This window comes from Cheilinus undulatus, linkage group 9 (genome assembly GCF_018320785.1).
Source record: "Cheilinus undulatus linkage group 9, ASM1832078v1, whole genome shotgun sequence".
In the NCBI taxonomy this organism is placed as follows: Eukaryota; Metazoa; Chordata; class Actinopteri; order Labriformes; family Labridae; genus Cheilinus; species Cheilinus undulatus.
In genome coordinates, this window is record NC_054873.1 from 5886522 (window position 1) to 5958610 (window position 72089).

General features: G+C 39.0%; 6 protein-coding genes and 1 pseudogene across 6 annotated transcripts in view; all 7 read left to right on the plus strand.

The window, feature by feature from the left end:
• The first annotated feature begins 2855 nt into the window (after positions 1-2855).
• LOC121515479 (E3 ubiquitin-protein ligase TRIM21-like) lies at positions 2856-4484 on the plus strand. The gene has a single exon (XM_041796275.1). The coding sequence runs from the start codon at positions 2856-2858 to the stop codon at positions 4482-4484; it is 1629 nt and encodes a 542-aa protein (XP_041652209.1).
• Positions 4485-7569: 3085 nt separating this feature from the next.
• Positions 7570-13174, plus strand: LOC121514560 (E3 ubiquitin-protein ligase TRIM21-like). Its single transcript, XM_041794711.1, has 2 exons — positions 7570-7668; positions 10963-13174. Exon 2 carries the CDS (start codon positions 10972-10974, stop codon positions 12607-12609), a length of 1638 nt encoding a protein of 545 aa, XP_041650645.1. The 5' UTR covers positions 7570-7668; positions 10963-10971; the 3' UTR covers positions 12610-13174.
• Positions 13175-21424: 8250 nt separating this feature from the next.
• Positions 21425-22822, plus strand: LOC121515691 (E3 ubiquitin-protein ligase TRIM21-like). Its single transcript, XM_041796594.1, has one exon. It carries the CDS (start codon positions 21425-21427, stop codon positions 22820-22822), a length of 1398 nt encoding a protein of 465 aa, XP_041652528.1.
• Positions 22823-29197: 6375 nt separating this feature from the next.
• On the plus strand, positions 29198-30835 carry LOC121515612 (E3 ubiquitin-protein ligase TRIM21-like). The gene has a single exon (XM_041796469.1). The coding sequence runs from the start codon at positions 29198-29200 to the stop codon at positions 30833-30835; it is 1638 nt and encodes a 545-aa protein (XP_041652403.1).
• A 20038-nt stretch (positions 30836-50873) lies between these two features.
• On the plus strand, positions 50874-52493 carry LOC121515595 (E3 ubiquitin-protein ligase TRIM21-like). The gene has a single exon (XM_041796429.1). The coding sequence runs from the start codon at positions 50874-50876 to the stop codon at positions 52350-52352; it is 1479 nt and encodes a 492-aa protein (XP_041652363.1). The 3' UTR covers positions 52353-52493.
• A 5947-nt stretch (positions 52494-58440) lies between these two features.
• On the plus strand, positions 58441-64463 carry LOC121515584 (annotated as a pseudogene).
• A 5934-nt stretch (positions 64464-70397) lies between these two features.
• LOC121515543 (E3 ubiquitin-protein ligase TRIM21-like) overlaps positions 70398-72089 on the plus strand; it is a 6196-nt gene continuing 4504 nt past the window's right edge. The window contains exon 1 of the mRNA XM_041796367.1: positions 70398-70489. The gene's annotated coding sequence lies outside the window, so the exon portion shown is untranslated. The remainder of the gene's footprint in view (positions 70490-72089) is intronic.

Sequence of the window (72089 nt, forward strand, 5' to 3'; positions counted from 1 at the left end):
GTTAGTTTAGAAAAACTCTAGGTGAATGAGGGTCACTGTGAATAAACACAAAGTAAAACTGATGTTTTACCCTCGTGCAACATTTATGTTAATGACCCAAAATGATGTAAGTTGTTATCAACTGTAAACCCTGAGCATCAAATAAAATAACAAAAAAAAAAAAAAAAGACTGATGTTTTACCAAAGCTGGTTTTAGCTTTGAAAAGTATTTTACCAAACAGATATAACAGGTCCTCCCTCACAGAGCTACACTGAGGAGGAGAAACACTCAGGGAGGGGCTTAGGCGATAAACTTCAGAAATGAAAGTGAAATTTTGAGTGAGAAACAGTCCAAGGAGCAGCAGTCAACAGAACTCTCTCTCTCCTTCTAAACTGGGATCATCAAGTTTTTCTCAACAACAGCATATCTACAGGTAAACACAGGTGAGTGCTGGTTTTTACATCTGTTTTAAGTGTACACTCGGCTACCATACCATAGAAATGTGTCTATCATTTAAAAACACTTATTTATTTTTCCTGTGACACAGAACAACTTAGAAAAAAATGTTAAAAAAGGTGAATTAATGGATATCTAGGTAATCCAAGAAAGATTATATTTAGTCAAAGCTATTTTAATTCAAACTAAAATCAGATTATTACCTGAAAACAGGGAGACTTGTCAAACAGGAATGATGACTGAGACCAGGTGTTCATAGCTTTCAGTCACATGACCTGCACAGGAGAGAGGATGACAAAAATGAAATGATTACAGTGGAGGTATAAGAAACATCCTCTGAATTAAATAATGATGTGGTTATGAAGTATTTAAATTAATTCAAGTTTAATTTGATGAAAAATATGTCAAATGTCATCATTTTGATTGTGTTTCATTCATCATTTATCATCAAAGCTCAAACATTTCCATTTAACTTATAAGGAAACATATATATATACATATATTGTTATATATGTATAAAACACACTGCTCCCACGTAAGCAACTTCAGCATTTTTTTGGAATAGAAGAGAGTTATTCAGAGATGATGGCATCCACTCAGACTGGTTAGTGACAAAACTGTTATCAGGAAACATCTTTCGTGGTGTTTGACATCCATATATCTCGCTCAAAGTTCACCAAAACACTTCACCCGCATCCACTCCTTCAGACCTGTCCCATCACTATTGATGTCCCCTGGGTCCTAGCACCAGTGCCATTGGTTCCGCATCCCCATCTCCCAATGGTTACGTGGAGCCAGGATCCTCACATACAATCGCCTAAATCAAGATAATCTAACTCACCAAAGAGCTACAAATTCAGGGTCTAAAATCTGCCCTGGAGCTCTAATTTGGGACAATTCCGATAACACCATCAGCGCCAGAGGTAACGCAAGGAGTCCCCTACCTACACCTCTGCCTCCCTTTTGTGAACTGAGCTCCCCCCTGCTGGCCACCTCCCGCCCCTACACTTACATTTGACTCCGGTGACACCGATCCTCACAGTGAAAGTCAACTGGGAGGAGAGAATACTCCAGACTGCTTTTCTTTGAACAGTTTACCTGTATGTCATAATCTGATCCTACCCAGAATCACGAGTCAAGTGGCTGTGAGAGCCAGGAAGCCGGTGAAAAACCAAGCACAGAATATTGTCCAAAACAAAACTGTGACGTTTCAGTCAAACTCCAGCACCTCACATGTGATAATACTAACCTCAAACAACTTAAGGTCTGATATATAGCCTTAGATTTAGTGTTAAATGTCGTAAATTGGATAGCCAAAGCTGTATACAAGCTATTAGGAAAAATCAGGACAAATGGATAGTTTTAAAGACTTTTGGGCACCATTTCATCACTAAATTACCTTTAGGATATTCTTGAGGGGGGAAATTGATGTGTGTGATTGTTAATATTAACGTGTTTCCCCAATTTTGACATTGAGTAGAAAATATCCTCCAATGTTTTTGGAGTTGAGAAGCTCCAGGCTCAGCCAGGTGAATTATAGGCCAGTAAGCCGGTCAGTGACCCTCCAGTCCTCAGTGAATCAGACCTGCAAACATTAGCTAACATTGATATCTGCTATCTTTGCTACATGCTACAAGCAGTGTTGGAATTACAGGTATGTAAGTCAAAAGAAGTTCCTTATTAGGGGGAGTAATGTTAGAATAAAACATAAGTTAAATAACTAATTTAATCAAGGGCAAATATTCAGTACTGTGCATGAGTTTTAGGTAGGGCGCTATGGATCCATCATGGGGCCAGGTGCATCACAACCCCGGACTGTAGGGGAAGGGTGGCCAGAGTCAAGCTCAACACACGTGAACACACGTGTGCTGCTGGGCAGTCAAGATCAAGCTCGACAGCACCTCTTTTGTTTGGGCCCTTTCATCCTTGGTAATATGCCCCAAGACCCTCTGAGGTTTCCAGGCCCTTGGGACGTCCACAGCAAGACTAGGGGTTCCCAGCAACCCTTGTACCCATCCGGATATAGTACCCCTGGTCATGCTTACCCATCATATCCACCCCTTACTGCGGATGTGGACTTCCAAAGCATGACCAGGGTTGTGTTGGTCCTCCAATCACCACAACGACGCCTTACTTCAGCCCCATTTTTAGACCAAACATGCCTAAAAGTTTTGCACAGTACTGTAGCTGTCAAACTTCTGAATTCATCTTTTCAGGTCCATTTGTAATTCACTGTTGAAAAAGAAGAAGAATGTTTAGATTTAACCCCAAACATGGAGATAAAAGAAACATTTAAATGATAACCACATACTTTTCTAAAACCACACTTTTTATGACCTGCCTTCCTTTGACAAATAATTAAAGAAAGAGATGTTAAAACTGTCCCTTTTTACCCACTTTTGGTCCTCAGATTGTAGAAATGGCTGCTGCCAGCTGTCTGCTGACTGAAGATCAGTTCCCGTGCTCCATCTGTCTGGATGTCTTCACTGATCCTATCACCATACCATGTGGACACAACTTCTGTAAGAACTGCATCACTAGACACTGGAGAAATGAAGTCCTGTTTCAGTGTCCAAACTGTAAAGAGGTTTTCATAAAAAGGCCTGAGCTGAAGGTGAACACTTTTATCAAGGAGATGGCTGCTCAGTTCAGACAGTCAGCTCAGCAGAAATCCAGCAGCAGCAGCTCAGAGAGACAAGTTTCCAAACCAGGAGAAGTTCCCTGTGACGTCTGCACTGGAACCAAACTGAAGGCCCTGAAGTCCTGCCTGGTGTGTTTGGCTTCTTACTGTGAGACTCACCTGGAGCCTCATCTGACTATGTCAGGTCTGAAGAAACATCAGCTGATCGACCCGGTGGAGAACCTGGAAGACAGGATGTGTGAGAAGCATAACAAACTGCTGGAGCTGTTCTGTAGGAACGACCAGAGGTGTGTCTGCATGATGTGCACAATTTTAGACCACAAGACTCATGATGTTGTTCCTCTGGAAGATGAATATGCAAGAAAGAAGGCCAAGCTGGATAAGAGAAAGGCTGAAATGAATCAGATGATCCAGACAAGACGACTGAAGATTGAAGAGCTCAAATGCTCAGTGGAGCTAAGTGATCAGAACGCAGACAGAGAGATAGCAGAAGCTGTTCAGGTCTTCAGCGCTCTGATGGAGACTGTGCAGAGAAACCTGAACAGACTCATCGATTCAGTCAAAGAGAAACAGGAAAAGACAAAGAACCAGGCTGAAGGCTTCATCAGAGAGCTGGAACAGGAAATCTCTGAGCTGGAGAAGAGGAGCACTGAGGTGGAGCAGATCTCTGAAGACCACCTCCAACTCCTCCAGAACTTCACGTCTCTGAACGCTGCTCCACCCACCAAGGACTGGACTGAAGTCAGAGTCCGTCCACCTTCATATGAGGGGACTGTGGTGAGAGCTGTGAACCAGCTGGAGGAGACCATCAGTGAACAGATGAAGCTGATTGGTGAGTTGGAGCTAAAGAGAGTCCAGCAGTATGAGGTGGATGTGACACTAGATCCTGATACAGCGAATCCCTATCTCATCCTGTCTAATGATGGAAAACAAGTCTATCACAGTGATAAAAAGAATTTTCCAGACAGTTCAGGGAGATTTTATAATCTCTGTGTCTTATCAAAGCAGAGTTTCTCTTCAGGCAGATTTTACTATGAGGTTCAGGTTAAAGGGAAGACTAAGTGGGATTTAGGAGTGGTCAGGAAGTCCATCAAGAGGAAGGAAGGTATCGAACTTTGTCCTAAGAACGGTTTCTGGTCAATATGGTTGAGGAATGAAAATGAGTATGAAGCTCTTGCAGGTCCAACAGTCCGTCTCTCTCTGAATTCTTGCCCTGAGAAGGTGGGGGTGTTTGTGGATTATGAGGAGGGTCTGGTCTCCTTTTATGACGTTGATGCTGCAGCTCTGATCTACTCTTTTACTGGCTGCTCCTTCACTGAGAAAATCTGCCCATTCTTTAGTCCTTGCAAGAACGATGGAGGTAAAAACTCGGCTCCTCTGATCATCTCTGCTGTCAGTCAGACATAGGCTGACTACACACTAGTTAAATTTGAGCCTAATTTTAGGTCTGATAGGCAACTATTATCATCCCAATAATCCTCAAGTGTGTGGTGTTCATACAATTATTTGATTGCTCTGAATCAGATTGGAGACTCTCTGATTCTGCATCATAGATATCGGCTCAGGCTGCCTCTGACTACCATCAATTCTAAATCAGAGTGAGCAGTTTCAGTTGCATCACCAACCAGACGTTTCTTTCTTTTTGAGCTCACAGCATGGCAGGGAAACGAAAGAAAACCAAACTGTCCTCCAAAAAAGTTGTTGTTTAAAAAAAACCTATGTTGAAATTAGGACATACAAATTCAAACAATGAGAAACAGAAGCAAGATTATGAGAAATACTGTCATTTTTATGATAGAAAGTCCAATTTGGGGATAAGAAGTCAAAATTCTGACACACAAAGTCAAAATAATGAGATAGTCAGTCATAATTATGACTAAAAAAGTCTGAACTAGGAGATGAAAATTCAATCATGATTTAAAAGGTCAAAGTCAGGTTTATAAGGAAAAAAAATCTTCGATACAAACTTTAAATCATATTAAAAAAGTAAGAAAGTATAAAATATAAAAAATCATATTAAAAATGTCAAAATCAGAATGATGGGATACAATTTCATTATAATGGTAAAAAAAAAGTCGTAGTTATGGGATCAAAAAAGCCATGATAATGATTAAAAAAGTTTCAATCATGAGATTCATTTAAATTAGGAGATCGTGAGTAAAAATTATGAGTTTAAATTGTAACTTTTAATCACAGTTTTGACTTGTTTTCTCAAATTTCAAGTTTTCACTTTATCTCATCATTTTGATTTTTTATAATTATATCTTTTTATCTCTGTATAATGACTTATTATTGTAGAATTTAAACTTTTTATCTCACAATCGTGATTCTAAGAATTTCAACTGAAGACTGCTATTAAAATATTCCTAACTGTTTTATATGTGTTTCATTTCTAATTGGAGGAAATGGGCTTCCATAGAAAACGTTGTACATTTAATCCCAGATTTTGACCACTTCTGCTGTGACACCGTTTCACTAAAGATCAGTTGAGAGTCCAACGATAGATACGTTCCATTTCTGCTCAGTTCTTCACAATAAAAGTCTCCGCTTCTCATTACTAAGGAACAACATCAGGAAAATAAAGTGAATTCATCAGTAATTTAACAACTCAGACGTCTCACAGAAACGTGAGCTCATATTAGACATGGAAAATGAAATATTATGAAGGCTGCAGTCTTTAAAGGCAGGATGAAAATGTCAAACTGAGACTTTTCAGCACTGATCTGTCTGTCATCAATGTGATTGTGTCTCTGGTGACTCAAAAGTAGAGCTGACCGGACCAGTAGAGCAGACGAGTCCTCCATTTAGGCTGGAGCAGTTTTTTAAATTTAAGGAGTGTTGTGTTTTTCATGCTTCTTTATTCCTGTATGATTTTACTGCATTTATTATAATAATCAAATGTTATTTAAGAATGTGTCTCTACTGTCATACCTGGGCTCTAGGCTTAAATGAGCTGAGAACATGTATTAAAGGGCTTTTATATATGTCTTTGGGTAAATGTCAAATTTAAACCTTTCTTGTCTCACATGTTTTTGCTTTCTTTTGTCTATTAAAATAGAAAATACCAATGTAAACTTTAATGCTTTCATGCTTTATATAGTCTTTAAATGTTTTTGTAAATCAGGATTTGGTGCACCCTGATCTCTGTCCTGCAGAGCTAAATGATTAAACTGTGCACATATGGAGACTGGTGGCCCTCTTTAGGAGGGTTGAGGGTGGGTGGAGGTGGGAACTGGTTTGTTCTTCTTCTGTTCATTTAGTTCTCTGATAGAAAGAGACTTTCACCACCTCATAAGGAATAAGTGACCCACCTATGGACACTGCAGGCTGAGATGCAGGCCTTTATATTAGACAGATTTACTTTCAATTGTTTTCTGTTTAAAGGAAATGGTCAAATGTGTTTATGGATGCAATGTGAGGGTTCGGTTTTCCTTAATAAAAATATATGAACAGAGAGTTTGTTTGAGGGCTTTCTTCTATCACCACATCCCTGAATGCTGCAGCATCAACCAGGTCAAAACCAGGACCAGAGTGGGACTCATTTTCAGCCCTGGAGATTCATGGCTCAGGCCAGCCCACTTTAGTCCAACACCTTTATCTTCTATTGCTATGATTGTGGGTGTAATTATTTTTTCTAGATGTCACTCCAAACAAACTATTTCAGGTATTCACACTAGATGAACAGCTCACCTGCACCTTTAGTGTTCTTGACAGGAGAGACACTTCCAGTAGGCGTGTTACTGGCTCCTGGTTCTGGTACAAACATGAAGTTAGAAAACTGTCTTATAACTGACTGACCACAGGATTATTGTTCTTTTTTTTAAGCATAGACAGGTTTCACAGTGTGACAAGTCTCTAATAGTTTTACAAGTCTTCCCTTCTTACAGAGTGTTTAATTTTCAATCATATCTAAGCCAAGTTAGTTTAGAAAAACTCTGGTGAATGTCAGAATAAGGCTGGTGAAAGAGGCCCACTGTGAATAAACACTAAGAAAAGACTGATGTTCTACCAAAGCTGTTTTTGGCTTTGAAAAGCGCTGTTGCCTCAAAGCAGGAAGGTTGCTGGTTCGCTTCCCAAACAGGGCCTTTCTGTGTGGAGTTTGCATGTTCTCCCTGTGCACGCGTGGGTTCTCTCCAGGTACTCCGGCTTCCTCCCACCACCAAAAACATGCTCATTAGGTTAACTGATCACTCTAAATTGGCCGTAGGTGTGAATGTGAGCGTGCCTGGTTGTCTGTCTCTATGTGTTGTCTGTCTCTATATGTCAGCCCTGCAATTGACCGGCAACCAGTCCAGGGTGTACTCTCGCCCAATGACGGCTGGGATGGGCTCCAGTCCCCCCGACCCCCGACCCAGAACGGAATAAGGGGTATAGAAAATGGATGGATGGACATAACAGATCCTCCCTCACAGAGCTACACTGAGGAGGAGGAACACTTGAGGAGGGGCTTAGACGTTAAATTTCAGAAATGAAAGTGAAATTTTGAGTGAGCCACAGTCCAAGAAGAAGCAGTCGACAGAACTCTCTCTCTCCTTTTGAACTGAAATCATCAAGTTTTTCTCAACAACAGCATATCTACAGGTAAACACAGGTGAGTGCTGGTTTTTACATCTGTTTTTAGTGCACACTCAGCTACCATACCATAGAAATGTGTTATCATTTAAAAACACGTTTTCATTTTTCCTGTGACACAAAACAACTTAGAAATAGAAAAAGTTGTACAAAAATAAAGTTAAATAACAGATATTTAGCTAGACAATACTCAATCAAAGCTAGTTTAATTTAAACTAACTTCAGAGTTTCCTGCCCTGACCTTAAAACAGGAACTATGACTCAGACCCAGTGTTCGTAGCTTTCAGTCACATGACCTGCACAGGAAACTGGTATATAAAGAGTCACTTACAACATTTGATTTATGTGAAAGGATGGGGTTTCCAGTCAACAGTGTTAAAAGGAACCCTGCATGATCTGACAAGTTCATCTTGTTGGAGATAATTTTGTATCTCTTGTATGTATTTTAAACTAAAAACACTCTCTACATATCTGCATTTTGAGAACATTTGAGCTTATAAACTCACCAGATGAGTCAGGTTTTGGTCTGCACTGGTAGTGTGTGACATCACTTAACCGCAGCGCTCCCCACCGTTCCTATGCAGTAACCATTTTCAGATGGTTTTTCTGCTTGCAGCTGTTGCTGCCATAACAGCTTTCATACCAGACACGAGTTTGCTGTGTGTTAGCTTTGTCTCCCTGCTGTCAAAGCTGCCATTCCTCCTAAGTTTTACCTCAAAACTCTCTATAAGTGATTGGATTCAGTGTATAGTGGAAGTATGCCGATAGCTTTTCAAAATAAAACCATTATGTACATACAAGGGAGTTCCTCCAAAGAAATGCAGAAGTGGGCTTTTACTTTGAAAAGCAAAACCAGAAGTGTTTTAATACTTTATCTGCAACATTTTGAACTGTAAGGAAACAGAAAGCTTTATAAATAGTAGAAGTTTAGGGAACAACTTTATTAAACAGACACATTTTAGCTCGGGGCCTTCATCCGGTTCATCGAAAAACTGATTTCAAACATATTCTACTGATGTGGACGTAAATATTTGCAACAACAAGGTAAATATGGCTCTGTGTCATCATTTTCCTGTCTAGTTCGATGGATAACCACTCATGGTGAGGAAAACATTGAAGACTTCACAACTCAAAATCCTCCATGCGTAAGACACGCAGCGCACCAACATCTATCCAACAAGATGAACTTGTCTGATCATGCAGGGTTCCTTAAAGCCCACTGATAACAATAGTGTCCAAAGCTCATGACTGTCATTTCCCTTCTATAAATAAATGATTAAATTTTCTGCATGTTTTTTCTATCAATGAAATTCAAGCAGACACCTTGGGAAGAAGTCTTCATAAAAAACAGTCTCCATGTACTTCCTGTCACATGATGTTGAATTCCTGACTCATTTTATAAAGGGAAGAAAGATAAAAGATCCTTGCAAGAAAATGTGATTTTCATTTAAAAATGAAGGTTTTGTGGTTATTTATTATAACTTCATCTTGTATGTCTCTAGAATAACCCAGAAAACACAAACAGCCTAAATCAGATGTGTGGTATTATGTTTTTGTAAAAGTGTCTGAAGTAAAACTTGAGCGGTTGTGTTTAAAGTTTTACTTCAGCAGAATTTGTTCTGGTCTCCAACTCTAGATGTGGCTGGTGATGACTAAATGCAAAAAGAGTAAATTTTACTGTTTTTGAGTAAAATATTTCTATCCCTGGATAAAATATTCCCCAGGTTTTCAAGAAGGACCTGGATGCAGCTGAGGACCTCCACTTCACACCGGAAGTCGGACGAGCGCCGCCATATCTCATCTTCTAATACTGGAAGTCATTTTTAACTGAATGTCTTCTTCGTTGTTTGTTCTCCAAAAACTTGCACAATCCTTCTCTGATGTATTGAATGACGTAGCAGATTTGCCTCTGCCAATGTGGTGGCGATGTCAATGTTAGGCAAGCCAGCCAGTCTCCTATGGCATATTATGTCTGTGCTCCTTGATACGTGAACTTGGATCATAAATTGATTCATTAAAATTAATTTATATAGCTGCGCTTGTTAAACTTGTGTATTTTTCGTCTACTTGTATTTCCATATGTGACGGACTTGCAAAAAATAATATGGCGGTGTCACACAGAGAAAACAACGAAGATGTTCACAGTTCAAGTGACTTCCGGTATTAAAAAACGAGATATGGCGGCGATTTTCCAACTTCCGGTGTGACATGGAGGTCCTCAGCCGCATCCAGGTACTCTTGGAGATTTTCTGTGCACTAAAAGCATTTAGCCTGTAAAACACAAACAGGCTTTTATTTTGAAGTAGCAATAGACTTCTTGCAGGAAATGCCTCATTTTATTTTACCACTTAACTGCACATAGAACTAGGGACAAAACAGTGAACATATTCTGATATTTAACAGCAGACTGGTTTGAAATACATCAGGGGGAAGTTTATTCAGTCTAAAAGAAGAAGAAGCTGTCAGCTGCAGCATCAACTTAACTGTGGACGTTTTTTTCTTTATTTCAAGGTAAAATCAGGGACATTTCTCAGGACAGCACATGCCAGGGACGTTCTCCCAAAATCAGGGACGCCTGGTCACTCTAGTCTAAGTAGCAGCTTTTGTTGCCGGTGGGCAAATAACTTGGCTGCTCATATCTCGCTCATTTTTGGTGCAAGACTGATCCTTCATGGCCCAAATTTATCCAGAAATTTTAACCCTTTATGAGGCACTAAATATGTCAGTGTTCATTTCTTTATTCAGGCCTGTCTTCCTCCAGAGTGACCCCACATAGCAACGCAGTAGAATCAGTGAGTTTATAGCTGCTAGCAAACACATCAAGAACGTGGACATGCAGGAATAAAACTGTGGTAATAGTAACCTCAGATAACTAAAGGTCTGAAATACAGCCTTACATTAAGTGATAATGTCATAGGCTAGCTATGTGGCTATAGCCATAACTGGAAACAAGCTAACGATTAGAGCTGAAGATGCTAATGTTACCACTGACAGTATCGTACTGTCTGTTAAACCTAAAGGGCTGATTAATGACAACACTGTCGTTTGAGAACAGAAGTCCAGAAGTGAAAAAGTGTCATAAATGCTGTTATACCATTCTTGACTAATGAAAACAGCTCTTTTGAAATAATAAATATTCAGTTCCATGTTATTATTTGTACCCTCACTAACATTTTACCATAACAGTGGTAGAGACCAGGTATGTGGCCACCAGCAACAACAGTTACCAGTCATTCATGACCTGCCTTCATTTGACAAATAATTAAAGAAAGAGAAGCTAAAACTTTCAATTTTACCGTCTTCTTGTCCTCAGATTGTAGACATGGCTGCTGCCAGTTTTGTGCTGACTGAAGATCAGTTCCTGTGCTCCATCTGTCTGGATGTCTTCACTGATCCAGTCAGCACACCATGTGGACACAACTTCTGTAAAAACTGCATCACTGAGCACTGGGACGTCAATGCCAAGTATCTCTGTCCCAACTGTAAAGAGGTTTTCATAAAAAGGCCTGAGCTGAAGGTGAACACTTTCATCAAGGAGATGGCTGCTCAGTTCAGACAGTCAGCTCAGCAGAAATCCAGCAGCAGCAGCTCAGAGAGACAAGTTTCCAAACCAGGAGAAGTTCCCTGTGACGTCTGCACTGGAACCAAACTGAAGGCCCTGAAGTCCTGCCTGGTGTGTCTGGCTTCTTACTGTGAGACTCACCTGGAGCCTCATGTGACCATGTCAGGTCTGAAGAAACATCAGCTGATCGACCCTGTGGAGAACCTGGAAGACAGGATGTGTGAAAAGCACGACAAACTGCTGGAGCTGTTCTGTAAGAACGACCAGAGATGTGTCTGCATGATGTGCACAGTTTTAGACCACAAGAATCACAGTGTTGTTCCTCTGAAAGATGAATATGAAGGAAAGAAGACTGAGCTGGGAAAGATGAAAGCTGAAATGAATCAGATGATCCAGACAAGACGACTGAAGATTGAGGAGCTCAGACACTCAGTGGAGCTCAGTGATCAGAACGCAGACAGAGAGATAGCAGAAGGTGTTCAGGTCTTCAGCGCTCTGATAGAGACTGTGCAGAGAAACCTGAACAGACTCATCGATTCAGTCAAAGAGAAGCAGAGAAAAACAAAGAACCAGGCTGAAGGCTTCATCAGAGAGCTGGAACAGGAAATCTCTGAGCTGGAGAAGAGGAGCACTAAGGTGGAGCAGCTCTCAAACTCTGAAGACCACCTCCAACTCCTCCAGAACTTCATGTCTCTGAACGCTGCTCCACCCACCAAGGACTGGACTGAAGTCAGAGTCCATCCACCTTCATATGAGAGGACTGTGAGGAGAGCTGTGAAGCAGCTGGAGGAGACCATCAGTGAACAGATGAAGAAGCTGATTGGTGAGTTGGAGCTGAAGAGAGTCCAGCAGTATGAGGTGGATGTGACACTTGATTCTGATACAGCGAATCCCTGGCTGATCCTGTCTGATGATGGAAAACAAGTTTATCACAGTGATAAAAAGAATTTTCCAGACAGTTCAGGGAGATTTTATAATCTCTGTGTCTTGTCAAAGCAGAGTTTCTCTTCAGGCAGATTTTACTACGAGGTTCAGGTAAAAGGGAAGACTAAGTGGGATTTAGGAGTGGTCAGGAAGTCCATCAACAGGAAGGAAAAAATCGAACTGTCTCCTCAGAACGGTTTCTGGGTGATATGGTTGAGGAATGAAAATGTGTACAGAGCTTGTGCTAGCCCACCAGTCTGTCTCTCTCTGAAGTCTTGTCCTGAGAAGGTGGGGGTGTTTGTGGATTATGAGGAGGGTCTGGTCTCCTTTTATGACGTTGATGCTGCAGCTCTGATCTATTCCTTTACTGGCTGCTCCTTCACTGAGAAACTCTACCCATACTTTTGTCCTTGCAAGAACAATAGAGGTAAAAATTCTGCTCCTCTGATCATCTCTCCTGTCAGTCAGACATAGGCTGACTACACACTAGCTGACTTTGAGCCTGATTTTAGGTCTGACTGGCAACTATTATCATCCCAATAATCCTCAAGTCTATGGTCTATTTTATTGCTCTCAGTCAGAATGGAGACTCCCTGATTCTGAATCATAGATATCAGCTCAGGCTGCCTCAGACTGCCATCAATTCTCCATCAGAGTGAGCAGTTTCAGTTGCATCACCAACCAGACGTTTTTTTCTTTATGAGCTCACAGCATGGCAGGGAGAGGAAAGACAACTAAATTGTCCTCTTATAAAGTCGTATGTTAAAATTTTGTCATACACATCCAAACAATGAGAAACAAAAGCAAGATTATGAGAAATAATGTCATTATTATGATAGAAAGTCAAAATAATGAGATAGTCATAATTATGACTAAAAAAGTCTGAACTAGGGGAGGAAAACTCAATCATGATTTTAAAAAAGTCAAACATATGAGATAAAGAGCAAAAACTGAGAGATAAAAAGACAAATTGCAACATAAATTTGGGATTGAGGGGTAGTCATAATGATGTTTAAAAAGAAAAATTAACGTTCAGAATTACAAATAAAAGACTCAAACTATGAGATTAACAATCATACTATGTGTAAAAGGATTATGAGGGGGAAAGTCAGAATTCTTAGATATAAAGTCAAAATCATACAGAGATCAGAATTATGAGATAAAAAGTTGGAATTAGGAGATTAAAATTAATATGAGATAAAAATCCAGAATTATGGGATAAAATGACATAATTATAATTTTTTTTAAAGTCAGTAATGGGTTAAAAAGTCAAAATTATGACACTAAGGTTGAATTTTAAGATTTTAAATCATACTCATGAGAAAAAGTCAAAATTTTTAAATCTTAGGAAATTAAAATTAATAGCTAAATAGTGAAAATTTAATTATATTTTAAAAGTCAGGAATTTGAGGGAGAAGGGCAAAATCAATTGAAAAAAGAATAAATTGAAAAAATATATATATCAGAAATATGGGATCAAAAGTCATTATGATAAAAATCAGAACTACTGGAAAAAAATGCCATAATTATGATTTAAAAAAAAAACAGTCACATTAACGTCGTGAAAAGTTGGAATTTTGAGATAATAGGTCATTGTTATGAGAAAAGTCAGAATTATTAAATTTTAAGAGATAAAATTATGAGATTAATAGTCAAAATTATATTTGAAAAGTCAGGTGTATAAGGAAAAAAATCTTTGATATAGACTCAAAATCATGACAAAAGTAAGAAAGTATAAATAAAAAAATGAAATTCAAAAATTCAAACTCAGAATGATGGGATACAATGTCATAATAATGATTAAAAAAAAAGACCGTGGGTGCAGGCTATTTGTTTAATTGATAGATGTGAGCTGTGGCTTTGTCTCTCTCAAAACTGCAGCCGTTAGTCCCTGCTGTCTGCTGCCACCGTTTCACTACAGATCAGTTGAGAATTTAACGACAGACACGTTCTTTTTCTGCTAATACCTTCACAATAAAAGTCTCTGCTTCTTATTATTATAAAAGACCTTTAATTTTAAGGAGCAACATCAGGAAAATGGAGTGTATTCATGAGCAAATTAATAACTCAGACGTCTCATAGAATCGTGAGCTCATATCAGATCTGGCATTGTATGTATTAAAGGGCTTTTACCATAAAACACCAAATAATCACCGGGTCCCAATTAACCAGCGGGTCCCAATTAACCACTGGGTGAGGCAGTACATTTTGACAAATAAACGCCTGTTCCAAATAAATGCCGGGTGTAATTTATGTACAGCTCCAATATGTGACTGACATCAGATGAGAACCGTATAGAATCACCTCACAGCTCCCCCTCCCTTCCTGTTCTTCTCCTTGTTTGAGCTCTGTAGCTCCGCCCCTCTCTCTACGTGCCTCCTCGCGGGTGAGAATGTCCGCTGAATTTAATACTCACGGTGGCAAAGCGCTTGAGGAGTGATTTTGCTCTGCTTTTCCACTGAAATCAACGGCCGAATCACAGGCAAGAAAACACTTCATCTCATCATGAACAAATTCTACACAAGACCGAACACCGCCATAATTCCACCATTGAATCAACTTCTCACTGAGCTGAGATACGGAAGCTACAGCGGCCAATAGGAACGCTCCCTCTGACCTGAGCCTGATTGGCTGAGTACTAGCCTCCTCATTGGCTGGGGCACCCCTGTCCCTTGCTCATTTTCTCAAGTGAGATAGCAGCGCCATGGCCCGGTGCAGCCAAAAAATAAAAAGTACGACATTAACTTTAAACTGTCTGTCATAAACTTTATGTTTGTTTAGTTCCTTACCAGTATTTAAAGTGTTTAGAGAGTGTTGAGCTGACAGAAGAAGACAAAAGTATAACTATGGTACTGTAATCTTGTCTTAAGAATGTAAAGGTGATATTCATACTGGTGTAAATAAATAGTTTGATTAAATTTACCATATTTTCCAATTTTTGCTAAGCAAGATTTTTGTGAGAAAGGAATTAAACGCCTGTTCCAAATAGCCGCCTGGTCCCAAATAAACGCCTGGTCTGCTAAGTGATTGAGACAAATAAACGCCTGGGCTATTATTTGGTGTTTTACGATATACATGTCTTCGGGTAAATGTCAAATTTAAACCTTTTGTGTCTCATCAGAAGTTACTGATACTGATGGTCTCACGTTTTTGCTTTCTTTTTTCTTTTAAAATAGAAAAAACCCATGTAAACTTGTCCTTACTTGGCTTTCATGCTTTTAATAGTCTTTAAATGTTTGTGTAAATCAGGATTTGGTGCACCCTGACTTCCATTCTGCAGAGCTGAATGATTAAACTGTGCACATATGGAGACTGGTGGCCCTCTTTAGGAGGGCCCAGGGTGGGTGGAGGTGGGAACTGGTTTGTTCTGATTCTGTTCATTTAGTTCTCTGATGGAAAGAGAGTTTCACCACCTCATAAGGAATAAGTGACCCTCCTATGGACACTGCAGGCTGTGATGAAGGCATTTATATTAAATTGATTTACTTTCAATTGTTTTCTGTTTAAAGCAAATGGTAAATGAGTAAATGGATGCAATGTGAGGGTTCTGTTTTCCTTAATAAAGATATTTGAACAGAGAGTTTGTTTGAGTCATTTTTCACTGCACTATTCAAATGTTCCTATTTCCTGTGAAAACAGTCACAGACTGATGGGTAAATCATGGCTACTTCATGGATCAGTGGGGTGTAGACTTTAGTCTTGACATCACTATAGCTCAGGGTTTTGTTATTTTAACCTTATATCTCACCTGGTCTTATTGTCTTAACATAACCACACATCTGCAATAACTTAACAGGCATTCAGACACACATCGTTCACACTTCTGTCACTAGCTCTCTAGATCACGGTAGAAATTAGCCTAGCTGCTAGCTTAGTGAAGCAATAGCTTAACCTCAGTAATATTTGGCCAACTTTCCCACTCTACCTGTGACAAACGGTTTCTTCTTACATAAAACTGTCTCTGAAATGATTTAAATCTGCTTACCTGAAAATATTCACAAACTGAAGAGCACATTGTTGTAGCCATGCTGCTGCACAGCTTCCTGCTACAACCGTGTGTTCATACTGAGTAAGCCAAGACAGAAGGGCTAACGTGGCGAATGTGGGAACTACACCTAATCCACTTAGTAGAGCCTTCTGCCTGTGGTTTCATCTTTAGAGGATTAACAAAAAAGACATGCAGAAAAATATCTTAAGAGCACATTAAATGGATTAAACTTCTTTAATAGGATGGATCACACCGTTTAACAGTAATAATAATAATAATAATGTTTAAAGGGTTGAGGGGCTGCCTTCTTATGAGTTTGTAAAGGTATCATCCTCACATAAAGACAAAATAAATTGTATGTGTGACACAGCAAACAATAATCATTTCATAACAAAAAGACTTCAAAATACGGTCATATTCACAAAAAAGAGAAACTGTGCTTCTTTTTTATTGATTCTATTTGAGATTTTATTCAAAACAGTTCCTGTCTGCAGAGACACAGAGGGCCACATCACAGACTCTCTGTCTCTGTATTCTGTGCTATTCAGGCAGACAGAATGGCAGTCAGCATAAGCTGCTAGCAACAGAAATGGTCAAGCTGATTAAAAAAAAATAGATAACAAGACATTGAGTATCTAAGTTACTGGTGTGGATTTAATCTTTAGATACCCTAGAAAGTCCCCAACGTTCCAGTCTTGCCAGAAAAAGTTCCATTAGGGCTAAAATAGCATGGGTAGCAGTAGTCAGAAGTTTAGCCAGGAACAGAATCGTATACTTTTACCTGCCTGCAAGAAAATAAATGAATAAATAAAATATTTACGTTTGAAATCAATTTTATTTCAGAGTTCAAAAAGCTGATAAAATTATTGGAATAAAATATTAGTGTATCATGTTTTCATTATTTCTGAATGTTATTTATTTAAAGTATGCCTTTTTGGGCTGCAGGGGGAAAAGTGTGGGGTTGTTTCAAGTGCACAAAAACTAATAATGTATCTAAATCAAAGTTGTTGCTAATCATTGACAAATCCCAGACTGGTAATCCCCACACAAAAATCCCCACTTTGTGTTCATCAAATAGGAAATCATATTTTTCGGTCAAAAAAGTGCCATTATGTAAATAAACTATACCAAGGGTTAAAATTATGAAAATAAATTCACTTTTTATTTACATGATGAGGAATAAAGTAAAAGATTTTAAAAAATAGATTTTGTTTTCCTCATGTTTAACATTCTTAAATGTATCTGGTGACCTAAAAGAGCCTTAAGAGGAAAAGTGTGATATTTTTAAAGGGGGGCCAGGGGGTTACATTATTTTCCTTTAAATATTTGTCTGTTTAAATGTCATGTGGGTGCTATGTGAGGATTCTGTTTCTTTCATAAAAATGTATGAACAAAGAGTCAATTCTAAATGCACTGTTTTAATCTTCTCATTTCCTGTCAGAATAATCGCCATCTGATGGGTAGATTACAGTCACGTCATGAGTCATGAAGTAAAGGAAGTTTCTTCTGGGTGTTTCCAAAGGGAAGCAATAAAACCTGAGAGGAGGAGCAACACCTGAGACGCTTTAAAGCCAGGTTACTTCCTGGAAAAGTCAATGTTAGTGTGAAGCAGAGCTTCTATCACAAAGAGTCTTCTTATTCTCTCTGAGGACCGCTGCGCCGAATCCTTCTAGTTTTTCTCAACTCTCTGGCAGAGTCGCTTCCAACTACAGGTGAGTACACGGCCCTTTAAGGCCTCAATGCTCTAATTTGATGTTTCAAGTAAAATTCATGTGTAAATCTGACTTTATCTGTCAGAAATGTTTGGAGTTTAAAAAGGGGATTTTATAATGAAAGAGTTAATGTTGGGTCTAGACCTGCCCTCTTTGTAAAGTGTCTGGTTGTGAATTTTTGGGAATTAGCATAAGCTGGTTTATTTGCATTGTAAATACAGCATCAGATGCTCCAGGCTCCTTATATCTAAGGTCATTAAACTATGTAGTGTACTTTCACGGGCAGACTCTTTAACCAACATCCCAAGAGAAAGGGTTAGATCGGTGGTTCCCAAACTTTTTCATTCTGCCCCCTTTGGCAGATGAAAATATTTTCAGCCCCCCAACCTGTCACCGTGTGTATCAGCTTGTAAAAACATGCAAACCTAAGACAAACCCACCGTCATTCACAACTCTTGCCAATTCCTTTTCCTTTTTGTAATTCAGCACAAACTAGAAATCTAAACATTTGGAGGTTTAAAAATCTGGTGTTGCTTAGCCTTGCCTTGCTGCGCCCCCAGTTATGACCCATGACCCTAACCCTAACCCACAGCCTCTTTGGGAACCACTGGGTTAGATGGATCATATAGTTTGATCTAGTCTGCATGTGCTCTCATTGTTTTATTGCTAATGAAGTCATTAAGCTGAACTTATGCAACAGTGAATTCTGACCTTTATTGATAAGAGCAGTCTGATGCCACTTTCTGCACCCGACTGGCCACACCTGTGTTTGGGGGAAAACAAGTCCAGTCTGAATGGTGGGAGATTAGATGACAGCAATAGCAACATAATTAAATAAGAAAGCATTGGGTTTCATGCTGCAAATGTTTTAAAAATCACTAACAACACATTTTAGCCCAAGTTAATGAGTGAGACTAAAAGCAGACTTGAGCTGGAAATGTTAAAGTACCCTTGAACAACAACTGTCACCTGTTAAAGACGACTATACATGGTTCCATATATATCCCCAAACTACAACATATAACAACATTATCATTTAGATCTTAACACTAGAAAGATAAGGCCACTTGAAAGGCTGAAATACTACCAATCACAGTAAATGGAATCATAATGGATTGACAATCCTAGAGTTTCACAGCAGAGCCTCTGATTGGTGGGATCTCCTGTAACCGTGGAAACGTTTGCCATGCCCACAAAGAAAGTGTGTCAACTGTTGATGATGAGAATGCATGCCGCCTTTAAATTAATTAATACATACAAAAATATATTAGAAAATTATCATTTAAATGTAAACTCTAAAATAAATAAGTGTAGAAAAAGGTTGCATCCAAGGTTTAAAAGCTTTAAAAACTATCCTTAACAACAAATCAAATTAATCACAATGGATTGTGGGACATGTAGTTTTTTCATCCACATATAGAAATATGTACACAGTCTTGTCCATTGCCTTTTCAGTGTCTGAACAATGTTTTAAAACCAAAACAAATGTTTAATAGTCGTGAGTGTTCAGGATTCTGTTTGGCTTGGTTGATGCCTTAAAACAGATGCAATTAGGATCCAACAAAATGTCTATGGAGGATTTGCATGGTGAATTCCACTTCCCGAATCAGTGTCAATTGCTCTGTAACAGCAGGAGCTGTTGTCTAACTCACCACAGGCTAGCTAGAGACCTCAGAACACCACGATCGGGAGGCCTGTAAGGATGGAAATACACGCTAAAACTTTTAAAATAAAATCAGATAAAAACTCTGGTTGTAAGACTTAGGCACTAAGTTAAAAATTAAAAACCTGACCTGCTAACCTAATTAGTTAACGGCCTGAGGGTCAGCCGATCTTAAGTGACGGCAACTTTTGACGGGAACTTGTTCCAGAAAGAAATGTTTACAATATCACTGTCAGTAAGAGGGCGGGGCTGATCAGGTGGAGAAAGTCTTGGGGAGAGTGTTATTAGAGGACAACAGGAAGTGTCTTTATCTGCACTGAGATTAGACTTTGTAACAGGGAACACCAAGAAGACTGAATGACTGAGCCCGTCTGATGTGTGTGCTTCTTTTCAACTCAAAGGTTTATAAAGAACTCTGACACAGGCAGAGGCAAATATAAGAACAAACATCAGAACCCAAACAAGAAAAAAAGACCAAGATGATACACAAGCAAAACAAGCGTAGTAAGGAACCAGTGAAAAAAGATTTCAAAAGTGTTCAAGCTCTGCCAGGCTGCATGGGGATCTGCCAATCTAGAACATTCCACTTGTTTTTGAACCATTTCTGTGTAGCTTTCTCTGTATGCTTCGGCTCATTGTCTTAGTCGAAAATAAATCTTCTCCCCAGCTGTAGTTCTCTAGCACATGCTCCACAGTGGGGATGGTGTGTTATGGTGATGTCAGTGTTTGGCGTCTTGTCTGGTGACCAAAAAAGCTCCATTTTGGTCTTTCTTCCTCCTGACCATTGAGTCTCCCACATGCCTTTTGGTGAACTCTAGTCCAGATTGGATCTGAGTTTTCTTCAACAGTGTCTTTCTCTTTGCCACTCTCCCATAAAGCTCTGACTGGTGAAGAACCCGGCCAACAGTTGTTGTCTGCAGAGTCTCTCCCATCTCAGCTGCTGAAGCTTGGAACTCCTTCAGAGTAGTCATAGGTGTCTTGGTGGTCTCTCTCACTAGTCTCCTTCTTGCACACTCACTCAGTTTGTGAGGACGGTCTGATCTAGGCAGATTTACACATGTGACATATTCCTTCATTCCTTCATGATGGATTTAACTGAACTCTGAGGATGTTCAGTGCCTTGGAAATTGTTTTGTATCCATTCACTGACTTACACTTTTCAAAAACCTTTTCTCTGAGATATTTGGAGTGTTCTTTTGTCTTCATAGTGCAACGGTAGCCATGAATACTGATTAACCAGTGACTGGACCTTCCAGACACAGGTGTCTTTATACTACAATCACCGAGACACAGTCACTGCACTCAGGTGATCCCCATTTCACTAATATGAGACTACTAGCATAAATTGGCTGCACCTCTGTTGAATGAGGTCAGTCAATTTAAAGGGAGTGAATATTTATGCAATCATATGTTTTACATTACAGATTTTTATTGATTGATTTTACTTTAAGGAAACAGTTTTCATTAGGGTCTTTTTTTGTAAAAAAAAAAAAAAAAAAAAAAAAAAAAGAGCAAAATTTCATTGAACATGATTGATTTATAAAATCAATAAAAGGGCCAAACATCTAAGGGGGTTAGTACTTTTTATTGGCACTGTATAATTATTATACAGACTGCTCTGCCCGTGTGAAGATGATTGTATTCTGATTTACATGCTTGGTATGGGCCCAATTGGTATAGGCTTAGCTTCTCTTAGATATGAGTAGGGGGGCCGATAGGAAACAAGATTGGGAAGCACTGCTTTAAACAGTAAGGTTGGAGTCCACAGTCAGAATCAGTTTGGCCAGATTGACGCTCTACTGCACGGTAAAACAATTGAAATGAAATTTCTTTCTGCGTTGAGTCGGACAGGAGCTGTGCCTTCAGAGTTTCACATTCATTTTTACTGATCATTATCCCCTCTTCTGTTGTCCTCTGATTGTAGAAATGTCTGCTGCTAACTGTCTGCTGACTGAAGATCAGTTCCTGTGCTCCATCTGTCTGGATGTCTTCACTGATCCTGTCAGCACACCATGTGGACACAACTTCTGTAAGAACTGCATCACTAAACACTGGGACGTCAACGCCTCATATCGCTGTCCCAACTGTAAAGAGGTCTTCAAAAGCAGGCCTGAGCTGAAGGTGAACACCTTCATCAAGGAGATGGCTGCTCAGTTCAGACAGTCAGCTCAGCTGCAGCTTTATCTGACCATGAAGAAACATCAGCTGGTCGACCCTGTGGAGAGTCTAGAGAGCAGGATGTGTGAGAAGCAGGCCGAGCTGGGGAAGACGAAAGCTAAAATGAATCAGATGATCCAGAAGAGACGACTGAAGATTGAAGAGCTCAAACACTCAGTGAAGCTCAGTGATCAGAATGCAGACAGAGAGATAGCAGAAGGTGTTCAGGTCTTCAGCGCTCTGATAGAGACTGTGCAGAGAAACCTCAACAGACTCATCGATTCAGTCAAAGAGAAACAGAGAAGGACAAAGAACCAGGCTGAAGGCTTCATCAGAGAGCTGGAACAGGAAATCTCTGAGCTAGAAAAGAGGAGCACTGAGGTGGAGCAGATCTCACGCTCTGAAGACCACCTCCAACTCCTCCAGAACTTCACGTCTCTGAACGCTGCTCCACCCACCAAGGACTGGACTGAAGTCAGAGTCCATCCACCTTCATATGAGGGGACTGTGAGGAGAGCTCTGAACCAGCTGGAGGAGACCATCAGTGAACAGATGAAGAAGCTGATCTGTGAGGCGGAGCTGAAGAGAGTCCAGCAGTTTCGGGTGAATGTGACCCTTGATCCTGATACCGCACATCCTGAACTCATCCTGTCTGATGATGGAAAACTGGTCAAACACGGTGACATGAAGAAGAATCTCCCACAAAGTGAAAATAGATTTGATTTCAATAATTGTGTCTTAGCAAAGCAGAGTTTCTCTGCAGGCAGATTTTACTACGAGGTTCAGGTTAAAGGGAAGACTAAGTGGGATCTAGGAGTGGCCAGGAAGTCGGTCAACAGGAAGGAAGATATCACACTGTCTCCTAGGAACGGTTTCTGGGTGATATGTTTGAGGAACAAAAATGAGTACAAAGCTTGTGCTAGTCCACCAGACCGTCTCTCTCTGAAGTCTGGTCCTGAGAAGGTGGGGGTGTTTGTGGATTATGAGGAGGGTGTGGTCTCCTTTTACGATGTTGATACTGCAGCTCTGATCTACTCCTTTATTGGCTGCTCCTTCACTGAGAAACTCTGCCTGTACTTTAGTCCCTGTAACAACGATGGAGGTAAAAACTCTGCTCCTCTGATCATCTCTCCTGTCAGTCAGTCTTTGGCTGACTACACACACTAATTATTTTTTCCAGATAATCCTCAAGTGTGGGGTGTTCATACAACTATTTGATTGCTCTGAATCAGATTAGAGACTCACTGATTCTGAATCATTGATATCAGCTCAGGCTGCTTCAGACTACCATCAATTCTAAATCAGAGTGAGCAGCTTGAGTAGTATCACCAACCAGACGTTTCTTTCTTTATGAGCTCACAGCATTGAAGGAAAAGTAATGACAACCAAACTGTCGTCTAAAATGTGAGTAGATGCATCCATTACTGTCTTCTAAAACAGTTGGGTTATCATGAAAAAAGTCTTAAGTTGAAATTAGTACATAAAAAGTAGGGATGGGACCGATTCGATCCAATATCGGTATTGGGTCCGATATGGACATAATTAACAGATCGGATATCTGACTGCCGCCACCGATCCAAGTGACCAATCCAAATCCATCCTACAGTTTGCGGTAGACCATGAACGCACCGCAGTCTAACACGAGACAGTCTGCGTGTAACTGAGCTAGTATTAGTTAGGATGTTCTTAGTGGTATAATTATATAGTCGATTAAACGTAAATCTATATTTAGAATTGGCAATACTAGTCTCAAGATGAGAGAACACAAAGAAGAGTGGGTGTGACGTTAGCCTGATATACTCTCTACAGCGTGGCTAGCATTGAAAGCTAGCGCCACCCGCCTTCGTTTCTCTTTGCAGATTAATATCGTGCTTTGATATTTCGCCTTTTCTCACTTCGGGTGAGTAGTCATACGTGAGCTTAACCCTCGACAGCCCACATACCACTTTATTTCCATTTACTACTTTGGAAAACTGTCTTCCTACTATATGCTAACAGATAAGCCACCGCAGACATTTTCATTGTTTACATCCGGCGGTGAAGGGTCAGACAGGAAGGCTGCGGCCATTAACTGAAGCTACAGCGGTCTCTAGTGGCAGAAGGTTCATTAAAGACTATATAGACCGGGGTTTCAAGCCTGTGTTCTTAAAAAATGATAGGTAGTTTAACCCACTGTTAAAGTAGTAGTTTAACCTACTTGAGTTACGCTATTTAGGGTAAGCATTGTTGTTTATAACTTATACTCGGTTGTTGCTTTTTGGATGATATTGATATTTATTTTTAAGTAATAGTTCAAATAAATTTGTCTGGAATATATTTAAATTCAATTCATTTTTGTATTTTTTTTGCTTTGTAATATGAGGAGCTGGGTGGTTTACTAAACCCTCATGTAACCTCACACATTATACCAACAACAATAATAACTGTAAAAGAAAAAAAAAAAAAAATATATATATATATATATATATAGATAGATAGATAGATAGATAGATAGATAGATAGATAAATATAGATATATATAGATATATGTATGTATATCGGAATCAGTATCGGCCATGTTGATCAGAATCGGATCGGAACTGAAAAAAAGTGGATCGGTGCATCCCTGATAAAAAGTCAAACAATAAGAAACACAAGCAGAAATATGAGAAATACTGTCATTATTATGACAGAAAGTCATGATTTTGGGATAGCAAGACAAAATTCTGACACAAAAACTCAAACATATGAGATAAAGAGCAGAAATTAGTTAAAAAGTCATATTGCAACACAAATAAATTTGCCTAAAAAGGAGAATTTGTAGTTCAAAATTAAAATTCATGCCAAAAAGGCATAATTATAAAATAGATTTGAATGAGGAGAAAAAAGTAGGAATTTTAGAATTAAAAGACTTAAATTATGAGATAAACCAGGGCTTTTCCTGCACATAGAATTACAAGGCAGCCACCTTGAGCTCTCAAAACTTTGACATCATGAGAAACTGTATTTTCTGACAAGCATTACAGCAGGTGGGTGACATTTTTAACTGATATTATGGTATTACACCAATATGGCGGCGCTGGGCCCAGGAGTCGCTGCCAAAACTGCCAAAGAAGAAGAAAAGAACTGCGAGTTTCCTCTTACACTGAGGAGAGCGCAGAGGAATGCCGCACCCTGTGTGTTTGTGTGTGAGCTAAAGACACACAAACTAGAGGAGACTTTTAGCCTTAAGGATGAACACAGGGCTTTATCATCTCTGCATTTCTCCCTCCACTTAATGCAGTAGAACAGCATACCATATATGGACGCCTCCCACTGTTGCTGTCACACACACAGGCTGGTGAGCGAATGTTTATATATCGTACTGTCTTTAAATAACCTGACATGCCACATGGACTTGTTTCACACATCCATCTGGAAAACCTTCAATATACAGCATTTGGGAAAGGGGCGGAGCCTTTAATAAAAACCTGGAGAGTGACTGGATGAACGTTCTGTCTGTCATCTTTACTGGCCAATCAGAGCAACAAAATGCGTGATGTGGCTGTAGCGAAGTGCGCCCCAATCGAGGAGTAAGCTCCATAGAGATCTGCATAATGCGAACCATGGCGACGGTAGACATGTCAGTACACGACTTTTGAAAAGAAAACAACTCACTGCTGTTCTTTGCTCCTCTTTTAATGAAGAAATGTCGTCAAGTTCTGATAAAACTGACACTTTAGCAGCATCCACGCTAATCTCTTCCACCGTAATTGCACGGGCCTTTTGTTGCTGCTTATGTTGCAACTCCGCCACGCCCAAAGTACTGCCCTTCGACACTGATTGGTCCTGTCACTTGCTAACCGGGCCCGAACGGTTCAGACGGGGCTTTGCAAGATGGATTTCCCTTTGAGAAACAAGAAAACAAGCGTATCCATCTGCTGTGCAAAGTTAGTCCTTTAATTTAAACGATTAAACCCCTGTGTGTCATTACTGAGACTGAGCGTCAATCAGACGTATCACTGAAGAGGAATTATGGATCTGATTGGCAGATTTTAAACATGATCAAAACTCGCAGTGCTCACAGACCCGTCTGATAAGGCAGAGAGAAGGAGAGAGGAGGTCAGGTAAACGATGTGAAGCAACAGCTGAACTGACCGGTCACTGATTGTATTTATGAGATATTTCATGTTTCCTCCAGCTGCAGTAAACTTCTTAGTTGCATTTAATTTATTCATCAAAAATATAGGCAAAGAGGAATAAACACAATGTTGGTCCTTGTAGAATGTGAATTTAACCCAGAAATCTCATTATATTTTACTTTTATTATTCACATATTATTTTAGATAATTCATCATAATATATTGTTAATAAATAATATAAAAATGAACATAAACACACTCCCAGCATAGACAATGGAATAAAGGTAAATTAAATAAAGGGTTTAACAATTTTTAGGTGGAAATTAGTTTCAGTTAAAATCAGAGATGGTCATTGAGGTCACATGACTTCTTTATGTGGACAATGAGTTATTATGGACATACAACTGAACATCCATTAAAGAAAGACTAAAAAAGCTTTTTCGATGTTAATAAAAGCTTTAAGCCTCTTAAATCCACTCTCAAATTGTACTAAATTGATGTAATTACCTTTAAAATGTACAAAATCTTCTCCTGGGGAAGCACAACCCCGGCCCTCTTCTAGAAAAGTTGGAGTACGCATGTTCACAATGGTACCACCTCTGCCTCAGTTTGAGCCAGGAAAAACCCTGTAAACAATAATTATGTTGTAAAAAGTCAGGATTATGAGGGATACAGATCACAATTCTAAAATATAAAGTCAAAATTAAAAACAAATCTAAATTATGAAATTAAAAACATGAAGTTCTGAGAATAAAAATGAGAATGAGACAAAATGTTAAGATTAAAAAGTCAGAAATGTGGGTTAAAAATCCAGAATGGTGGGATAAGCGTCATAATTGTGATTTTAAAAAAAGTCAGAGTTATGGGATGAAAAGTCAAAATTATGACTTTAAAAGTTGGAAATTTAAGATAGTAAATGAAAATGATGAGAAATGTCAGTATTATGAAATCTAAAGTAATAAAACAATGAAATGAAAAGTCAAAATTATATTTAAAAACTTAGGATTTTGAAGGAAAAAAGTCAAAATTCATAGATAAAAAGTTAAACAAAAAAAAAAACCCAGCAACCACGAACATGAGATCAAAAGTCATTAATAAAAATCCAGACCTATGGGATATGATGTCAAAATTTTGATTAAAAAACAGTCAATAATGAGATGAATAGTCAAAATTATGTCGAAAAAGTCACGTTTATGAGGAATAAAGCCAAAATTCTTCAATTATAAACTCAAAATCATGATACAAGTCAGAAATTAGGCGACAAAAAATTGAAATAATTGTGTTTTTCGTGCTTCTTTATTCCTGTATGATTTTACTGCATTTATTATAATAATCAAATGTTATCTAAGAATGTGTCTCTACTGTCATACCTGGGCTCTAGGCTTAAATGAGCTGAGAACATGTATTAAAGGGCTTTTATACATGTCTTTGGGGAAATGTCAAATTTAAACCTTTCTTGTCTCATCACAAGTTACTGATACTGACGGTCTCACATGTTTTTGCTTTGTTTTCTTTTAAAATACAAAATACCCATGTAAACTTTAATGTTTTATGCTTTAATAGTCTTTAAATGTTTGTGTAAATCAGGATTTGGTGCACCCTGATCTCCATTCTGCAGAGCTAAATGATTCAACTTTGCACATATGGAGACTGGTGGCCCTCTTTAGGAGGGTTGAGGGTGGGTGGAGGTGAGAACTGGTTTGTTCTGATTCTGTTCATTTAGTTCTCTGATAGAAAGAGACTTTCACCACCTCATAAGGAATAAGTGACCCACCTATGGACACTGCAGGCTGAGATGCAGGCCTTTATATTAGACTGATTTACTTTAAAGTGTTTTCTGTTTAAAGGAAATGGTCAAATGTGTTTATGGATGCAATGTGAGGGTTCTGTTTTCCTTAATAAAGATATTTGAACAGAGACTTTGTTTGAGGGCTTTCTTCTATCACCACATCCCTGAATGCTGCAGCATCAACCAGGTCAAAACTAGGACCAGAGTAGGACTCATTTTCAGCCCTGGAAATTCATGGCTCAGGCCAGCCCACTTTAGTCCACCACCTTCATCTTTTATTGCTATGATTGTGGGTGTAATTATTTATTGTAAATGTCACTCTAAACAAACTATTTCAGGTTCACCTGCACCTTGAGTGTTCCTGAAAGGAGAGACACTTCCAGTGGGCGTGCTACTGGCTCCTGGTTCTGGTTCTGGTACAAACATGAAGTTAGAAAACTGTCTTATAACTGACTGTCCACAGGATTATTGTTCTTTTTGTTTTTAGCATGGACAGGTTTCACAGTGTGACAACTCTTTTATAGTTTTACAATTCTTACATTTCTTACAGAGTGTTTATTTTTCAATCATTTCTAAGCCAAGTTAGTTTAGGGAAGCTCTGGTGAATAGCACTGTGAATAAACAGAAAGTAAAGACCGATGTTTCACCAAAGCTGTTTTTAGCTTTGAAAAGTATTTTACCAAACAGACATAACAGGTCCTTCCTCACAGAGCTACACTGAGGAGGAGAAACACTGAAAGAGGAGAGGCTTGGAGTTAAATTTCAGAAATGAAAGTGATATTTTGAGTGAGAAACAGTCCGAGGAGCAGCAGTGGACAGAACTCTCTCTCTCCATCTGAACTGATCACCAAGTTTTTCTCAACAACAGCGTATCTACAGGTAAACACAGGTGAGTGCTGGTTTTTACATCTATTTTAAGTGTACACTCAGCTACCATACCATAGAAGTGTGTCTATCATTTAAAAAAACGTTTTACATTTTTCCTGTCACACAACTTAGAAATAGAAAAAGTTCTAAAAAGTTATCAAAAAAACAAGAAGTTAAATAACAGATATTTAGCTAGACAATATTCAGTCAAAGCTAGTTTAATTTAAACTAACTTCAGGTTATCCTGACCTGACCTTAAAACAGGAACTATGACTCAGACCCAGTGTTTGTAGCTTTTAGTCACATGACCTGCACAATAGACTGGAGTATAAAGAGTCGTTTACAACATCTGATTTATGTGAAAGGGTGGGGTTTCCACTGAACAGGGAGTTTAAAAAAATACCTGCGTGATCAGACAAGTCCATCTTGTTGGATAGATGCTAATGTTACCACTGACAGTGTTGTACTGTCTGTTAAACCTGAAAGGCTGAATCATGACAACACTGTTGTTTAAGAATAGAAGTCTAGAAATGAAAAAGTGTCATAAATGCTGTTAGAAAATTCTTGACTGATGAAGACAGCTCTTTTGAAATAATAAATATTCAGTTCCATGTTATTATTTGTACCCACACAAACATTTTACCATAACAGTGGTAGAGACCAGGTATGTGACCACCAGCAGCAATAGTTACAAGTCATTCTGACCTGCCTTCATCTGACAAATAATTAAAGAAAGAGAAGCTAAGACTGGCCATTTTACCCACTTCTTGTCCTCAGATTGTAGACATGGCTGCTGCCAGTTTTGTGCTGACTGAAGATCAGTTCCTGTGCTCCATCTGTCTGGATGTCTTCTCTGATCCTGTCGCCATACCATGTGGACACAACTTCTGTAAGAACTGCATTACTGAGCACTGGAACGTCAACACCAAGTATCTCTGTCCCATCTGTAAAGAGGTTTTCTCCACCAGACCACAGCTAATGGTGAACACTTTCATCAAGGAGATGGCTGCTCAGTTCAGACAGTCAGCTCAGCAGGAATCCAGCAGCAGCAGCAGCTCAGAGAGACAAGTTTCCAAACCAGGAGAAGTTCCCTGTGACGTCTGCACTGGAACCAAACTGAAGGCCCTGAAGTCCTGCCTGGTGTGTCTGCTTTCTTACTGTAAGACTCACCTGGAGCCTCATCAAACTCTGCCACGACTGCAAGGACATCAGCTGATCAACCCTGTGGAGAATCTGGAAGGCAGGATTTGTGAGAAGCACGACAAACTGCTGGAGCTGTTCTGTAAGAACGACCAGAGGTGTGTCTGCATGCTGTGCTCAGTTACAGACCACAAGACTCATGATGTTGTTCCGCTGAGAGATGAATATGAAGGAAAGAAGGCCGAGCTGGGGAAGAGAAAGGCTGAAATGAATCAGATGATCCAGAAGAGACGACTGAAGATTGAGGAGCTCAAATGCTCAGTGGAGCTCAGTGATCAGAACGCAGACAGAGAGATAGCAGAAGGTGTTCAGGTCTTCAGCACTCTGATAGAGACTGTGCAGAGAAACCTCAACAGACTCATCGATTCAGTCAAAGAGAAACAGGAAAAGACAAAGAACCAGGCTGAAGGCTTCATCAGAGAGATGGAACAGGAAATCTCTGAGCTGGAGAAGAGGAGCTCTGAAGTGGAACAGTTCTCACACTCTGAAGACCACCTCCAACTCCTCCAGAACTTCATGTCTCTGAACGCTGCTCCACCCAACAAGGACTGGACTGAAGTCAGAGTCCATCCACCTTCATATGAGGGGACTGTGAGGAGAGCTGTGAACCAGCTGGAGGAGACCATCAGTGAACAGATGAAACTGATCAGTAAGTTGGAGCTGAAGAGAGTCCAGCAGTATGAGGTGGATGTGACCCTTGATTCTGATACAGCAAATCCCTGGCTGATCCTGTCTGATGATGGAAAACAAGTTTATGACAGAGATAAAAAGATTTTTCGAGACAGTTCAGAGAGATTTTATAATCTCTGTGTTTTAGCAAAGCAGAGTTTCTCTGCAGGCAGATTTTACTACGAGGTTCAGGTTAAAGGGAAGACTAGGTGGGATTTAGGAGTGGCCAGGAAGTCCATCAACAGGAAGGAAAAAATCGAACTGTCTCCTCAGAACGGTTTCTGGGTGATATGGTTGAGGAACAAAAATGAGTACAAAGCTCTTGCTGGCCCTGACGTCCATCTCTCTCTGGAGTCTGGTCCTGAGAAGGTGGGGGTGTTTGTGGATTATGAGGAGGGTGTGGTCTCCTTTTATGACGTTAAAACTGGAGCTCTGATCTACTCCTTTACTGGCTGCTCCTTCACTGAGGAACTCTGCCCGTACTTTAGTCCTTGCAAGAACAATGGAGGTAAAAACTCTGCTCCTCTGATCATCTCTGCTGTCAGTCAGACTTAGGCTGACTACACACACTAATTATTTGTCCAAATAATCCTCAAGCGTGAGGTGTTCACGCAGTTATTTTTTGCTCTCAGTCAGAATGGAGACTCCCTGATTCTGAATCATAGATATCAGCTCAGGCTTTCTCAGACTGCCATCAATTCTCAATCAGAGTGAGCAGTTTGAGTAGTATCACCAACCAGACGTTTCTTTCTTTATGAGCTCACAGCATGGCAAGGAGAGGAAAGACAACCAAACTGTCCTCTTAAAAAAGTCGTGTGTTTAAATTTGGATATACTTGACAAAAGCAAGAAAGTATTAAAAAAAAACTGAAATTGAAAAAATAAAAATCAGAATGATGGGATACAAAGTCATAATAATGATAAAAAAAAGTCATAGCTATGGGATTAAAAAAGCCATGATAATGATTAAAAAGTCGCAATCATGAGATTCAACATTTGAATTAGCAGAGATCGTGAGTAAAAATTATAACGTTAAATTCTAACTTTTAATCACAGTTTTGACTTGTTTTCTTAAATTTCAAGTTTTTATCTCATCATTTTGACTGTTTTATAATTATATCTTTTTATCTCTTAATAATGACTTGTAATTTTAGAATTTAGACTTTTTTTCTCACAGTCGTGACTTGCTTTCCAAGAATTTCAACTAAAGACTTTTATTGAAATATTCCTTACTTTTTTATGTGTTTCATTTTTAACTGGGGGAAAATGGGCTTCCATAGAAAACGTTGTACATTTAATCCCAGACTTTGACCTCTTCTGCTGTGACTCAGAGACAAAGAGCTGCACTCTTAGACTGTGGGTGCAGGATACTTGCTGGATTGATAGATGTGGGCTGTGGCTTTGTCTCTCTCAAAACTGCAGCCATTAGTCACCGTTTCACTAAAGTTCAGTTGAGAGTCCAACGATAGACATGTTCTTTTTCTGCTAAATCCTTCACAATAAAAGTCTCTGCTTCTTATTATTATAAAAGACATTTAAGGAGCAACATCAGGAAAATGGAGTGTATTCATGAGCAAATTAACAACTAAGATGTCTTCTAGAAACGTGAGCTCATATCAGATGTGGAATTACATGTATTAAAGGGCTTTTAAACATGTCTCTGGGTAAATGTCAAATCCAAATATTTTCTTTAATCAGAAGTTGTTGATACTGATTGTCTCACATTTTGCTTTCTTTCGTCTTTTAAAATAGAAAAAACCCATGTAAACTTCAATGTTTTATGCTTTAGCCGTATAGTCTTTAAATGTTTGTGTAAATCAGGATTTGGTGTACCCTAATCTCCATTCTGCAGAGCTAAATGATTAAACTGTGCACATATGGAGACTGGTGGCCCTCTTTAGGAGGGCTGAGGGTGGGTGGAGGTGGGAACTGGTTTGTTCTGATTCTGTTCATTTAGTTCTCTGATGGAAAGAGAGTTTCACCACCTCATAAGGAATAAGTGACCCACCTATGGACACTGCAGGCTGTGATGAAGGCCTTTATATTAAATTGATTTACTTTCAATTGTTTTCTGTTTAAAGCAAATGGTAAATGAGTAAATGGATGCAATGTGAGGGTTCTGTTTTCCTTAATAAAGATATTTGAACAGAGAGTTTGTTTGAGTCATTTTTCACTGCACTATTCAAATGTTCCTATTTCCTGTGAAAACAGTCACAGACTGATGGGTAAATCATGGCTACTTCATGGATCGGTGGGGGTGTAGACTTTAGTCTTGACATCACTATAGCTCAGGGTTTTGCTGATATTTTAACCTTATATCTCACCTAGTCTTATTGTCTTAACATAACCACACATTTGCAGTAACTTAACAGGCATGCAGACACACATCGTTCACACTTCTGTCACTAGCTCTCTAGATCACGGTAGAAATTAGCCTAGCTGCTAGCTTAGTGAAGCAATAGCTTAACCTCAGTTAAAACACATTCAGAGTAAATATTGGCCAACTTTCCCACTCTACCTGTGACAAACGGTTTCTTCTTACATAAAACTGTCTCTGAAATGATTTAAATCTGCTTACCTGAAAATATTCACAAACTGAAGAGCACATTGTTGTAGCCATGCTGCTGCACAGCTTCCTGCTACAACCGTGTGTTCATACTGAGTAAGCCAAGGCAGAAGGGCTAACGTGGCAAACGTGGGAACGACACCTAATCCACTTAGTAGTGCTTACTGCCTGTGGTTTCATCTGTGGAACACAAAGACACAGAGCACACTGTTTAACAGTGTTATGGGTAGTGTGTGTTTTGTTTTTCTCTTTCCCCTCCTCCTCTTGTCTTCTCTCTCCTTTTTCTCTTTCCCCCTCCTCCTCTTGTCTTCTCTCTCCTTTTTCTCTTTCCCCCTCCTCCTCTTGTCTTCTCTCTCCTTTTCTCTTTCCCTTCTTCTCTTGCCCTCTCTCTCCTTTTTCTCTTTCCCCTCCTCCTCTTGCCTTCTCTCTCCTTTTCTCTTTCCCCTCCTCCTCTTGTCTTCTCTCTCCTTTTTCTCTTCCCCTCCTCCTTTTGTCTTCTCTCTCCTTTTTCTCTTCCCCTCCTCCTCTTGTCTTCTCTCTCCTTTTTCTCTTTCCCCTCCTCCTCTTGCCCTCTCTCTCCTTTTCTCTTTCCCCTCCTCCTCTTGCCCTCTCTCTCCTTTTCTCTTTCCCCCTCCTCCCCTTGCCTTCTCTCTTCTCTTCTCCCTTCTTTTCTTTAACTTATAGACCAGGTTGGTTAGCTTCAGTTTTCTTAGGAAGCTCTTTTTGTTGATTATCTTATTTTCGGTAAATAAATTTTGCTTATTTTTGAGTGTTTCCTGCTTCCTTCTTCCATCCCGGTCTTTCTACAAATCAATTGTTAATCCCCCTCATCCCCTAGTTACGGGGAACGTAACAAACAGTAATAATAATAATGTCTAAAAGGTTGGGGGGGTGCCTTCTTATGAACTTTTCATCCTCACATAAAGACAAAATAAATTGTATTGTGACACAGCAAACAATGATCATTCCTTAACAAAAAGACTTCAAAATACAGTCATATTCACAAAAAAGAGAAATTGTGCTTCTTTTTATTGATTCTATTTGAGATTTTATTCAAAACAGTTCCTGTCTGCAGAGACAGAGGGCCACATCACAGACTCTCTGTCTCTCTATTCTGAGCTATTCAGGCCAGACAGAATGGCAAGACCAGACTACAATAGCATCGGTAGCAGTAGTCAGAAGTTTAGCCAGGAACAGAATCGTATACTTCTACCTGCCTGCAAGAAAATAAATGAATAAATAAAAAATTTACATGTTTGAAATAAATTTTATTTCAGTGTTCAAAAAGCTGATAAAATTATTGGAATGTAATATTAGCGTATCATATTTTTATTATTTATGAATGTTATTTATTTGCAGTATGCCTTTTTGGGCTGCAGAGGGAAAAGTGTGTTTTTTTTCCTTTTCCTTTTTGTTAGTGCATAAAAAGTAATAATCTATCAAAATCAAAGTTGTTGCTAATTGTTGAAATATCCCAGACTCATAAACCCCACACAAAAATCCCCACTTTGGATTCATCAAATAGAAAATATTTTTTGTCAAAAAAATGCCATTATGTAAATAAAATAATATTTAGAGGGTTAGAATTATGAAAATAAATTCACTTTTGCTTTACATGAAGAGGACTAAAGTAAAAGATTAAAAAAAATAGAAAACAGGTTGTTCTTTATGTTTAATATTTTTAAATAAGAGCCTTAAGAGGGAAAGTGTGATTTTTTTTTTTTTTTTTAAAGGGGGCCTCAGGGTTAAAATATTCCCCTGTCTGTTTAAATGTCACGTGGGTGCTATGTGAGGATTCTGTTTCCTTAATAAAAATTTATGAACAAAGAGTCAATTCGAAATGCACTGTTTTAATGTTCTTATTTCCTGTCATAATAACCTGAGTAGCTCATAATAAAACCTGAGAGGAGGAGCAACACCTGAGACGCTTTAAAGCCAGGTTATTTCCAATAAAGTGAATGTTCGTCTGAAGCAGAGCTTCTATCAAGAAGAGTCTTTTTATTCTCACTGAGGACCGCTGTACTGAATCCTTCTAGTTTTTCTCATCTTTCTGGCAGAGTCTCTTCCAAATATCGTTGAGTACGCCGCCCTTTCAGGCCTCAATGCTCTGATTAAAAATTTAAAGTAAAATTCATGACTGAATCTGACTTTATCCGTCAGAAATGTTTGGAGTTTAAAACAGGGGATAAATAATACTGCATCAGATGCTCCAGGCTCCTTATATCTAAGGTCATTAAACTATGTAGTGTACTTTTCTTGGACAGACTCTTTAACCAATATCACAAGAGAAAGGGTTAGATCAGTGGTTACCAAACTTTTTCACTCTGCCCCTGTTGGCAAATGAAAATATTTTCAGCTCCCCCCACCTGTCACCATGTGTATTAGCGTGTAAAAACATGCAAACATAACAAAAACACACCGTCATTCATAAGTTTTGCTAATTCCTTTTTTTGTAATTCAGCACAACCTAGAAATCTAAACACTTGGAGTTTAAAAATCTGGTGTTTCTTAGCCTTGCCTTGCTGTACCTCCCCCCCCATAACCCTAACCCAGCGCCACTTTGGGAACCACCGGGTTAGATGGATTGTCTAGTTTGATCAAATTTGGATGTGCTATCATTGTTTCAATGCTAATGAAGCTATTTGTCTGAACTTATGCAACAGTTAATTCTGACCTTTATTGAAAAGAGCAGTCTGACACCACTTCCTGAACTCCAGAGTGACCAGCACCTGTGTTTGGGGAAAACAAGCCTGAGTCTGAACAGCGGGAGATTACGTACCACTTGAAAGGCTGAAATTCTACTATTCACACTAACTGGAATCATAATGGATTATGACAATCCTCGAGTTTTACAGCAAAACTCTGATTGGTGGGATCCTTTCGAACGAATAAAATGAATCACAATGGATTGTAGGACATGTACTTCATTCAACCACACATAGAAATATGTACACAGTCTTGTCCCTTGCCTTTTTCTTTAGAACAAAGTTTAAAAACCAAAACAAATGTTTGTCTGTTGTCTAACTCACCACAGGCTAGCTGCAGACCCCAGAACACCACGACTGGGAGGTACCGCCTCTGTCAAGACAGAAATACACGCTAAAACTTTCAAAATGAAATCAGATAAAACTTCTGGTCGGGGTTAAGGGAAGGCTTAGACACCTTGATAAAAATCTAAAACATGACCTGCTCATCTACTTAGGAAATGTTTAATGAAGCTGAGTTAACGACCTGAGAGTCAGCTGATTTTAAGTGACGGAAACTTTTGACAGGAACTTGTTCCAAATGTTTACAATATCACTGTCAGTAGGAGGGCGGGGCTGATCAGGTGGAGAAAGTGTTGGGGAGAGTGTTATTAAAGCACAACAGGAAGTGTCTTTATCTGCACTGAGATTAGACTTCGTAACAGAAAACACCAAGAAGCGCACGTCTGATGTGTGTGTTTGTTTTCAGCTCAAAGGTTTATAGAGAACTCTGACACAGAGAGAGACAAATAATACAACAAACATCGGAACCCAAACAAGAAAAAAAGACCAAGATGATCAACAGCTAAAGCAAGCGTAATAAGGAACCAGTGAAAAAAGTTTCTAAACTGCTCAAGCTGTCAGGCTGCATCGGGGATCAGCCAGTCCAGAAAATTCCCCTTGTTGCCTTTAAACCATTTCTGTGTAGCTTTCTCTGTATGCTTCGGCTCATTGTCTTACAGGAAAATAAATCTCAGTAGCCGAATTTCTCTTGCAGACTGAATGATATGTTTGAGGAACAAAAATGAGTACAAAGCTTGTGCTAGCCCACCAGTCCGTCTCTCTCTGAAGTCTGGTCCTGCAAAAAAGTAAGAATTTTAGAATTAAAAGACTCAAACTATGAGATAAACCAGGGTTTTTTCATGCAGATTAAATTACGAGGCGGCCGCCTTCAACTCTCAAAACTTTGACGTCATGAGAAACTGCTTTTTCTGACAAGCATTACAGCAGGTGGGTGACATTTTTAACTGAAATTATGGCATTCTGCAAATTAGGCGGTGGGCCCAGGAGTTGCTGCCAAAACTGCCAAAGAAGAAGAAAAGAACCGCGAGTTTCCTCCCAACAGCGGAATGCAACAGAAGAACACTGCGCCATACACACAGCACTGAGGAGAAGGGCGGTACCAGGATCCAGGAATTTTTTAAAGGATTCTGTACTATTGGGAGATAGGGCTAATGGCGGAGGTTTGCGCTGTTACCACTTTACACCAGGAGATGGCGGACATGAGTAACTTCAATCCCAGCAGCATTTTTGGGTGTGTTTCTATTCAAAGTTTTGGAGTTTATAAAGTTTAGAGTGTAACAGAGAGAAAGACAGCGAATTGTAGCGAGAATACTCACAATGCTGGGAGGAATAGAGGAATATTCACCCTCTGCCATGACTTTCAGTCATCTGGTGAGACCATGGGTGAGACTGTCAGTGCATCTGTTGGCACCGGCAGGTAATGCTTCCACCATGACAGTTCACCCATAGTAAAGCCAACGCTTTGCCTCACTGTGTCTCCACCCCACCGGGGGAGGGAGTAATCAGCAAATTAGATTTTGGGAGAGATCCAGATCACCATCTGGGTCCAGGAATGTTATTAAAGGATTCTTCACTATTGGGAGATAGGGCTGATGGTGGAGGTCTGCTCTCTGAGTGCATTCCTAGTTATTCAAGTGAAAGAAACATTTCTACTACCTCAGCTTATGTTCAAATACAGCTCTGTTGTTGCGTATTTATGCACTTTTAGATGTGCTTTTGTCATGTTGCCAAATTTAAAAGGGAGACTATGACTAAAAAGTGAGTATTTTTCATCAGATTGATCTGTATTGGTTCCAAATTTGACATCACCAGCTGCTTACTGGGTGCCGAACATGTCCAGCCCGGCTACATTTCTTGATTATAAAATTTGGCCCAGTTGAATTTGTAATTGGACAGCCCTGATTTAGACATTCATTTAGGGAGAAACTTCAATTCAATTAAAATGTTTGTGCAAGCAGGTGAGAAATAAAATTTAAAAAAACATAATCATAGCACAAACTTGAATGTAGAATTAAAATATATACAACATAAAAATGCCCAGTTTCTTTTCTTTTTTAGAATTCAGATAGAAGTGCTATATTAGCCACCTATAGCCACTAAATTTTTGGTTAGTGTACATTTATATAGCAGTAATTTCTTTAATTTTCAGATGTATCACTGAAGAGGAAATATGGATCAGTACTGATTATTAACGGATTTTAAACATGATCAAAACTCGCTGTGCCCACAGACCCGTCTGATAAGGCAGAGAGAAGGAGAGAGGAGGTCAGGTAAACGATGTGAGCTGAACTGACCGGTCACTGATTGTATTTATGAGATATTTCATGTTTCCTCCAGCTGCAGTAAACTTCTTAGTTGCATTTAATTCATTTATCAAAAATATAAGCAAAGAGGAATAAACAGAATGTTGATCCTTGTAGGATGTGAATTTAACCCAGAAATCTCATTACATATTATTCACATATTATAATAGATAATTCATTATAATAGTTAATAAATAATATAATAGTGAACATAAACACACTCCCAGCATAGATAACGGAATAAAGGTAAATGAAATAAAGGTGTGACAGACAGTTTTCAGGTGGAAAATAGTTTCAGTTAAAATCAGAGATGGTCATTGAGGTCACATGACTTCTTTAAGTGGACAATGAGTTATTATGGACATATAACTGAACATCCATTAAAGAAAGACTTTTAAAAAAGCTTTTTGATGTTTTTAACAGCTTTTAGCCTCTTAAATCCACTCTCAAAGTGTACTAAATTGATGTAATTACCTTTGAAATGTACAAAATCTTCTCCTGGGGGAGCACAACCCCGGCCCTCTTCTAGAAAGGTCGGAGTACCCATGATCAGAATGGCACCACCTCTGCCTTGGTTTGAGCCAGGAAAAACCCTGTAAACAATAATTGTGTTGAAAAAGTCGGGATTATGAGGAAAAAACATCACAATTCACTTTTTTGTACTTTTTGTAAGGTGACCTTGAGTGTCATGAAAGGCGCCCTTAAATAAAATGTATTATTATTATTATCATTACAATTCTTAAAAAAAAAAAAAAAAAAAAAAGTCTAATAAAAAAAAAATAAACAATTCTGAATTTTTTAAAAAAAATGACGTTAGGAGAGTAAAATTGAGAATAATGAAACAAAAAGTTAAGATTTAAATGTCAGTAATATGAGATTAAAAGTCAGAAATGTGGGATAAAAATCCAGAATTGTGTGATAATCATCATTATTGTGATTTTAAAAAAAAGTCAGAGTTATGGGAAAATGAAAAGTCAAAATTATGACTTTAAAAGTTGGAAATTTAAGATAGTAAACGAAAATGATGATGAAAAAGTCAGTAATATGAAATCTAAAGAATCAAAATTATGAGAAAAATAGTCAAAATTATATTAAAAAAGTCAGGATTTTGAAGGAAAAAAGTCAACCAAAACAACCAGAAATATGAGACCAAAAGTCACTGATAAAACCCAGACAGAATTCTTGTTATAAAAATGCAGTAATGAGACAGGAGGTCATTGGTTTGATAAAAATCTGAATTATCAAATCCAAAGGGTTAAAATTTTGAGATGAATAGTCAAAATTATGTTTAAAAAGTCAGGTTTATGAGGGAAAAAAAAACTTAAAATCATGATACAAGTCAGAAATTATGAGACAATAAAATGTAAACAATTGTGTTTTCTTGCTTCTTTATTCCTGTATGATTTTACTGCATTTATTATAATAATCAAATGTTATCTAAGAATGTGTCTCCACTGTCATACCTAGGCTCTAGGCTGAAATGAGCTGAGAACATGTATTAAAGGGCTTTTATACGTCTATGGGGAAATGTCAAATTTAAACCTTTCTTGTCTCATCAGGAGTTACTGATACTGACAGTCTCACATGTTTTTGCTTTATTTTGTCATTTAAAATAGAAAATACCCATGTAAACTTGTCCTTACTTGGCTTTCATGCTTTAATAGTCTTTAAATGTTTGTGTAAATCATGATTTGGTGCACCCTGACCTCCGTTCTGCAGAGCTAAATGATTAAACTGTGCACATATGGAGACTGGTGGCCCTCTTTAGGAGGGCTGAGGGTGGGTGGAGGTGGAAACTGGTTTGTTCTGATTCTGTTCATTTAGTTCTCTGATAGAAAGAGACTTTCACCACCTCATAAGGAATAAGTGACCCACCTATGGACACTGCAGGCTGTGATGAAGGCCTTTATATTAAATTGATTTACTTTCAATTGTTTCCTGTTTAAAGGAAATGGTCGAATGTGTTTATGGATGCAATGTGAGGGTTCTGTTTTCCTGAATAAAATAAATGAACAGAGAGTCTGTTTGAGTAATTTTTCACCTGTTAATACAGTTACAAAGTCATGCTTAAATCATGGCTGCTTCATGGATCAGGGAGGGTGTAGACCACTGGTCGTCAAATGGCGGCCCGGGGGCCACATCGGGCCCCCCAAAACTTCCTGTCTGGCCCCTGAAAGATCATTAAATTCAGAAAAGGAGTTTTGAGAATATCCTTTGGCTTTAAATGTCTGCAGCTGTTACATCCATCCCACAAACAATTAACAGTGAAATAGTTTTAGAGTGACTAAACATTTGATCTGTTTTTACAGAAATTTACTGTCATAATTAGTAGATATTTAAAAACGGGTTAAAGTTGGCAGAGGTGTTGCAAAAATTGGCAGAAAAAGTTGTGAAAAGAGGTTAAATTGTGGCAAAAAAATGGTAAAAGAGGAAAACGGGCAAAAGCTATCAAAAATTGGTTACAAATGACAAAAAATAATGCAAGAAAGTAATGAAACAGGGTTAGCAAGTGGCAGAAATAGAAGAAAGTGGCAAAAATTGATAAAAGAGTGGCAGAGAAGGGATAAAACATGGAGGAAAAGTGGTTTAAAGGGGGTTAAAATCTTTAAAAAAATTGGGTTAAATAGGCAAAAAGGGGCAAAAACTTGCAACAATGGGTTAAATGACAGTCAAGGAGGGTCCTCTCTCTTGGTTTTCAGGGGTCTGTCCAACTCTGTCGTCAGGGCTGTCTCCTTGTGTCCTGCTGCATTATAGACTACAGGGCTAGATCTCACTGCTAATGACTAAACATTTCCTGTAGTTTAAAGGAAAATACAAATACTATTACAATAACATTTCAATCAGACCAAAATGTTAATTTAATTTTAGTGTATTTGAAAGAGTTTCTGTAGAGACTAAATCTGGCCCTTTTGCAAATGTACTTGACGACCCCTGGTGTAGAGATTAGCCTTGACATCACTATAGCTCAGGGTTTTGTTGATATTTTAACCACTATATCTTGTCTGGACATATTATCTTAACATAACTACACATCTGCAGTAACTGAACAGGCATTCAGACACACAATTTTCACATTTCTGTCACCAGCTCACAGCAGAGATTAGCCTAGCTGCTAGCTTAGTGTAGCAATAGCTAAATTCACTTAAAGCACATTCAGGGTAAATATTTGGCCAACTTTCCCACTCTACCCGTGACAAACGGTTTCCTCTTACATAAAGCTGTCTCTGAAATGATTTAAATCTGCTTACCTGTAAATATTCACAAACTGAAGAGCTCATCGTTGTAACCACGCTGCTGCACAGCTTCTTACTACAACCGTGTGTTCATACTGAGAAAGCCACAGCAGCAGGGCTCATTAAATGGCATACTCCATCTAGTGGAGAACGTGGGAACTACACCTAATTCACTAAATAGTGCTTACTGCCTGTGGTTTCAGCTTTAGAGCAGGGGTTCTCATTGTTGGGGTCAGGACCACACTGGGGGTCGCCAGACACTGGGAGGGGGTCTCCAGATGCCTTAATAAAACCAAGAAAACTTTTGAAGTACACTGTTGCCACTTTTGATCAATTTTACCTAATTTTAACACATTTTCATCACTTTTCACCACCAATTTTGCCAATTTCAACACATTTTTGCAACTCAAAACCCATTTATTTGTCAAGGTCAAACACTTTCCACCACTTTTTTTCTGCCTGTTTTTGCCACTTTTGTAACTCTCTGCCCACTGTTGGCCCTGTTGACACATTATTGCCACCACTAACCCCTTTTACCACTTTTTAAGCCACATTTCACAATTTGATATGCACATTTTGCCAGTTTCTGACTATTTCTGCCTCAGCTAAGCTTTTTTTTCCCAGTTTATATCATTTTTCATCCCATTTTTGTCACTTTAATCCATTTTTGCAATTTTTTTGTTATGTTTTGCCACTTCATCTAACATCTGGCATTTCTAACCCATTTCTGCTACTTTTAAAATGTGATTTCACCACCTTTTATTTAACAAAAGGATTTGCATTTTTAAGAGGGCTACTTACTACCCAGATGAATTAAAATGTGTTTCTTTGATAAGAGTGGTTATTATTCAGGTTAAATATAAAATACCACAGCTTAACTTTACAATGGACCAAGATTTTGCTGGATGCCAGTGTGGCTGGGCCCCAGAAAGCCCTCCCATTTTTCCCCCCTTATGGGCAGCTTTGTCTGCACATGACTATTCATGAATGTGGATGGCTGTGTTCAACCATCTTCAGGTACAGTGGGGGTCCCCAGTCTCTGACACCTTTATTTTGGGGGTCACAGGCTGAAAAGGTTGAGAACCCCTGCTTTAGAGGATAATAACTACTTTTAACAAAACTACATGCAGAAAAATATCTAAAGAACACATTAAATGGATTACACTTCTTTAATGGGATGAATCACATTGTCTAACAGTCATGATAATAATGTCTAAAAGGTTGGAGGGGGGGTGCTTCTTATGAGCTTATAGATTTATCATCCTCACATAAAGACAAAAAAAATTGTACGTGTGACAGCAAACAATAATCATATAATCATTCTGTAACAGAGACTTTAAAATATAGTCATATTTACAAAAAAGAGAATTACGCTTCTTTGTACTGAGTCTGTTTGAGACTTTGTTCAAAACACTCCCCGTCTGCAGAGACACAGAGGGCCACATCACAGGCTCTCTGTCTCTCCATTCTAAGCTATTCAGGCCATATACAATGGCAAATAGCATAAGCTGCTAGCAACAGAAATGATCTAAAGGTGTACAATATCTGGTGTTAATCTTTAAATACCTGAGAAAGTCTCCCAGGTTCCAGTCTCGCTTGAAGAGCAAGAAAAGTTATGTTTCTTTTGTTTTTGTTTTTGTTTTTTTTAAATTTGCAGTTATGTTTAATTTTTGTTTTTTTATTTGCAGTTATGTTTAGTTTTTGTTTTTTTAGTTTGCAGTTATGTTTCGTTTTTGTTTGTTTATTTGCAGTTATGTTTCGTTTTTGTTTTTATTTGCAGTTATGTTTGGTTTTTTGTTTTTTTTTATTTGCAGTTATGTTTAGTTTTTGTTTTTTATTTGCAGTTATGTTTAGTTTTTTGGTTTTTTTATTTGCAGTTATGTTTATTTTTTGTTTTTTATTTGCAGTTATGTTTGGTTTTTTGTTATTTATTTGCAGTTATGTTTGGTTTTTTGTTTTTTCATTTGCAGTTATGTTTAGTTTTTGTTTTTAATTTGCAGTTATGTTTAGTTTTTGTTTTTTATTTGCAGTTATGTTTAGTTTTTTGGTTTTTTTATTTGCAGTTATGTTTATTTTTTGTTTTTTTAATTTGCAGTTATGTTTAGTTTTTGTTTTTTGTTTGCAATTATGTTTAGTTATTGTTTTTTTATTTGCAGTTATGTTTGTTTTTGTTTTTTTTATTTGCAGTTATGTTTAGTTTTTGTTTTTTATTTGCAGTTATGTTTACTTTTTGTTTTTTTATTTGCAGTTATGTTTCATTTTTGTCTTTAATTTGCAGTTATGTTTAGTTTTTGTTTTTTTTATTTGCAGTTATGTTTAGTTTTTTGGGTTTTTTTATTTGCAGTTATGTTTAGTTTTTTTTTTAATTTGCAGTTATGTTTAGTTTTTGTGTTTTATTAGCAGTTATGCTTAGTTTTTTGTTTTTCATTTGCAGCTATGTTTTTTGTTTTTTAATTGCAGTCATGTTTAGTTTTTTTATTTGCAGTTGTGATTAGTTTGTTTGTGTTTTTATTTGCAGATATGTTTAATTAACTTTTTTGCAGTTATGTTTAGTTTTTGTTTTTATTTTATTTCAGGTATGTTCACTTTTTTATTTGCAGTTATGTTTAGTTTTTTATTTGCAGGTATGTTCACTTTTTTATTTGCAGTTAGGTTTAGTTTTTTATGTGCAGGTACGTTCACTTTTTTATTTGCAGTTATGTTTAGTTTTTTATTGTTTTTAATTGCAGTTATGTTTAGTTGTTTAGGTTTTTTAATTGCAGTTATGTTTAGTTTTTTTGCAATTGTGTTTTCTTTATTGTTTCTATGTTTTGCAGTTTTGTTTAGGGTTTTTTTTTTGTTGCAGTTTTACACTTTTACAGTCTTACAGTTTTACAGTTTTGTTTTGCACTTCAGGGCCAGGGTACTTAGTGTAGAGGTTTACATGAATTTTGATAGATTGAGTTTGAACATGCTCCAAATAAAGATATCAAACTGTCAGTCTGGTTTTCTTTTTCCTGATTTCATGTTGCTGCTGTGTATGAACTGGTGTTGATAAAGGAAACTTGTCTGGGTGTTTCCAAAGGAGGAAATTAAACCTGAGAGGAGGAGCAACAGAGAAGATTCAAAGTTGAATTACTTCCTGTAAGAGTGAACCTTGGTCTGAAGCAGAGCTGCAGTCAAGAAAATGCTCTCATTCTCCCTGAACTGAATCCTTTTTGTTTTTCCTCAACTTTCTGATGGTTTCTTCCACACATCGGTGAGTACGCCATCCTGTAAGGCCAAGATGTTCTAATGAGAGAAATAAATATGTGATCACAGTAAAGTTCATGTGTGAGGCTGACTCAATATTAGCGATGTCACCAAGCAGAATCACAAGGCATCAGAAATGTGTTTATTCTGAGTAACAAAAGTTTTTTTATATATATAAAGTGGAGAACCTTTCCTCACATGACTTAAGGTTTATAAGAATGTCCCAGGATACATCACAACAAAAAAACTCACAGCATATAAAGTTAGCTCAAAGCTCACTGGCCTGGTTCATACATCTGCCCTTTGGATCCTCCACCGTACAGAGATAGGTGTGGTTTTATGGGCTCTTCCTTTTTTTTTATAGCTTATTACATCATTGAATAAGTTTTCCTGGAGGTGTTCCATGAGTGAGAAATAGGTGACCAACATCACTGCGACGTTTTCCGACAAGTATGACTCCACGTCAGCCATGAGATTTTAAATTACGATGCTGTGAAAAGTATTTCCTCCTTCCTGTTGTTTTTTTTTTTTTTTTCATAACTGGCACACTTAAAAGTTTCCAGTCATCAAACAAATGCAGGTATTAGAAAAAGGCAACCCAAGTTTTAAAACAATTTCATTTATTGAGGGAAAAAAGCTACCTGGCCCTTTGTAAAAATGTAATTTTCCATTCTTGTTAAATCATGAATTAACTGTGATTAACCACATATTTAAGAAAGCTTAGTTCATTTACACTATCCACACTCAATCCTGATTACCGCCAGACCTGTTGAATGAATAAATCCCTTAAATAGAACCCGTCTGACAAAGGGAAAGACATTTCTAAGGCTTCTGGACTCCAGAGAACCTTGTTGAGAGCCACTGTCCACAAATGAAGAAAACTTGTAACAGTGGTGAATAGTGGTGTAAAGACAGTCCGATCTGGATCGGTTAACCAATCTTGACGTCAGCGGTCCGAGTTCATCGGTCCACGGAGCCCTGGATCAGTAAAAAATGCAACATGAACCAGTCTTTGGACCGGTTTTAATGTTAGAGACCGGTTCACTGAGGCTCTGCTGCTTTTAACAGCTCGTTCCGCCATGCTTTGTCTCAGCATCTGTAATCTTGCGCGACCCGCGGTGACCTTTACCTTTAAACGAGAGTTCCGTTCGCCATAGGTGCTCGATAGGTAGCTGGATGTGTTTCACTGGTCGTCGCCTAAACGCCTTTCAGTTACAGTTCTGCACCTCAAGAAAAAGTCATGTGGACTTTATATGAAGGAAGAATACATTTCAAAATGTCTGCCTGTCTGTGCGCTTTGGAGAAAAGCAATTAACGCTAAACGTAGCACAAACAGACCCGGACATAAACACTTTTCTGAGTTAAAACACTTCAGTTATCACCGTAACAACAGCCCCTTTAGTCACAGGGTTTACAACTGTAACGTGTTGTTGGGAGTGATTGATTTGGTGACTTAATCAATACATCTGAGCCCACTGATATGATATTAAACAGAGAAGATTTCACTGAGCTGGAGATCAGCTGTTCTCCAGTGAATTAATTCAAGAATGAAAACAATCAAGATACACAGAGAATACTGTGTACTGAATACCCACATTAAGAGGAATTATGAAAGGAAAAATGTGTAGAAGCTGTTTTGATTCGACTGTTTTCAATATTTTTTTAACCCCTTGTTCTCCTGTACTAGCAGACACACAGAGCTCTGTCTATCTAAATCTCCTTGTGACTTTAAATTCATTTTGATTTGTGCATCTTGGGAAACATTGATATTTAGCTTGTACTGTTACTGGGATTAATAATAACAAGGAAGGTACAAGTACAGAAGTATGAACATATACCAGTAAAAACTCTCTTATTTTAATATTTATCTCCCAATTTAATGTCAAAGTAAGACACCTGAGTGTGATGAAAACTTTCTTGAACATCATTTCAGAATGTTAGCACAGGAGGCCTGGCATTTAGTCTGTTTTATAATGAGATCAAATAAACCTAGATTATTATGAAATTATCTTGTTTCCCCCTTTTTTGTTAATTTTTGTTAAAGCAAAAAGTTATTTTGATGCGATAATCAGATTGAACCAGATCGAATCAGATCACACAGAATCGTTCTGTATTTTAATGACTCGTCAGTGAGTTGAATCGTAGTCTGTGAATCGAGATTCGAATCGAATCGTCTTGAAAAGGAGAGATTCACACCCCTAGTGGTGAACCTTCCCAGGAGTGGTTAGTCTACCAAAATGACTCCAAAGTACTATTCACACACGACTCAAATGACCCATGGACCTCTGATCATTTGTGAATTACCCCCTGACATCAGTGTTTGGTGTAGTGCACTCACCAGGATAAGTAAAGTCAGTAATGTACTCAGATTTACAGACATTTAAAGCACATTTTCATTCATGGTACAAAGAAAGGGCAACTTCTGCGCTGACTGTTTCTGGTAGATCTGATGCTGTATGCACGTCAAAATGCTTGTGTACCCCTGTCTAAATCAGATCCCTTTTTCCACACGTTTATCTCCTGAGAATCACATTCAGATTTAATAATTTTCCCACTTTTTCGTCCTCAGATTGTAGACATGGCTGCTGCTAACTGTCTGCTGACTGAAGATCAGTGCCTGTGCTCCATCTGTCTGGATGTCTTCACTGATCCTGTCACTTTATCATGTGGACACAACTTCTGTAAGAACTGCATCACTGAGCAGTGGGACGTCAACACCCTGTAAAGAGGTTTTCTCCACCAGACCGCAGCTGAAGGTGAACACTTTCATCAAGGAGATGTCTGCTCAGTTCAGACAGTCAACTCAGCAGGAATCCAGCAGCAGCAGCTCAGAGAGACAAGTTTCCAAACCAGGAGAAGTTCCCTGTGACGTCTGCACTGGAACCAAACTGAAGGCCCTGAAGTCCTGCCTGGTGTGTCTGGCTTCTTACTGTGAGACTCACCTGGAGCCTCATCAAACTCTGCCACACCTGCAAAGACATCAGCTGATCGACACTGTGGAGAACCTGGAAGGCAGGATTTGTGAGAAGCACGACAAACTGCTGGAGCTGTTCTGTAAGAACGACCAGAGGTGTGTCTGTGAGATTCACACGGTTTTAGAGCATCAGACCAACAGTGTTGTTCCTCTGAAAGACGAATATGAAGGAAAGAAAGGCCGAGCTGGAGAAGAGAAAGGCTGAAATGAATCAGTTGATCCAGAAGAGACGACTGAAGATTGAAGAGCTCAAACGCTCAGTGGAGCTCAGTGATCAGAACGCAGATGGAGAGATAGCAGAAGGTGTTCAGGTCTTCAGCGCTCTGATAGAGACTGTGCAGAGAAACCTCAACAGACTCATCGATTCAGTCAAAGAGAAACAGGAAAAGACAAAGAACCAGGCTGAAGGCTTCATCAGAGAGCTGGAACAGGAAATCTCTGAGCTGAAGAAGAGGAGCACTGAGGTGGAGCAGCTCTCAAACACTGAAGACCACCTCCAACTCCTCCAGAACTTCACGTCTCTGAACGCTGCTCCACCCAGCAAGGACTGGACTGAAGTCAGAGTCCATCCACCTTCATATGAGAGGACTGTGAGGAGAGCTGTGAACCAGCTTGAGGAGACCATCAGTGAACAGAGGAAGCTGATTAGTAAGTTGGAGCTGAAGAGAGTCCAGCAGTATGAGGTGGATGTGACACTAGATCCTGATACAGCGAATCCCTGGCTGATCCTGTCTGATGATGGAAAACAAGTTTATCACAGTGATAAAAAGAATTTTCCATGCATCCTGGGCTAATGCCTTCAGCGTTGTGGTTTTTAGTGTTTTTATTAGATTCACTCATTTCTTATATGACTGATTTGCAGAGACATTACATGATATTTCCAATAGGGTGCATTATATGGTGCAACATGGAGTGCATCAAATGGAAAATAATAGTTTTTTCTGGCAAAAAGTGCCATTATGTAAACAAACTAACATTCAGAGGGTTAAAATTATGAAAATAAATTCACTTTTGCTTTACATGATGAGGACTGGGGTAAAAGTTTACTAAAAAAAGAATAAAGTTTTTTTTCATCATGTTTAATATTTTTTTAAATACATCCAGTGACCTAAAAGAGCCCTAAGAGGAAAAGTGTGATATTTAAAGGCGAGGCCTGAGTGTTAAATTATTTCCTTGTAAATATTTGTTTGTTTAATGTCATGTGGGTGCTATGTGAGGATTCTGTTTCCTCAATAAAAATGTATGAACAAAGACTCAACTCTGAATGCACTGTTTTAATGTTCTTATTTCCTGTCAGAATAATTACCATCTGATTGGTAGATTACATGAGTCATAAATTAATGAAAGCTTCTTCTGGGATTTTCCAAAGGAAAGCAATAAAACCTGAGAGGAGGAGCAACACCTGAGACGCTTTAAAGCCGGGTTACTTCCTAGAAAAGTCAACGTTAGTGTGAAGCAGAGCTTCTATCAAGAAGAGTCTTCTTATTCTCTCTGAGGACCGCTGCACCGAATCCTTCTAGTTTTTCTCATCTTTCTGGCAGAGTCTCTTCCAAATATCGGTGAGTACATGGCCCTTTAAGGCCAAAATGCTCTAATTAAATATTTAAAGTAAAATTCATGACTGAATCTGCCTTTATCTGTCAGAAATATTTGGAGTTTAGAACGGGAAATTCTTATGAAAGAGTTCATGTTGAGTCTAGACCTGCCCTCTGTCTAAAGTGTCTTACTGTCTACAAATAACCGCTGAGCTGCAGATCTTTGTGAGTCCTGGGTGCAACCAGTGTTGATTTTGTCAGCTATTTTTAATTTTAGACTTTAAATGAAATGCATTTTAGTTTTAGTCACATTTAAGTCATTTCTACCCTTTTAGTTTAAGTCCAGTTTAGTCAATGAAAACTCAAAACATTTTAGTTTAGTTTTAGTCCATAAAAAGTCCTCACATTTTAGTCCCTACTTTTACTCCAAGCATTTATTCTCTTGCCTAAATCTGGTACCAAATCATGGTTGTGTGTTCTCTGCACTCTGCTAAACCTGGAGTCCCTGCCTTCCACAGCTGAGAGGCAGAATAGCTACAGCTGCATTGTTTTTTTTTTTTTTGACAGATTTACCCACAGTGGAGAAATATCACAGTCACAGCTGTGATATTTACCCACAGTGGAGAAATATCACAGTCACAGCTGTGATACTGCTACCTCCAGTGATGTGGCTTTTGTCTTGATTAAGGTGACTGTAGATAAACCTATCACACACAGTTAGGATGTTGCAACAGAATGGTTGAGGGTCTCAGGCAGTGTTAATTTCATCGACTACAACTATGACTAAAAATGTTCGTCAACAGCCTTTTATTCCATGACAAAACCTAGACTTAAACTAACAAAAATAGATCTGTGATGACTAAAACTGACAAAAACTAAGTTTAGTTTTTGTCAAGATGACTAAAACTAGACTTAAATGTAATGTAGTTTTCGTTAGACATTCAAAATCTGTGATATTAACCACTGGGTTAGATGGATCGTGTAGTTTGATCTAGTCTGCATGTGCTCTCATTGTTTTATTGTTAATGAAGACATTAATCTGAACTTATACAACAGTGAATTCTAACCTTTATTGATAAGAGCAGCCTGACGCCACTTCCTGTACCCCAGACTGGCCACACCTGTGTTTGGGAGAAACAAGCCTCATAGAAGCAAATATAAGAACGAGGACATATTAAGTACCTATAATAGTATTCACCTAGTGGATGTTTTACCCTTTTACTGATTTTATGATCAATCATGGTCTATATAATCTGGCTTTTTTGACAAAAGAAACCCCAAAACAAAACAAAAAAAGCTCTTTAATGTCAAAGTGAAAAAACTGCTCAAGCTCTGTCAGGTTGCATGGGGCTCGGTCACTCCAGAACAATCACCTTGGTGTCTTTCTCAGGGGGTTGTGGAACCCTGTCTGCTCTGATGTTGTCAAAATAAGGTGTACATATTTTTTTGACCCATGATTAGAAACATTATGTATTAGGGCCAACCTAAAAGATGAAAAAATGAAGTGAATCTGTTTATTTTTGTGCAAAAAAGTCTAATTTTTTTTTTTTTTTTAGATAATAAAGTTGTACAGTTACAAGAAATCAAATTCTGCAAACATAGCAGTTGAAAAGAAGATTTCTTTCTGCATTAAGTCAGACAGGAGCTGAACTTTCTGGGTTTCACTCTCAATTTAATGATTTTTTTTTGTCCTCTGATTGTAGAAATGTCTGCTGCCAGTTTTGTGCTGACTGAAGATCAGTTCCTGTGCTCCATCTGTCTGGATGTCTTCACTGATCCTGTCAGCACACCATGTGGACACAACTTCTGTCAAAGCTGCATCACTGAGCACTGGGACGTCAGCACCCCGTATCGCTGTCCCATCTGTAAAGAGTTCTTCAGAAGCAGGCCTGAGCTGAAGGTGAACACCTTCATCAAGGAGATGGCTGCTCAGTTCAGACAGTCAGCTCACCTGGAGCCTCATCTGACCATGAAGATACATCAGCTGATCGACCCTGTGGAGAGCCTAGAGAGCAGGATGTGTGAGAAGCACAACAAAGAGCTGAAGCTGTTCTGTAGGAACGACCAGAGGCGTGTCTGCATGATGTGCACAGTTTTAGACCACAAGACTCATGATGTTGTTCCTCTGAAAGACGAATATGGAGGAAAGAAGTCTAAAATTCATCATATGATCCAGAAGAAACGACTGAAGATGGAGGAGCTGAAATGCTCAGTGGAGCTCAATGATAAGAACGCAGACAGAGAGATAGCAGAAGCTGTTCAGGTCTTCACCACTCTGATAGAGACTGTGCAGAGAAACCTCAACGGACTCATCGATTCAGTCAAGGAGAAGCAGGAAAAGACAAAGAACCAGGCTGAAGGCTTCATCAGAGAGCTGGAACAGGAAATCTCTGAGCTGGAGAAGAGGAGCACTGAGGTGGAGAAGCTGTCACACTCTGAAGACCACCTCCAACTCCTGAACGCTGCTCTACGCAACGAGGCCTGGAATAAAGTCCGAGTCCACCCGCCTTCATATGAGGGGACTGTCAGGAGAGCCTTAAACCGGGTGGAAGAGAAAGTCAGTGAGCAGATGAAGAAGATAATAAAAGCTGAGCTGCAGAGGGCTCGGCAGTTTCGGGTGGATGTGACCCTCGATCCTGATACAGCACATCCTAAACTCCTCCTGTCTGATGATGGAAAATTAGTCAAACACGGTGACATGAAGAAGAATCTCCCGGACAATCCAGAGCTATTTGACACGGCTTGTTGTGTCCTAGCGAGGCAGAGTTTCTCTTCAGGCAGATTTTACTACGAGGTTCAGGTTAAAGGGAAGACTGACTGGGATCTAGGAGTCGCCAGGAAGTCCATCAACAGGGAGGGACAAATCAAACTGTCTCCTAAGCACGGTTACTGGGCGATATGGTTAAGAAACAAAAATGAGTACGAAGCTCTTGCTGGCCCTGCAGTCAGCCTGTCTCTGAAGTCTGGTCCTGAGAAGGTGGGGGTGTTTGTGGATTATGAGGAGGGTCTGATCTCCTTTTATGACGTTGATGCTGCAGCTCTGATCTACTCCTTTACTGGCTGCTCCTTCACTGGAAAACTCTGCCCGTACTTTGGCCCGTGCCCTAACAATGGAGGTAAAAACTCTGCTCCTCTGATCATCTCTGCAGTCAGTCAGACTAAAGAGATCACGTACCCATTCTAAACAGAGACTCACTAAAATTCAGTGTAACAAAAGGACTTATATTTATTTTAATGCATCTTTTTTCTGATGTTTTTGTTCCATGTATGACTTTCTCACTGCTGTATCAAACCATATTTATCACTGATCATTATAACATATAATGTAATCTATGAGTTTAATAGCCACCTGTATCTGTATTTAATACTTTTTATGGTTAAAACGTGTACACAGAAGATTTTTTTTCCTTTTCAAAATAAAAAATAATCATTTAAACATTTCATTAATGATTAAAGTTGTTATTATATGAATAAACTTATTAACTTTTCATTTCAGGGGCTGTTTCTGTATTTTTGAAGACAGGAATTTTGTTACAATACAGACCAAATTACAAAAAAGTTGGGGCACTCTGCAAAATCTAAACAAAAACAGAATGAACTGCAAATGTCATAAACACACTTTAGAACACAAACAACTGAAACATTTGACTAGTCCATGAAAAAATAATAGCTCATGTTGATGGCAGCAACACATCTCAAAAAAGTCCGGACGGGGCCGTGTTTACTACTGTGTCTTTAAACAACAGTCTGGGAAGTGGGGGAATCAGTTGCCAGAGTTTTGGGGAGAGGAATGTTGTCCCATTCACTTGTATACCTGAACATGTAAACATGCTAGCATTCAATATCTGAGTTTTTCTCTAAGTGCGGGAGAGTGGAGGTGCAGTAACTCAAACTCTTATAACTGTGCATCATCATATCTGAACCAGATTTTGTGATTATTGTAAATGTGTGTGTGAACAGATGACCCCTAGAGCATTTTTCCCTGAAACACAGCGCCTCCCACTGGCAGCATGAAGTGGTGTGTTTGCATAATCACCTACAAATCCTACAAAGTCGAATATATCCCAAATCTCTAAAATTCAATTTGTGTCAAAACATCGGGTTGATCATCTCTGCCAAGCCTAACGATCTGCCTCTGACGTGGTTGCCATGGAGATGTGTTGCCAAACCAGGAAGTATATTTTTCAGGGGCTTAAAACACTTGTAGAGTTAGGACGAATCCCACTGTCAGAGAAGATGACTTACACTGGTTTTGTAGCTGGGTGTGGCCAAGGGGCTCAACGGTGCCCCCTACAATGTTAAAAGATATAAGCCCCAGTGACATGTTTAGCCGAGGACTCTGTTATTTGAGAGACCAATTCAGCATGGCTGGACCTACAAAAAAGCAAGGCTGCCCATAAGGGGGGATAAAGGGGTGAGCTTCCTGGGGCCTAGCTAAGTAGGGGGCCCATGGAGTAAAATAGAGCCTTATCAAAATGTAAACCCTTTTTTAATCTGAATTCTCTTATTTTGCTAATGTTCACAATGTGCATGGGGAAATTTGCTGAAATATTTGGAAATGTCAGACTTAATATCTAAACCATGATGTGCATGAATGTCAGGATGCCAGGGAATAAAAGTAAGTTAAGGGAAAAATAATTAAATAAATGGGGTAAAAGGGCAAATGTGGGAAAATGGTCATACTGGAGACAGTGAGGTTCGATACTATGGACTCCTTTAGAATCTTAGTCTGGCTCTTCATCAGCCGTGGACTCCGGCCAAAGACCAGCACAGGGAGATCTTTCCATCGCACTTTAATTATTTGTGAATGAACAGTCAGATGGTTTCTGTAATTAAACAACATAACATAAACAGGGAGTCAATGCACAAGCATTGACCTTTAATAACCACTTACCCACGAAACATACTGGTAGGAATTTATTAGCATTAGCGTGTTAGCATTAGCATGCTAAAATCAGGCTAGCAGTGGGAGATAACCTTCTGCACCGTAGACATAACACAGCAACATAAGATCAACGACTAGCAATAAAATGTTGGCATATTAGCTTAGCATTAGCTGGAACTGTTTATTGCTTAAAAGGTGCTAACTCTATCAGAGAGCTGGAACAGGAAATCTCTGAGCTGGAGAAGAGGAGCACTAAGGTGGACCAGCTCTCACACTCTGAAGACCACCTCCAACTGCTCCAGAACTTCACATCTCTGAACGCTGCTCCACCCACCAAGGACTGGACTGAAGTCAGAGTCCATCCACCTTCATATGAGGGGACTGTGAGGAGAGCTGTGAACCAGCTGGAGGAGACCATCAGTGAACAGATGAAGAAGCTGGTCTGTAAGATGAAACCAAAGAAGATAAGTTGGATGTGACCCTTGATCCTGATACCGCGCATCCTAAACTCATCCTGTCTGGTGATGGGAAACAAGTCAAACATGGTGACATGAAGAAGAATCTCCCACAAACTCCAGAGAGATTTGATTACAATCCCTGTGTCTCAGCAAAGCAGAGATTCTCTTCAGGCAGATTTTACTACGAGGTTCAGGTTAAAGGGAAGACTGACTGGGATTTAGGATTTGCCAGAAAGTCGATCAACAGGAAGGGACAAACCATGCTGTATCCTCAGAGTGGTTACTGGGCGATATGGTTGAGAAATGGAAATGAGTACAAAGCTCTTGCTGGTCAGTCAAGAGAAAGGAAGATATCACACTGTCTCCTCAGAACGGTTTCTGGGTGATATGTTTGAGGAATGAAAACGAGTACAAAGCTGGTGCTAGCCCACCAGTCAGTCTCTCTCTTCAGTCTGGTCCTGAGAAGGTGGGGGTGTTTGTGGATTATGAGGAGGGTCTGGTCTCCTTTTATGACATTGATGCTGCAGCTCTGATCTACTCCTTTACTGGCTGCTCCTTCACTGAGAAACTTTACCCATACTTTAGTCCTTGCAACAACGATGGAGGTAAAACCTCAGCTCCTCTGATCATCTCTGCTGTCAGTCAGACTTCAGCATTGGATAATGTTAAGTAAGAAAATCACTTGCCTCCCATTCTAACAGAGACAGACACCCTAACTCTGAGAACAGGAATGCTATGTGGAGTGGTCAGTGTTGGGCAAGTTACTGAAAAATAGTAACTAGTTACAGTTACTAGTTACTGCTTACAATAAGTAACTCAGTTAGTAACTGAGTTAGTGCTTTGTAAAAGTAATTAGTTACTTTGAAAAGTAACTCAAGTGTTACTTTTTTCACTTGAATCCTCATTATTGTACACATCACATTAATTTGTGTAGTTATGACAGTGTGAGAGGAAATAACTCAAATTTTATATAACATTGTAGCCATTATCATTATGTTGGAAAGTGGTGAAACAATAGAACTCAGTAGAAATGTTTCTCAATTTCTGACAGTGTTAAAGCATTTTTAACACTGTTTAAGGAGTCTCAAATAGATCTAGGCTACTCTACTGACAGAGTAAAGATTAAATCCTGGCTGCTCTCTGAATATCTATTTACATGGCAGTCCAATCCCTCGTCTTATCTTTTTCTCTTATGTTTCTGAAGACAGCGGACTACACAGCTTATATCAGAAGCATGTCTTTAACAGCATACCTTGCTCTCAGTCTGTTTAGTGCTTCCTTAGTGACACACTCTGCAGCTGGCGGTGAATTAAATCCAGTCTTGGGTTGTTCAGATGGGGCGGTTCCTCCCTGCTTGCTCTGCCCAGCTACCGTGAGCTGTATCTGGGTTAGCGGTGTCTTTAGCATCCGGCTCTCTGGTAATTAGTTTGGCTGAAGTGTGATGTTTAACTCAATACTTCGTATCGTTGAAATTGCTGTTTTTGGAGGTGGATAGGTTTTACTTCCCTGTTCTTTTTCGTCCTTTCTCCCAAGGAGGGAAAAGTAATTCTGGTGTTTCCAAGACAGAGAGCTCACGCTCGAGTGCTCAGCCATGACGTGTGTGTGCGCGCTTCAGTGCCTGTGTTTGTTTGTTTCTGCAGCGGCTGTTCTCTTTCCCAGGATGCTGATGTGCTTACCGCTCTGTCACGCCGTCTGCCGAACGTTGTTTGCTAACCTTCATCAAAGAGTTGTCAGCTGTAAAAGTAGCGAGTAACGGGTGATCTAAATTCCCAGTAACGGTAACGGCATTATTCATTTTGAAAAGAAACATGTTACACTACTAGTTACCATAAGAAGAAACGCCGTTGCTGTAATGCATTACTTAGTAACGCGTTACTTAGTAACGCGTTACTTAGTAACGCGTTACGCCCAACACTGGGAGTGGTTGCCTCTGCGTCACTTGTGTTTTAACTAGGGATGGGTACTAGTATGCTCTGTTGGAACTAATCTATTGTTCATTTAGTTCTCTGATGAAAAGACAAGCGCAATCCTAAAATCCTTTTAGAGCTTTTCAGTTGTATTTTTGCTTTCATTTTTGCAGTTATTATGCTGAGATGAGGATATCTGGCAAAGATGTTCATTTTTTATGACTTGAGGAATTTCAGCATCCACACTGTGTTTACAAAATGTTCCACTCTGTAGACCGAAAACCGTCAGTCTTCCTCCTGGAGCCTTTTTTGGCCCCATTGACTGCCATTAAAACCACTTATTTTCATTCCACTTCAGCTGTAATACAGAAATACAAAATCCCACTAATTCCTCTATAACCCTGTCATCCAGAGGCAAAAAAATTGCACGTACAAAAAAATCACCGCCACTTTTCCAGGTTTGCAGAGAGGCATTATGGGAGATAATGACCTTGTTCAAACTGATATAACAGGATACACAAGTGGAAACAGTGACTGTAGGCCAGTGGAAAAAATTATTTCGACTAAAAAAGTTTTTGGATGTTTTCTATGGATGTCAGAGTCTGATGTGTGTGCGTATTGAGAAATTAGTGTGTGCAGGGAGCGTGTAGGTGCAGCCAAATCACACACTGAAATCTGTATTGGAAAAAAATGATTGATGAAAACCAAGAAAAACTATTTTATCTCATAGCCATGGTTAAAAACATGAATTTGATTTTGTTGGGGATGCATCCTGGGCTAATGCCTTCAGCTTTGTAGTTTTTAGTGTTTTTATTAGATTCACTCATTTCTTATATGACTGATTTGCAGAGACATTACATGGTATTTCCGATAGGGTGCATTATATGGTGCAAAATGCTACTTTCAGGGTTGTAACCTGAATCTATGCAACAGTTAATTCTGACCTTTATTGATAAGAGCGGTCTGACACCACTTCCCGCACTCCAGACTGACCACACCTGTGTTTGGGAGAAACAAGAGGGTTATAAGCCAAGTTTATTCATTTGAAAACAGCGTCTTTGTATTCCTTGACCTTTGCAACCATGACTGCATCATAAAAAAGTATGAGAACCAAGATGCAGCCAACCCCTGCAGGGCAGAATGTACACAATGCAGCCAGGTGCCTCAGAACCGTACACTTCTACCTGCCTGCGAAAAAAATAAGAAATAAAAAACTTTAAAAAAATAAATATTTACTTGTTTTAGAGTTCAAAAAGCTGATAAAATTATTGGAATGTAATATTTGTTCATCATGTTTTTATTATTTGTGAAAGTTATTTATTTACAGCATGCACTTTAGGGCTGCAGGGGAAAAGTGTGGGTTTTTTTGTATTTTTTTTTAAGTGCACAAAAAGTAAAAATCTACCAAATCTAAGTTTTTGCTAATCGTTGAAATATCCCAGACTCCCACACAAAAATCCTCACTTTGCATTCATGAAATAGAAAATTATATTTTTTTCCATCAAAAAAGTGCCATTATGTAAACAAACTAACATTCAGAGGGTTAAAATTATGAAAATAAATTCACTTTTGCTTTACATGATGAGGACTGGAGTAAACTTTTAAAAATTAGAAAAATTTTTTTTTTCATCATGTTTAATATTTTTTAAATACATCCAGTGACCTAAAAGAGCCCTAAGAGGAAAAGTGTGATATTTAAAGGCGAGGCCTGAGTGTTAAATTATTTCCTTGTAAATATTTGTTTGTTTAGATGTCACGTGGGTGCTATGTGAGGATTCTGTTTCCTCAATAAAAATGTATGAACAAAGACTCAACTCTGAATGCACTGTTTTAATGTTCTTATTTCCTGTCAGAATTATCGCCATCTGATTGGTAGATTACCGTCACATCATAGGTCATGAATTAATGAAAGCTTCTTCTGGGTGTTTTGCAAAGGGAAGCAATAAAACCTGAGAGGAGGAGCAACACCTGAGACATTTTAAAGCCGGGTTACTTCCTGGAAAAGTCAATGTTAGTGTGAAGCAGAGCTTCTATCAAGAAGAGTCTTCTTATTCTCTCTGAGGACCGCTGCACCGAATCCTTCTAGTTTTTCTCATCTTTCTGGCAGAGTGTCGGTGAGTCCATGGCCCTTTCAGGCCTCAATGCTCTGTTAAAATATTTAAAGTAAAATTTATTTGTGAATCTGCCTTTATCTGTCAGAGATGTTTGGATTTTAAAACGGGGAATTCTTCTGAAAGAGTTCATGTTGAGTCTAGACCTGCCCCCTGTCTAAAGTGTCTTACTGTGTGAATTGGGGATGCACAAATAACCACTGAGCTGCAGATCTTCGTGAGTCTTGGGTGCAGCTGTGATTCTTCTACTCTCAGCTCATTTTCAGTGTCCGGCTGTGATTTTTTTTTTTTTTTTGTCTCTGTCGAGGCGACTGTAGATAAACCTATCACACACAGGTAGGATGTTGCAAAGGGAGTGGCCTCAGGGTCTCAGGCCTACAGTGGATTCTCCTTTTTCCACTCTTGGACCTGTGCTGCAGTAACACTGTTGAATCTGAGGTGGCATCTGCTCTTCTACAGTGCTGAAGTCATCAGCTGGTGTTTCTAGTTTGATCTAGTCTGCATGTGCTCTTATTGTTTTATTGCTAACGAAGACATTAATCTGAACTTATGCAACAGTGATTTCTGACCTTTACTGATAAGAGCAGTCTGACGCCACTTCCCGCTCTCCAGACTGACCACACCTGTGTTTGGGAGAAACAAGCCTCAGTCTGAATGGCGGGAGATTAGAAGACAGTCATAGCAACATAAATAAATAAGCGCTGGGATTTGTGCTGCAAATATTTTAAAAATCACTAACAGCACATTTTAGCCTCAACTCAGCACTCAAAGAAGAGCTCTGTGATAAGAAAATAGGAATTTTGCTTAAATCATGGTTTCTTTTCACTTTAGTTGTAAAGTTGAACTTAATTCATTTTTTATTATTGACACATTGCAGTTCACTCCTCATAATAACTAAATACTGTGACTTTGTATTTGACGCCTGTAGCAGAGTCAAACGTATTGAGGGAAGGATGGAGCACAGAGACATAGTCATGTTCAGACAAGGCTGTCCATGAGGGGGGGTAAAGGGGAGAGCTTTCAGGGGTCCAGGTGAACTGGGGGACCATGGAGGTCAGCAAAATCATGGACCATTATTAAGTTAAGCTGGGGTATCCATATTTTATATCTAACCTGATTAATAACCACTCTTATCAAATAAACAATTATTATTTTATTCTTGTTGCGCCGTAGAAAAAATAATTCTTAAAAATGTAAATCCATTTTCTTTAAAATTGGTGGAAAAGGTGGGATTTAAAAGTAGCTGAAATGTGTTAAACAGGATTAAAAATGAAATAAAAGTGTAAAAAATAAGCAAAATGGCAAATATTTGTTGAAGTGGCAAAACGGCATAATAAATGGTTGAAGGGGATTGAAAAGTGGCCAAAATGGGTTTAAGTTAGCAGAAATGGGTGGAAAATTTAGGGAAATTGGAAGAAAAAATGGTTGGAACTGGCAAAATGGGTTAACTAAGGTAGAAAAATAAGCAGAAACTGGCAAAAAGGGGCATAAAAATAGTGAAATATGGTTAAAATGGGCAAAAACGGGTGTAAAAAGTGGTTAATAGTGACAATAATGGGTCAACAGAGGTTTACGATCAACAAAAGTGACTTTAAAGTAGAAAAATGTGTTAATATTAGCAAGATTGGAGGGGAAAAAGGTGATAAAAGGAGGTTAACATTTTAAAACACATCCAAACACATAAGGCATGATGGGAAATGCCACCCCATCTTTTTTGAAATGGCAGTGTGCAGGGCTTGGATCAGCTGACTTTCTACAGAGTTGATCTAACACTGGATGTATTTACACTGACAAATAAATCCAACACCATAGGAAACTCAGGGTGGAGTTAAAATGAACCTTTGGTGGGTTTAAACCAACTCTGACATGTTTAACACTGAGATTTTGACATTTCACTTCTTGCTGTGTGGAAACGTCCACAAATATAATAGCACAGTATGAAAATAACAGAACTACTACAATAAATAAATGTAGAGAAAAGGTACATAAATGGTTTTAAAGCTAAAAAAGCTATCCTTATCAACAAATACAACTAATCACACTCGACTGTGGGACATGTAGTTCCTTCATCCACATATAGAAATATGTACACAGCCTTGTCCATTGCCTTTTCAGCTTTTGAACAACATTTTTAATCAAAACAAATGTTTAACAGTTATGAGTGTTCAGGATTCTGGTTGATGCCTTAAAACAGATGCAATCAGGATCCAACAACATGTCTATGGAGGATCTGAGTGGTGAATTTTACTTCCAGAACCAGAGTCCTTGGTAAAAGTGGGTCCTGATTTTGTTAAAAACAAGCCCTGTGTTTGAATTTAGGTTTGGGATAATTGTGGTCAAATGTTGACTGTCATGTTTCTACTGACTTGAGGTTATTAATCTCTCTGTTACAGCAGGAGCTGTTGTCTAACTCACCTCAGGCTACCTGCAGACTCCAGAACACCACAACTGTGATGTCCCGCTTCTGTTGGGACAGAAACACACACTAAAACTGTCGAAATAAAATCAGATAAAACTTCTGGTTAGGGTTAAGGGAAGGCTTAGGCAACCAAGATAAAAATCAAGAACCTGACCTGCTAACCTAATCAGGAAATGTTTCATCAGTTAACGGCCTGATTGCCAGAATAGATAAGAGCAGTCCAGAGAGTCAGTTGATCTTAAATGGCAGCAACTTTTGACGGGAACTTGTTCCAGAAAGAAATCTTTACAATATCACTGTCAGTAAGAAGTGTCTTTATCTGCACTGAGATTAGACTTTGTAACAGAGAACACCAAGAAGACTGAATGACTGAGCCCGTCTGATGTGTGTTTCTTTTCAGCTCAGAGTTTATAAAGAACTCTGGCACAGGGAGAGGCAAATATAAGAACAAACATCAGAACCCAAACAAGAAAAAAAGACCAAGACGATCAACAGCTAAAGCAAGCGTAGTAAGGAACCAGTGAAAAAAGATTTCTAAACTACTAAAGCTCTGTCAGGCTTCATGGGGATCGGCCACTCCAGAACATTCTCCTTGTTGTCGTTGAACCATTTCTGTCTATCTTTCTCTGTATGCTTCGGCTCATTGTCTTACTGGAAAATAAATCTTCTCCCAAGCCATAGTTCTCTTGCAGACTGAATAAGATTGTCCTCCACGTTCATGTTACCGTCTACCTTTACGAACCTTCCAGGGCCGGCTGCTGAGAAGCATCCCCACAGCATGATGCTGCCACCTGTTGAATCACACAATATCTCCTGTGTTTAATACACCTCAGCACTTTAGAAATAGTAACCTAACATGGTGCTAATTGGACTGCCCATGTCAAAATGATTTTACTCTGATTACATGCCTAGTATGGTCCTATCTACATCACTTTTCTGTGTCCTTTGAAAGTATTGTTTCCCAACCTGGGGTTCGAGGACCCCCAGCAGGGGCGCCAGAGTTCTCAAGAGGTTGTGGAACCCTGTCTGCTCTGAAGTTCTCAAAATACGCTGTACATAAATTTATTAAAACCCATGATCAGAAACATGTACTAGGCCCAACCAAAAACAGGAAAACATGAAGAGAATCTGATCATTTTAGTGCAAAAAAAAGACTAATTACATTTTTTATTATTATTATTATAAAGTCATATTTTTACAAAGAATCAAACTCAGAACTTGAGTTTAAAAAGAAGGAAATTTATCTAAAAAAAAACTTGAAATTTCCAAGTTAAAAAAAACTCTTCAATTTGACACAGAAATTCAAAAATGTAAAGTTTTTTAAATTGTAAATTAACAACTGAGTAAGTAAAAAGGATAAAAAAAATGAAAAATGGTTGGATTTTTGACTTTATAGTCTCAAAAATTCTAAATTTTGAGTGTCATACATTGACAACTTTTGAAGTAAATTTTTTTTTTTTCTCATGAATCAAGAACTTTTTAAACTTTAGAATTTTGTGTTCTTTCTTGAAAATAAACAGATCCTGTTCATCATTTTTGGCCCTTATTCACTGTCATAACAGAGAGTTTATACATAGAACTTTTGTCAAGGATAAGTGTATTTAGGCTTATCATTTTGGGAGTTTGTCAGTGAAAACATTTGAAATTGATGTTTAATTTTCCCATGTGGGTCATGGGGGGCCTTAGCTTTACTCAGATATAAGTAGAGGGGCCAACAGGAAACAAGATTTAGAAGCACTGTCCCCAGTCAGAATCAGTTTGATCAGATTGACGCTGTGTTGCACGGTTGAACATAGCAGTTGAAAAGAAGATTTCTTTCTGCATGGAGTCAGACAGGAGCTGAACTTTCTGGGTTTCACTCTCAATTTAATGATCTTTTTTTTTGTCCTCTGATTATAGAAATGTCTGCTGCCAGTTTTGTGCTGACTGAAGATCAGTTCCTGTGCTCCATCTGTCTGGATGTCTTCAGTGATCCTGTCAGCACACCATGTGGACACAACTTCTGTCAGAGCTGCATCACTGAGCACTGGGACGTCAACGCCTGCATTGCTGTCCCATCTGTAAAGAGGTTTTCAGAAGCAGGCCTGAGCTGAAGGTGAACACCTTCATCAAGGAGATGGCTGCTCAGTTCAGACAGTCAGCTCACCTGGAGCCTCATCTGACCACGAAGATACATCAGCTGATCGACCCTGTGGAGAGCCTAGAGAGCAGGATGTGTGAGAAGCACAACAAAGAGCTGAAGCTGTTCTGTAGGAACGACCAGAGGCGTGTCTGCATGATGTGCACAGTTTTAGACCACAAGACTCATGATGTTGTTCCTCTGAAAGACGAATATGGAGGAAAGAAGTCTAAAATTCATCAGATGATCCAGAAGAAACGACTGAAGATGGAGGAGCTGAAATGCTCAGTGGAGCTCAATGATAAGAACGCAGACAGAGAGATAGCAGAAGCTGTTCAGGTCTTCACCACTCTGATAGAGACTGTGCAGAGAAACCTCAATGGACTCATCGATTCAGTCAAGGAGAAGCAGGAAAAGACAAAGAACCAGGCTGAAGGCTTCATCAGAGAGCTGGAACAGGAAATCTCTGAGCTGGAGAAGAGGAGCACTGAGGTGGAGAAGCTGTCACACTCTGAAGACCACCTCCAACTCCTGAACGCTGCTCTACGAGGCCTGGAATAAAGTCCGAGTCCACCCGCCTTCATATGAGGGGACTGTCAGGAGAGCCTTAAACCGGGTGGAAGAGAAAGTCAGTGAGCAGATGAAGAAGATAATAAAAGCTGAGCTGCAGAGGGCTCGGCAGTTTCGGGTGGATGTGACCCTCGATCCTGATACAGCACATCCTAAACTCCTCCTGTCTGATGATGGAAAATTAGTCAAACACGGTGACATGAAGAAGAATCTCCCGGACAATCCAGAGCTATTTGACACGGCTTGTTGTGTCCTAGCGAGGCAGAGTTTCTCTTCAGGCAGATTTTACTACGAGGTTCAGGTTAAAGGGAAGACTGACTGGGATCTAGGAGTCGCCAGGAAGTCCATCAACAGGGAGGGACAAATCAAACTGTCTCCTAAGCACGGTTACTGGGCGATATGGTTAAGAAACAAAAATGAGTACGAAGCTCTTGCTGGCCCTGCAGTCAGCCTGTCTCTGAAGTCTGGTCCTGAGAAGGTGGGGGTGTTTGTGGATTATGAGGAGGGTCTGATCTCCTTTTATGACGTTGATGCTGCAGCTCTGATCTACTCCTTTACTGGCTGCTCCTTCACTGGAAAACTCTGCCCGTACTTTGGCCCGTGCCCTAACAATGGAGGTAAAAACTCTGCTCCTCTGATCATCTCTGCAGTCAGTCAGACTAAAGAGATCACGTACCCATTCTAAACAGAGACTCACTAAAATTCAGTGTAACAAAAGGACTTATATTTATTTTAATGCATCTTTTTTCTGATGTTTTTGTTCCATGTATGACTTTCTCACTGCTGTATCAAACCATATTTATCACTGATCATTATAACATATAATGTAATCTATGAGTTTAATAGCCACCTGTATCTGTATTTAATACTTTTTATGGTTAAAACGTGTACACAGAAGATTTTTTTTCCTTTTCAAAATAAAAAATAATCATTTAAACATTTCATTAATGATTAAAGTTGTTATTATATGAATAAACTTATTAACTTTTCATTTCAGGGGCTGTTTCTGTATTTTTGAAGACAGGAATTTTGTTACAATACAGACCAAATTACAAAAAAGTCGGGGCACTCTGCAAAATCTAAACAAAAACAGAATGAACTGCAAATGTCATAAACACACTTTAGAACACAAACAACTGAAACATTTGACTAGTCCATGAAAAAATAATAGCTCATGTTGATGGCAGCAACACATCTCAAAAAAGTCCGGACGGGGCCGTGTTTACTACTGTGTCTTTAAACAACAGTCTGGGAAGTGGGGGAATCAGTTGCCAGAGTTTTGGGGAGAGGAATGTTGTCCCATTCACTTGTATACCTGAACATGTAAACATGCTAGCATTCAATATCTGAGTTTTTCTCTAAGTGTGGGAGAGTGGAGGTGCAGTAACTCAAACTCTTATAACAGTGCATCATCATATCTGAACCAGATTTTGTGATTATTGTAAATGTGTGTGTGAACAGATGACCCCTAGAGCATTTTTCCCTGAAACACAGCGCCTCCCACTGGCAGCATGAAGTGGTGTGTTTGCATAATCACCTACAAATCCTACAAAGTCGAATATATCCCAAATCTCTAAAATTCAATTTGTGTCAAAACATCGGGGTGATCATCTCTGCCAAGCCTAACGATCTGCCTCTGACGTGGTTGCCATGGAGATGTGTTGCCAAACCAGGAAGTATATTTTTCAGGGGCTTAAAACACTTGTAGAGTTAGGACGAATCCCACTGTCAGAGAAGATGACTTACACTGGTTTTGTAGCTGGGTGTGGCCAAGGGGCTCAACGGTGCCCCCTACAATGTTAAAAGATATAAGCCCCAGTGACATGTTTAGCCGAGGACTCTGTTATTTGAGAGACCAATTCAGCATGGCTGGACCTACAAAAAAGCAAGGCTGCCCATAAGGGGGATAAAGGTGAGCTTCCTGGGGCCTAGCTAAGTAGGGGGCCCATGGAGTAAAATAGAGCCTTATCAAAATGTAAACCCTTTTTTAATCTGAATTCTCTTATTTTGCTAATGTTCACAATGTGCATGGGGAAATTTGCTGAAATATTTGGAAATGTCAGACTTAATATCTAAACCATGATGTGCATGAATGTCAGGATGCCAGGGAATAAAAGTAAGTTAAGGGAAAAATAATTAAATAAATGGGGTAAAAGGGCAAATGTGGGAAAATGGTCATACTGGAGACAGTGAGGTTCGATACTATGGACTCCTTTAGAATCTTAGTCTGGCTCTTCATCAGCCGTGGACTCCGGCCAAAGACCAGCACAGGGAGATCTTTCCATCGCACTTTAATTATTTGTGAATGAACAGTCAGATGGTTTCTGTAATTAAACAACATAACATAAACAGGGAGTCAATGCACAAGCATTGACCTTTAATAACCACTTACCCACGAAACATACTGGTAGGAATTTATTAGCATTAGCGTGTTAGCATTAGCATGCTAAAATCAGGCTAGCAGTGGGAGATAACCTTCTGCACCGTAGACATAACACAGCAACATAAGATCAACGACTAGCAATAAAATGTTGGCATATTAGCTTAGCATTAGCTGGAACTGTTTATTGCTTAAAAGGTGCTAACTCTATCAGAGAGCTGGAACAGGAAATCTCTGAGCTGGAGAAGAGGAGCACTAAGGTGGACCAGCTCTCACACTCTGAAGACCACCTCCAACTGCTCCAGAACTTCACATCTCTGAACGCTGCTCCACCCACCAAGGACTGGACTGAAGTCAGAGTCCATCCACCTTCATATGAGGGGACTGTGAGGAGAGCTGTGAACCAGCTGGAGGAGACCATCAGTGAACAGATGAAGAAGCTGGTCTGTAAGATGAAACCAAAGAAGATAAGTTGGATGTGACCCTTGATCCTGATACCGCGCATCCTAAACTCATCCTGTCTGGTGATGGGAAACAAGTCAAACATGGTGACATGAAGAAGAATCTCCCACAAACTCCAGAGAGATTTGATTACAATCCCTGTGTCTCAGCAAAGCAGAGATTCTCTTCAGGCAGATTTTACTACGAGGTTCAGGTTAAAGGGAAGACTGACTGGGATTTAGGATTTGCCAGAAAGTCGATCAACAGGAAGGGACAAACCATGCTGTATCCTCAGAGTGGTTACTGGGCGATATGGTTGAGAAATGGAAATGAGTACAAAGCTCTTGCTGGTCAGTCAAGAGAAAGGAAGATATCACACTGTCTCCTCAGAACGGTTTCTGGGTGATATGTTTGAGGAACAAAAACGAGTACAAAGCTGGTGCTAGCCCACCAGTCAGTCTCTCTCTTCAGTCTGGTCCTGAGAAGGTGGGGGTGTTTGTGGATTATGAGGAGGGTCTGGTCTCCTTTTATGACATTGATGCTGCAGCTCTGATCTACTCCTTTACTGGCTGCTCCTTCACTGAGAAACTTTACCCATACTTTAGTCCTTGCAACAACGATGGAGGTAAAACCTCAGCTCCTCTGATCATCTCTGCTGTCAGTCAGACTTCAGCATTGGATAATGTTAAGTAAGAAAATCACTTCTGCCTCTCCCATTCTAACAGAGACAGACACCCTAACTCTGAGAACAGGAATGCTATGTGGAGTGGTCAGTGTTGGGCAAGTTACTGAAAAATAGTAACTAGTTACAGTTACTAGTTACTGCTTACAATAAGTAACTCAGTTAGTAACTGAGTTAGTGCTTTGTAAAAGTAATTAGTTACTTTGAAAAGTAACTCAAGTGTTACTTTTTTCACTTGAATCCTCATTATTGTACACATCACATTAATTTGTGTAGTTATGACAGTGTGAGAGGAAATAACTCAAATTTTATATAACATTGTAGCCATTATCATTATGTTGGAAAGTGGTGAAACAATAGAACTCAGTAGAAATGTTTCTCAATTTCTGACAGTGTTAAAGCATTTTTAACACTGTTTAAGGAGTCTCAAATAGATCTAGGCTACTCTACTGACAGAGTAAAGATTAAATCCTGGCTGCTCTCTGAATATCTATTTACATGGCAGTCCAATCCCTCGTCTTATCTTTTTCTCTTATGTTTCTGAAGACAGCGGACTACACAGCTTATATCAGAAGCATGTCTTTAACAGCATACCTTGCTCTCAGTCTGTTTAGTGCTTCCTTAGTGACACACTCTGCAGCTGGCGGTGAATTAAATCCAGTCTTGGGTTGTTCAGATGGGGCGGTTCCTCCCTGCTTGCTCTGCCCAGCTACCGTGAGCTGTATCTGGGTTAGCGGTGTCTTTAGCATCCGGCTCTCTGGTAATTAGTTTGGCTGAAGTGTGATGTTTAACTCAATACTTCGTATCGTTGAAATTGCTGTTTTTGGAGGTGGATAGGTTTTACTTCCCTGTTCTTTTTCGTCCTTTCTCCCAAGGAGGGAAAAGTAATTCTGGTGTTTCCAAGACAGAGAGCTCACGCTCGAGTGCTCAGCCATGACGTGTGTGTGCGCGCTTCAGTGCCTGTGTTTGTTTGTTTCTGCAGCGGCTGTTCTCTTTCCCAGGATGCTGATGTGCTTACCGCTCTGTCACGCCGTCTGCCGAACGTTGTTTGCTAACCTTCATCAAAGAGTTGTCAGCTGTAAAAGTAGCGAGTAACGGGTGATCTAAATTCCCAGTAACGGTAACGGCATTATTCATTTTGAAAAGAAACATGTTACACTACTAGTTACCATAAGAAGAAACGCCGTTGCTGTAATGCATTACTTAGTAACGCGTTACTTAGTAACGCGTTACGCCCAACACTGGGAGTGGTTGCCTCTGCGTCACTTGTGTTTTAACTAGGGATGGGTACTAGTATGCTCTGTTGGAACTAATCTATTGTTCATTTAGTTCTCTGATGAAAAGACAAGCGCAATCCTAAAATCCTTTTAGAGCTTTTCAGTTGTATTTTTGCTTTCATTTTTGCAGTTATTATGCTGAGATGAGGATATCTGGCAAAGATGTTCATTTTTTATGACTTGAGGAATTTCAGCATCCACACTGTGTTTACAAAATGTTCCACTCTGTAGACCGAAAACCGTCAGTCTTCCTCCTGGAGCCTTTTTTGGCCCCATTGACTGCCATTAAAACCACTTATTTTCATTCCACTTCAGCTGTAATACAGAAATACAAAATCCCACTAATTCCTCTATAACCCTGTCATCCAGAGGCAAAAAAATTGCACGTACAAAAAAATCACCGCCACTTTTCCAGGTTTGCAGAGAGGCATTATGGGAGATAATGACCTTGTTCAAACTGATATAACAGGATACACAAGTGGAAACAGTGACTGTAGGCCAGTGGAAAAAATTATTTCGACTAAAAAAGTTTTTGGATGTTTTCTATGGATGTCAGAGTCTGATGTGTGTGCGTATTGAGAAATTAGTGTGTGCAGGGGAGCGTGTAGGTGCAGCCAAATCACACACTGAAATCTGTATTGGAAAAAAATGATTGATGAAAACCAAGAAAAACTATTTTATCTCATAGCCATGGTTAAAAACATGAATTTGATTTTGTTGGGGATGCATCCTGGGCTAATGCCTTCAGCTTTGTAGTTTTTAGTGTTTTTATTAGATTCACTCATTTCTTATATGACTGATTTGCAGAGACATTACATGGTATTTCCGATAGGGTGCATTATATGGTGCAAAATGCTACTTTCAGGGTTGTAACCTGAATCTATGCAACAGTTAATTCTGACCTTTATTGATAAGAGCGGTCTGACACCACTTCCCGCACTCCAGACTGACCACACCTGTGTTTGGGAGAAACAAGAGGGTTATAAGCCAAGTTTATTCATTTGAAAACAGCGTCTTTGTATTCCTTGACCTTTGCAACCATGACTGCATCATAAAAAAGTATGAGAACCAAGATGCAGCCAACCCCTGCAGGGCAGAATGTACACAATGCAGCCAGGTGCCTCAGAACCGTACACTTCTACCTGCCTGCGAAAAAAATAAGAAATAAAAAACTTTAAAAAAATAAATATTTACTTGTTTTAGAGTTCAAAAAGCTGATAAAATTATTGGAATGTAATATTTGTTCATCATGTTTTTATTATTTGTGAAAGTTATTTATTTACAGCATGCACTTTAGGGCTGCAGGGGAAAAGTGTGGGTTTTTTTGTATTTTTTTTTAAGTGCACAAAAAGTAAAAATCTACCAAATCTAAGTTTTTGCTAATCATTGAAATATCCCAGACTCCCACACAAAAATCCTCACTTTGCATTCATGAAATAGAAAATTATATTTTTTTCCATCAAAAAAGTGCCATTATGTAAACAAACTAACATTCAGAGGGTTAAAATTATGAAAATAAATTCACTTTTGCTTTACATGATGAGGACTGGAGTAAACTTTTAAAAATTAGAAAAATTTCTTTTTTCATCATGTTTAATATTTTTTAAATACATCCAGTGACCTAAAAGAGCCCTAAGAGGAAAAGTGTGATATTTAAAGGCGAGGCCTGAGTGTTAAATTATTTCCTTGTAAATATTTGTTTGTTTAGATGTCACGTGGGTGCTATGTGAGGATTCTGTTTCCTCAATAAAAATGTATGAACAAAGACTCAACTCTGAATGCACTGTTTTAATGTTCTTATTTCCTGTCAGAATTATCGCCATCTGATTGGTAGATTACCGTCACATCATAGGTCATGAATTAATGAAAGCTTCTTCTGGGTGTTTTGCAAAGGGAAGCAATAAAACCTGAGAGGAGGAGCAACACCTGAGACATTTTAAAGCCGGGTTACTTCCTGGAAAAGTCAATGTTAGTGTGAAGCAGAGCTTCTATCAAGAAGAGTCTTCTTATTCTCTCTGAGGACCGCTGCACCGAATCCTTCTAGTTTTTCTCATCTTTCTGGCAGAGTGTCGGTGAGTCCATGGCCCTTTCAGGCCTCAATGCTCTGTTAAAATATTTAAAGTAAAATTTATTTGTGAATCTGCCTTTATCTGTCAGAGATGTTTGGATTTTAAAACGGGGAATTCTTCTGAAAGAGTTCATGTTGAGTCTAGACCTGCCCCCTGTCTAAAGTGTCTTACTGTGTGAATTGGGGATGCACAAATAACCACTGAGCTGCAGATCTTCGTGAGTCTTGGGTGCAGCTGTGATTCTTCTACTCTCAGCTCATTTTCAGTGTCCGGCTGTGATTTTTTTTTTTTTTTTGTCTCTGTCGAGGCGACTGTAGATAAACCTATCACACACAGGTAGGATGTTGCAAAGGGAGTGGCCTCAGGGTCTCAGGCCTACAGTGGATTCTCCTTTTTCCACTCTTGGACCTGTGCTGCAGTAACACTGTTGAATCTGAGGTGGCATCTGCTCTTCTACAGTGCTGAAGTCATCAGCTGGTGTTTCTAGTTTGATCTAGTCTGCATGTGCTCTTATTGTTTTATTGCTAACGAAGACATTAATCTGAACTTATGCAACAGTGATTTCTGACCTTTACTGATAAGAGCAGTCTGACGCCACTTCCCGCTCTCCAGACTGACCACACCTGTGTTTGGGAGAAACAAGCCTCAGTCTGAATGGCGGGAGATTAGAAGACAGTCATAGCAACATAAATAAATAAGCGCTGGGATTTGTGCTGCAAATATTTTAAAAATCACTAACAGCACATTTTAGCCTCAACTCAGCACTCAAAGAAGAGCTCTGTGATAAGAAAATAGGAATTTTGCTTAAATCATGGTTTCTTTTCACTTTAGTTGTAAAGTTGAACTTAATTCATTTTTTATTATTGACACATTGCAGTTCACTCCTCATAATAACTAAATACTGTGACTTTGTATTTGACGCCTGTAGCAGAGTCAAACGTATTGAGGGAAGGATGGAGCACAGAGACATAGTCATGTTCAGACAAGGCTGTCCATGAGGGGGGGTAAAGGGGAGAGCTTTCAGGGGTCCAGGTGAACTGGGGGACCATGGAGGTCAGCAAAATCATGGTCCATTATTAAGTTAAGCTGGGGTATCCATATTTTATATCTAACCTGATTAATAACCACTCTTATCAAATAAACAATTATTATTTTATTCTTGTTGCGCCGTAGAAAAAATAATTCTTAAAAATGTAAATCCATTTTCTTTAAAACAGAATATAAAATGGGTCAAAATGGCTAAAATTGGTGGAAAAGGTGGGATTTAAAAGTAGCTGAAATGTGTTAAACAGGATTAAAAATGAAATAAAAGTGTCAAAAAATAAGCAAAAATGGCAAATATTTGTTGAAGTGGCAAAAACGGCATAATAAATGGTTGAAGGGGATTGAAAAGTGGCCAAAATGGGTTTAAGTTAGCAGAAATGGGTGGAAAATTTAGGGAAATTGAAGAAAAAATGGTTGGAACTGGCAAAATGGGTTAACTAAGGTAGAAAAATAAGCAGAAACTGGCAAAAAGGGGCATAAAAATAGTGAAATATGGTTAAAATGGGCAAAAACGGGTGTAAAAAGTGGTTAATAGTGACAATAATGGGTCAACAGAGGT

Bases quoted from the DNA above. Each gene is read 5' to 3' on its own strand.
- LOC121515595 (XM_041796429.1), top strand. From the start codon at position 50,874: ATGTCTGCTGCCAGTTTTGTGCTGACTGAAGATCAGTTCCTGTGCTCC.
- LOC121515612 (XM_041796469.1), top strand. From the start codon at position 29,198: ATGGCTGCTGCCAGTTTTGTGCTGACTGAAGATCAGTTCCTGTGCTCC.
- LOC121515479 (XM_041796275.1), top strand. From the start codon at position 2,856: ATGGCTGCTGCCAGCTGTCTGCTGACTGAAGATCAGTTCCCGTGCTCC.
- LOC121515691 (XM_041796594.1), top strand. From the start codon at position 21,425: ATGTCTGCTGCTAACTGTCTGCTGACTGAAGATCAGTTCCTGTGCTCC.
- LOC121514560 (XM_041794711.1), top strand. From the start codon at position 10,972: ATGGCTGCTGCCAGTTTTGTGCTGACTGAAGATCAGTTCCTGTGCTCC.